Source organism: Haemaphysalis longicornis, unplaced genomic scaffold (genome assembly GCF_048455015.1).
Source record: "Haemaphysalis longicornis isolate Haplotype H1 unplaced genomic scaffold, Haemaphysalis longicornis Haplotype H1 scaffold_1, whole genome shotgun sequence".
Lineage (NCBI taxonomy): Eukaryota > Metazoa > Arthropoda > Arachnida > Ixodida > Ixodidae > Haemaphysalis > Haemaphysalis longicornis.
Genome location: NW_027526203.1, coordinates 390614741 through 390686829, shown reverse-complemented (window position 1 = coordinate 390686829; position 72089 = coordinate 390614741). Strand labels below are relative to the sequence as shown.

Here is a 72089-nt window from a genome sequence, read left to right as displayed (position 1 = left end):
CGGACGGTAAGAACAAAACAAACAAGACACGTGGCTCGCGGCAGTAGCCCCCCCCCCCCTTCCTTTAAGAGTGCATCGACCCGATGCTACAATAAAACGACAGTCCTAACAAACAACAAAAGTCATCTATCGTAGTAAGGTTGTAGCCTTAAGGCGAACCAGGTGGACGACTTCGGGCCGCGTGCGTCATCGTGATGTTCCGGAATCACCGTCGGGGACCACCTTGTAGGTAAGTCGGCCAACACGTCGTAGAATCCGGTAGGGTCCGAAATACCGTCGCAGAAGCTTCTCACTGAGTCCGCGTCGTCGGCAGGGAGTCCAAACCCCCACACGATCCCCTGGGTTGTACTCGGCGTCTCGGCGTCGGAGGTTGTAGCGTCCGGCATCCAGTTCGAGCGAGCTGGTGGGTCTCCTCCGCACGCTGAAGGTATCATTGGACGTATGCGTTGAGGTGTTCTAAATGCAGAACCATGGCGTCAAGCATCGTATTCGGCCGTCTTCCGTAGACAAGTTCGAACGGTGTCATCTGCGTAGTTTCCTGGATAGCCGTGTTGAACGCAAACGTGACATACGGGAGCACTTCTACCCAAGTCTTATGTTCAACGTCGACGTACATCGACAGCATATCCCCGATTGTCTTATTCAGACGTTCCGTTAGTACGTTCGCTTGGGGGTGGTACGCCGTCGTTCATCGGTGATCCGTGTTGCCCTAGCGTAAGATTCCTTGCATAAGCTCCGCCGTAAAGTCCGTTACGCGGTCCCTGATATTAGGACTTCCGGGGCTCTACGCCGCAGCACAACCTGGTTTATGAAGAACTTCGCGACTTCTTGTGCAGTCCCCCTTGGAAGAGCGGTAGTCTCTGCGAAGCGCATCATGTACTCTATCGCTACGACAATCCACCTGTTCTCGGATCGTGACGTAGGAAACGGGCCCAGAAGGTTCATTCCAATTTGTTGAAAGGGCCTCGATGGGATGGCGCTTGGCTGCAGAAGTCCGGCGGGTCTCGTCGGCGGCGTTTTTCGTCGCTGGCAGTCACGGCAGCTCCGGACATAGTGGGACACATCGGTTGTAAGGCGGGGCCAGTAGTACTTCACCCTGATTTTTCCAATAGTGCGAGCTGTGCCGAGATGTCCGGAAGACGGGTCGTCGTGGCACGTTTCCGAAATTTCGTCACGAAGGTCTGCGGGGACGACAAGAAGATAATTGGTTCTCGTTCCGGGGCTGAAATTCTTCATGAGGACGGAGTTTTTCAGGCGGAATGCTGGTAAGTTACGTTTGAACGCCCTAGGCACGGCGACGTTGAGTCCTTGGAGGTAGTCGATCACTACGCGTAACTCGGGCTCGGCACGCTGCTGGGAGGCGAGGTCGCTCTCCATCACGACTCCGAAAAACGCGGTCTTCATCGGAGTCTTGTGGTGGTGGGTCAACGGGGGTGCGACAACGGAAGTCGGCGGCGGGGTGTTTCCTGCCGGATTTAAAGACGATTGCAACGTCGAATTCTTCTAGGCGCAAGCTTCACCGCCCAAGACGGCCAGAGGGGTCCTTTAAATTGGCGAGCCAACACAGCGCATTGGTGGTCGGTCACAACCTTGAACGGTCTAGTATACACGTATGGGCGAACTTTCGAAATGGCCCATATAATAGCCAGACATTCTTTCTCAGAGGGTGAGCAGCTATTCTCTACTTTTGGCAGACCACGGCTAGCATAGGCGACTACTTTTTCGCAACCGCTTTGCTGTTGGACGAGGACGGCACCCAAGCCTATATCACTGGCGTCCGTGTGCATTTCCGCTTCGGCGTTTTCGTCGAAATGATTGAGCACGGGCGGGCTTTGCAGGCGTTGTTGCAGCTCGCAGAATGCTTCCTCTTGGGCGTTTTCCCAGCTGAAAGCGGTGCTATCTTTCGTCAAGCGCGTGAGTGGCTCTGCAATGCGTGCTAAGTTTGCGACGAAGCGCCAGTAGTACGCGAACAGTCCAAAAAATCGACGCACGCCCTTCGTGTATTTCGGACTTGGGAAGTTCGCTATGGCTTATGTTTTCAGGGTCAAGCAGGACTCCCGCGGCGTTGACGATGTGTCCCAAACACTTGAGTTCCTCGTACGCGAAGCGGCACTTTTCAGGCTTCAGCGTTAACCCTGACGTACCAATGGCCTCGAGAACAGACTCCAACCTTCCAAGGTCTTCGTCGACAGTCCGGGCGAATACCACAACGTCGTTGAGGTATATGAGGCAGGTGGGCCACTTCAGGCCAGCTAGCACGGTGTCCATGACTCTTTGAAACGTTGCTGGCGCTGTGCACGTGCCCAAATGGCATCACCTTAAACTCGTATAGGCCGTCCAGGGTTATGAATGCAGTCTTCTCTCGGTCTCTCTCGTCCACTTCAATTTGCCAGTAGCAAGTCTTCAGATTCATCGATGAGAAGTATACTTCGCGTGGCAGAGCTGGTCGAGGGCGTCGTCGATTCGTGGCAGGGGGTACACGTCCTTTTTGGTGATTTTGTTCCGCCGTGGTAGTCAACGCAGAACCTTAATGTGCCGTCTTTTTTCTTCACGTGTACGACCGGCGCAGCACAGGAGCTTTTCGATGGTTGTATAATGTCGTCGCTGAGCATGTCTTCGAATTGAACATGTCTTCGAGCATGTCTTCGACTTGTTCCATAGACTTGTAGTTTGTCTTCATGGCCCTGGTAACGCATACCCCGCTCAAATTAGCTGTAAATGAGCAAAAGAGAATGCGCGTGCGACTCCCCAGCTGCTCTCTGCGCTGTGGAGCTACTACGAATTACGACCCGCTTCGGCAATTGGCTGAAAGGAGGAGAGGGAGGAGGAAAAAGGTTCATTGGAGCGGATAATGATGAAAATAAATATGTGGCGCCTTCTCATTTTGTGATGTCGCGGGCTACCGCTGCTGCTCGGTAGACATGCACGCCTATGCATAAGATACCACACCGGCCGACTCACCGCTCAAAATGTGCAGATGGTCTTCAGGCGCGCTGGGCCCGTCTGTCACGACAGCGACCAACTCCCTAGATCTTTAAATATACCGTAAAGTTGTTTAAAGCAATCAGTGTTATAGAATGGACGTCGAAGTTAGGGCTTTCATCCGCAGTTTTTATCGATTAATTACTGCACAACTCCTGGCGGCGTTGTAATGCTTCTGGCGACCATAATAATTGTATCACGTCAGCGCACCGGTTCAGTACATTGTATCCACCCCCCCCTCCGTAAAGCAAACAGAGGCATCCGGATCAGCCTGACATCTGGCGACGGAAGGTTGAAGTAGTAATTACCTTGTTTGCGGCTACTTCCTCTACCTATACAGGAAACACCCCGATGAGAACATTAGGAAAGATTTCCTGATTCAATGTTTCCACTTTTGAAACGTAAGTATCTTTGAATAATATGTGGTGTTAAAAAAGGTAAATGTTCAGCAACGTTTAGTATTTATCCCCTGTCCAACGCTGCTTTGTGCTACGTGGGATGTTCGTTCCAGTGAGAATGGCTTGTACCCACTCAGGGGGCTTGGTCAGTTGGTTGGTTGGTTGGTTGGTTCCTTATGTTATGGCGCGTACCCACGCGGGGAATTGGCCAAGAAGCTGCCTGTAATAATTAGCACTCAGCCGTAAAGGAAGAAAAGAACTTGTTCAACTATGCGTGCAGCGCTCGTGTTGCGCGTGTCCGAACGCCGACTGATTCAGCCATAGCTGACCTTCCCTTTTTCAAGGAATGACAAGCATCATGTCTTCCAGACGTCCGCCACCCGTGACGTCCACCTCTCAGGGAAAAATGACAATTATAACGCGGCCCGACCAGGCAGATTCCTCGTCAGGACCGCAGCCGAGGTGCCCTCCCAACGAGGTGTCCCAGCCGCCCTCGGCCCCCCATCACCGTCGGACTGGCCCACCGCCGCCGTCCATCGGGGTGAGCGTCGCCGTGCGCGTGCTGCCGTTCCGCCAGTATGACATGGACGATGGCCTTGTGGGGCGTGTAGTCGACGAGGCGTGCCTGGTGTTCGACCCCACGGCGCAGGCAGAGCCCTCCTCCTTCCAAGGCCAACGCGCTTGTGGTGGGCTCGTTAGGGCGAACAAGATTCAGAAACTTTTCTTTGATAAGGTGTTCGATGAAAGTACAGACAACACGTACATCTACGAGCACACGACAAAAAAAATTCTGAAAACATTGCCGGACGGCTGCAACTGCTCCGTCTTGGCGAACGGTGCGGCGGGTGCGGGCAACCCCTTCACCCCTCTTGGCTATGAGAATTTCCCGGGGGTGGTCTTCCTGACGGTCAGCGAGCTGTGCCGGCGGGTCGACGATCTGCCGTCAGAGGACCAGAAGTGCGACGTGGCCGATATCGTGTACTTCGAGGTCCGCAACGAGGTCGTTCGCAATTTCCTCCGCCCCTGTGGATCCCTGCTGATGGTCACGTACGACCCTTACAATGGCGTAGTCCTCCCCAACCTCGCCACCCACGGACTGGAACAGGTTGATTTCCGCCTCCTGGAGCCGCTCCTGAGGGGCACCCGCAACCGCACCGAGCACGCCACGGATCCCAACGCCGAGTGGTCGCAGTTCCACGCCACCTTTGAGGATTACGTATGTGGGACCGAAAATGCAACTGGCCCGTTGAAGAATGCCCGTGCATCGAAAATGAGCTTCGCGGACTTGGCGGAACTGGAGCGTGCGGCGGCCTTCAGCCGCAACAATAGAGCCCGGCTGCACGAGAGCACTCAGATAAACATCTCACTGCGGGCCCTCGGGAATTGCATTGACGCTCTCTCCAAGAACGGGACGCATCACGTGCCATACAGCAACTGCAAGGTGACCCGCATCTTGAAGGGTTCGCTGGGTGGCACTGACCATACTGTTACGCTCGCAGCCTTCCAAGCTGAGCTTCTCGGAAAGGCAGAACATCCTCATCTAGACTTAGTGGGCCATAAAGATCCAGCTGCAGACCAAGAAGAACGTCCTCAGTGTGAATTTACACAGGGTTGTACAGAATCGCCTGATCACTGGTCTGAAACAGAATCGTGGCTGTCGGCAGCGAAAGCAAAGTTCTGAATCGTCCGAGAGTGTAAAGAAGGCTGTCTCTGCAGGGAAAGCTGGACGCCTGCATTGTCGAGAAGAACCCGTCTCCTGCCCGCTTCGAGGTTCATAACGCGGTGGGCAGCGCGGGCCGCTGCAAGACGAGTCAGTCACGCCGCAGCCTGGACGCTGAGAGGAAGTCTCCCGCACGGGCCCAGGGGCTGAATCCTACGTCAAGGGCGCCCGCAGTATCTGTACACAATAAAATCTGGGACAAGGGGACTGTGGTTTGCAGCGCACTGATCAAGAACTAGAAGCAGCGGGTGGCCACGGCCCTCGATAATCCTGCAAGCACTCGAAAAGTGGGGCAACTGCAACCTGCAGGCCCTGGCAGCCCGGTACACTCCACCAACGGTCGATGTGGTCGACAACGACCAGAGGACCAAATTATAATTTATTATTTTCAATTGGTGGTGGTATATATAATGCGCTTAAATGTTTGTAAGCCGCCATTTTATTATTTGTACCTGTATTTGTGCGCCGTTGCAATGCTGGCTGAGGACATGCTGCTGCGCCTTCTTCTGCGTCGACAACCGTAGCGGGCGCTAGCTTTTCTCCACAACGAGTTATCTCCGGACCTGATGTCTCATGGGCTAACGGCATAGGTAGAGACTACGGCTGATCTGGGTACTCGGTCCACCTTGCTCGTAAATGGCTCAGATGTCTTTGACGTGGAAGAAGGAACCCGGAACGAGAGACGTGATGACAGCACACCCGCTGGGAGCCCTTCCGGAGAAAAGCTAGCGCCCACTGTTGTCGCAGCGGAAGAAGGCGCAGCAGCATGTCATCAGCCAGCATGGCAACGGTGCACAAATCCACCCAGGAATCGACGTCGTCCTGCAAGATAGAGACCCGAACTAGCAGGGGGGAGGAGTGCTACATACCGGTATGTAGCGGGTTGTTAGTGTTGTTGTTGTTCGTGATGACTTGGCACATTCCCGCGTGGGGGATTGGCCAGGAATCGGGCGTGAGGATGGCTAATGTGCCCGCTCAAAACACGGAAAAATTATGAGCCTAGATATTTATACGGAGAAAGAGAGCATTATTACAAAATAGAATTGGTTGAAAGTTGAAAGTAGAGTTTGGAATCGAAAAAAGAGCTTTTTGGGCATGGAACAGTATATGCAAGAATCAAAGCTAACAGGGCGGGCGCCTGGAATCGGTAACGTATGCATGAATGGCTGCATCCACCCCTCGGTGACAATAACCCAGTGAAGTGGCCCCAAAAGATAGCAGTGGGGGCATAGAAATAGGAAGACCAATTCATCGCAATGGCATGGCAAGATGACGTTTCCTCATCATTGAAAAACCACGGCAATGCAAGACGAAGTGCTCTAAAGTCTCATGTTCACCGCAAACAGCACATCGGGAGGAGGAGGCGAGACCAGCCCGGTGCATATAGAAGTTGAGTTGGGGGACTCGACATCTGAAGTTAGTTAATGTGACCTCGCATTGACGAGGTTTATTTACAATCGCTTCCGCCAGTCTGACTCCCCGACAGAACTAATAATTAATAACAAAATTCCAACTTTAGAATCCCGAAGGAAACTAGCGAGACTTAAATTTCTTTTTCAACTATCCAGAAAAAACAGCATCATGGACCTTTCGCACGTCCTCACCCCGTTATCTTCACGTCCTACTAGAGGATACCATTCTTACAAATTCACGCCTATCTTTGCACGCACTAGCAACTTCAAGTACTCTTTTTTCCCTCGCGCAATAACAGACTGGAACGAACTGCCGCACCATATTTTTGAGTCTGGAAATGTACTAAAATCTCTGGAAAATTACTTTGAAGTGTGATTTATGTTACTTGTGAATATTTTGTATACCTGTGTGTTTTTTCCCTTTTTTCCGTTTTTTTTTTCTTTTTTTCTCTACACCTGTACGACTGTATAATTGGTCATATCATTATCGTTGTACCATCTCCCACTCCTGCTTGGGCCATTTTTATGGCCTGAATTATTTTATAAATAAATAAATAAAAAAGGGGAATTCCAATTATGTTTTAAATGGACCTAATCTTCAACATTGGTGACGATCCTGGCGGCAAAATTGCCGCGTCTGGCAGTACATCGCTCTAGATAATGTAAAGCTAGGCAACCTAACCGACCTAACCTAAACATAACATAAGATAGCCTAACGCACACAAAGAAATCATTTAAAACACCAAAACTAACCTAACGCATAAAAATTACACCTCATCTAAATAATGAAAAAAAAAAAACCGAGGCAAGAGCCAGTCTTGCCAGTCTCGAACCACCAACTTTGGGATCAAGACGCTAAGACGGATCCTCTGCACTACAACTTTTTTTTTCTTTATTGCCTGCTTTGGCACATACAGAACACAGACATTCATTCACAGACAGCCGTCAACCTGACTTTGGTTGACGTCATGTGTTTAAAAGTCCCTTAGGTGTACCAACGATTCCATGTCTGCAAGACATTCGGGTGGATTCGACACATATTTTTGATTTTCCACGTATTCACTCATTGCCTCTCTAAAATACTGTCTCGCGCTTCGCGCATCGATGTCAGAGAACCTTGCGGCCATTCTTGCTTTCCAAATAGAGCGCAATCCAACAAGCATGATCAGGTCGTAAGGCATACCATCCTCGCTTTCAACAGGCAAGTACCGTATGCCTTGGGCATCCACAGGCAGATCCTTTTTCAGAGTTCGTTGGAGCACATCCCACAGGAACACAGCATCCCAACAATCGATGAATACATGCTCAATAGTTTCAGCTTTTTTGCATATTATACAGTCAATTCCCCATGGAACGAACAAGTCTTTTTCTGCCATCCACGTCTTAACAGAGAGGGTTCCAGTATGCAGTTTGAAGAAAAAAGTCTTTACGCTAGGGGGTTCCTGCATACGCTTAACTCTTTTAAGCACATCTTTACCCCTACCTACTCTATAAATCAACCGGTACATTGGTTCAGGGAGGACTACATCACACACGTCTTTATACAACTTTTTCCTATTTACTTGACACAAGTATTCCCAAGAAAATCGAACAGCCAAGAAACGGCATGACAGTACAACTCCTCTCATAAAACCATGTAGGCCGCCAGGTATAACATTGGTCGTGACTATAATATCCGGTAACACTCTACCCAAGCGCAATTGACAGATAGTTCTTAACGTTGGATCCTTAATATCGCGGAGAAACAAGAAACGGTTTACAATTTGACGTACAAACAAGTGTGCTAGTCCCAAACCTCCGTCCCTGACCCTACGAAACAGGTTTGTCCGGCTTGTCCGTTCCCACTTTGACCCCCATATAAACACAGCGAATACACGATGCAGTCTTTGAACATTTGCTCGGGAACAGTGAAGAACTTGAAGGACATACCACAGTCTGCTTACAAAAAATAAGTTGCACACAGTCGTTCTTGAAAATATTGATAAGCTCCACCCTTTCCACTTTTCTGCCCTTTCTTTCATTACTTCGGCTTCCTTCCTCCAATACGGATCGCTGTCTTTATAAAACTCCAAAGGCACACCTAAGTACTTTGCCGGTGTGCTGACCTAATTCATGCTAGCGAAGATGCTAGGGGACAACGACAGACCCTTAGGCGGTGATAGCCTATGTTAGATATTCGAATGTCGTCGGATGGCACTCTAGCCATGCCTGCAACGATCAGCTAGAGTACCGTCGGACGACACTCTAGACACTGCGTAAAGGGAATAGGGCATAGTTCAACCCTCCGGTTGACCTATGCCCTATCGCGCCAAGGAGTCAGCCTGTTCATTAAGCAGTAACCCTTTATGACCTGAAACCCAAATGATACAGATGTCCCGCATATGGGAAGGCACAAGGAGTTGAATGCACGAATAAGAGCGGAATTTTCGGATGATGACAGAGCAGAACAAACCGATAGTTATTCAGCAATTATAGCTACATTAAAGTGCCGCGGAGGTAGCGTTCACGCGCTCATGTAGCCCGGGGTTCACGCGCTCCCGTCCCTGGCGCGAGAGCGGGCCGCTTGTTCCGACGACATGTTTTAGCCGCAGCCAGCAGCTGGACTCTAAATCGCTTCCGAAATATACGGCATTGAGACTTCATGCCGTTTATTTTGCATGGTTGCCTCATTGTTAACTTTTTAGACTGTTTTCAGGGCCGTTTCAAATGAGGTCTGCCCTTTCATCATGTCCACTAGCAACGCTAGCATCGAAATACCTGAAATTGTCAGCTAATATGAAAATATGCAATTCGCACGGTTAATTTGACGACTTGGATTGATTGATTGATTGATTGATTGATTGATTGATTGATTGATTGATTGATTGATTGATTGATTGGTTGGTTGGTTGATTGATTGATTGATTGATTGATTGATTGATTGATTGATTGATTGATTGATTGATTGATTGATTGATTGATTGATTGATTGATACTGAATGGCAGACTGGCTCAAATTACTATCCTTCGATGTTGTTGTTGTTGATAAACTTTATTGTCACACACACACACAAAAACATGACCCCCAAAGTCCGGGGTTCTGAAAGGAAAAAAAAAATATCTACACAGACGGGAGGACATGACGAAGGTGAGCCACCAGAGCTCGCCACCAGGCCTCTCGGTCCGATCCCTCCGGCGGCGCGAGCCAGTCTTGGAGAGAGGAGGGAGGAGGTGAAAGGGATTTAAGATGAGTTGAGAGTGATTTTTGCGAAGCAGAACATTCCCAAAGAACATGCGGCGTATTGGGAAAGCCAGAACACTTAGAGCACCGTGCAGGGCTGCGATGGCCTTCTAATCGATGTAGTACGTGTGGGGTTGGAAGGCTGTCCGTTTGCGCTTGCCGGATAAGACAAGCATCTGCCCGGGGTAACAGGTGAGAGGGAGACGGTAGAGTCTGCCTATTGCTGACTAACACGTGCACAGTCTGGCGTCGACGTAGACGGGCTTGTCGCGCCAGCGTGGGTGGGTGGAAAGGGGTTGGCCAGGGCGTCTCCGAGTCTCCCGGTTTGGACGGAGCACGGGAGAGCTGATGCGCCAGCTCGTTGCCCGGGACGCCTGCGTGACCAGTAACCCAGTACAACACGTAGCTAGTACCAGTGTGTTTGGCCAGATGAGTGTGGAGTGTACGCATTATATTGATGGGAAGCAACTGCTCCTGGAACAAGCGGAGATCGAGCATCCTGACTGTCGCTGAGAATGACGTGGTTACCGGGAGTGTCTAAGGATAAGATGGCGTCAGTGATTGCTTGAGCCTCGAGAGACAGGACGGAAGGAACGCCCGAGTATCTTTTCTGCAAGGGCGAGTGGGCAGGACGAACAACTACTGTGACCCCACGTGCGTCTTTGGTTGAGAAGGAGGCATCTGTGTACGTAACTGTTGCTAGATCACCGTATAGCAGTAGCGAAGAGTGCTTATTCGAGCTCGACGACGTCCTGGATGTGAGGTTGCGGATACGTTGCTTCGATGTAATGTCATTACGAATGTTCACCTAATTGTTGCCGCAGTATCACGCTCCTGCGGACTGTGCTAAATTGATTATGATGAGGATGATGATGTCCTGAATGTTTTTTGCACTTACCCATAGGAGGGATCGGCCGGAGCTAAGTCATTAATTGTAATTCGTTAGTACTTTAAAATACGTATTCCCGGAAACAAAGAGGCCGTGAAATGAAAGTTCGGTATTATTGGAACCCCAATTGCCCATTAATTTCGTATCCTTCTACAATTCAAGCGACCTGAAGCGAAAAGGCAAGCTTGAATACAACACGCCGAATTTGTTTTTCCAATAGATAAATGAAGTGGAACCGAGAGGGTCAACCCCAAACGCTCAATTGGCTGCTTCAAAAGCAGTTGTTCAGCTGCCAAAAGCGGCTGGCGAGAAAGAAAAAAAAATTGCCGCGTATCTGCTCACTTCCTTGCAAATGTCGACGAAAGACGACAGTGGTCTGGCGCCCGTGCCAAGTAAGTGCCTCCCTTGTCTTTCCCGCTCATCTCTCGTGCTGTTTCTTTCCCGTCTCGCTCATCCCAAGGTAAACACGCTCGAGGTTTGCACAAGTCAATTTAAATTTACCGCGTTGCACTGCTCCACGCCGGTTGCGTCGATGCAAGTGCTGCCGTACGGCGGAGACGCGCATGAATCGAGACACCTTACTGTTTACAGAACCACGGTTCCCTACTCCATGTGCGTTCCAAGCGGAGCGTGGAACCTATCTAGTGGAACCCTTCGTTACTGTTGCTGTTTCATTTCTTAAAATGCCGCCTGGAGCGATAGTGGCGCGGGCAACTGCGGGCGACGGAGTTAATTTGTTTTCCAGCAGTGGACGTAGTATTTCATTTGCTATCACAAAAATCGAGCATCCATGATTTTTTAAATAAAGGAATACTGCAGATATCCCTTCCGCATTACTTTCTGCCTCATATTTGCGTAATTTTTTGTTCTTGCACAAAAATTTTGACAAGTATGAACATTGCCACAGGACTTAGACCTTTAGTTTTAGCTGCGGGTATATAAATTGATTGATTGATTGATTGATTGTAGGGTTTAACGCGCCGACGCAACGCAGGCGATGAGGCGCGCCGTAGTGGAGGGCTCCGGATTAATTTTGACCACCTGGGGATCTTTAACGTGCGCCGAAATCTCGTACACACGGGCGTTTTTGCTTTTCGCCTCCATTAGAAAAGCGACCGCCGCGGCCGGGAATAGAACTCGCGACCTCGTGCTCAGCAGCGCAACGCCTTAGCCACTGAGCCACCGCGGCGGGTGCGGGTATATAAACCTAGTGTGCAGCTTTTGTTTCACTTTGTCCGAGTGGCTGAATCGAGTTACAGACAGGTGTCTGCGTATGCGGACGATGTGTCCCTGTTAAATCGGGACGTAGACAGCAGCTATCAAGCGTTTATGCGGCAGTTCAATGAGTACGGTGAGCTGTGTGGAGTTCGACTAACGGGCAAAAGTATGGCGGTGCGCTTCGGCACATTTCCGTCTAGCCTGGCGGGCGACGTAGAATGAGTTATGGGTGTTCGAGTACTTGGTGCACACTAAATTTTCTTACACCCTTTTTGGCCGAAACGGGTGTAACAATCTTGTCCCATGGCGAACACATTTAAAAGGTGTTTTGACTAAAAAAGGGTGTAAGGATGAAAAATGGCTGTTCGTGTGAACAGCCTAAAAAAAGGGTGCAAGGTTGCTCGACACCCTAAAATAAGGACGTCGGCAGCCGAGCTACGCGTGACGGTGCGGATGGGCCGAGAGCGCAGCAGGACATACAGACACATTAAACACGCACAAGTCACACTTGACAATCAAATGAACTGAGCAAGAAAACCAACCGTATGCATGGGGACAGCGAGTGCATCTAGAAATACATCTGCTCTTCTTGCTTTTATAGCCAGCAGAGGAAAGTCCTCCAGTAGAATCGGTGGGTTTGTCGCAAAAATATTATATTTCAGCGGTAATTTCAGAATTATGCATTTTAATGCAAGCATATACAAATCAGCATGCGGATTTGCAAAAACTTTTTAATCGCGAGGCAGTTATTATGTTCAATAAGTCAGAATTTTCTTAACTGTCAAACAAATATTCCTTACCATCTCAACACCCTTCAAGAAGGTTGTTCGTTATTTCAACTCTTTCCCCCAAAAGGATGTAAAGCTACAAATTAGGGTGTTGGAAGCTAAGAAATAGGGTGTAAAGGAAAAGGGTGTAAGAAAAAGGTTGCAAGAAAAGACCGGCAACTGAGAAAAAGGGTGTAAGAGACCTCCAAATTTGGAGGTATTGCATACCCGTTTACACGGGTGAACAGAAAATTTTCTATAAGCGAAGTATGTCTTGTACCTAACGATGTTTCACACAATATAGATTGGCATAATTTATTACAAGTGAGGCTGGAACATTCTTTCATTCAGGCCTCTCCTGAATAATGTGATCACGCGCTCCAACTGACTACTATGCAGTAATTACAATATCTGCCACTTTCTATACTTATGTTGTATGTCCCAAATTGATGAGTGGGCTATGTTCTCTAATGATGAAAATGCTGCTTCTGAATACGTGTTTCTTTATTGATTTCTGAGTTCATGTTCTGAGTTCATGATTTCTGAGTTCATGTACAATCTGTACTGTACATGCATTGTATTTGCCAATTATTGCAACCTGAACTGTTCATTATGTTCTGAATGTATGCATTGAATCGTGTAAGGGCACCGAGGCCCCGTCAGGCATTTTTTGCCTTTAGCCTCTGTGCCCTCTTAGGTGCTGTCTGAGAAAAATTAATGAAAAAAGAGGGGTGTTGAGATTCAAGATAAAGGGTTTAATGTGCTCCCAGCACCCTTTTTCCACTTATGCTGCACGTGTTTTTGACCAAAAAAAGTATAAAAAGGTTTAGTGAGTGTGGTTTTCCATTCCTCGGGTGTCAAGCCTAACACATCTGTAGGCAGACCTGTAGGCATACCGGCCGGCTGCTCCCAGCGCGCGTCTCCCCACCCACTGTCTCGAGCGTCGCGCGTCGTTCTCTAGTCGCAGCAGCAATTCGGAGTCGCGGCGTCTGCATCACGTCCAAGGTCGCTTTTTAATTAAGCAGCTGACGATATCAGTACGTAGGTCCATTAGCAGAAACTACCGCCGACGCGGAATCGGCAGTGCTACGGCAGCTCTGCTCTGAGATATCCGTCCGAGTCACGTGGGCAGCTTCCTTTATACGAAATCCAGCCTTTCGCGGCACCTGCTGAAACCGAAACTGCGGCTGGCCGCTATGAGGCCTCTACAAGCAAAGAGAGAGAGAGAAAACATCTTTATTTGTCCTGCAAACGCGACAAGCAAATGAGGTCTCTACACGTGATAAATAGGTCATTCGCGCCAGAAAATCGACCGCAGAAAACCTGATGGGGTTAATTGTAATAAACACTGGACAGTAGTAGTAGTCATCGCCCTATGCATTGATATTGTGGTGTTCCCAATGCTGTAGTGAACTAGAATAGAGGTACTCATGCCAAGCATTACATGCGCGGTAGCGCTTGACGACAGCTGGGGAGCAGCGGCGGCACGCACGTGCACGACGCATGCGCGGCGTTCCTGCAGTCGCGTCAAGGTTGCCCGGAGCAGGTGTTGCGCCAGCTGTGGCACTGTTGGTTGCTCGGCGAAGCGAGGCGCTCCTGGGGTTTTCAGTTTTTTTTTTTTTTTTTTTGCTAAAGCCGCTGCACGAGCCGTACACGCTGGGCGGTCGCCGCGAGGCACGTGCTCACGAGCGCTCGGCATTTTAACATCGGAGAGTCTTCTGCACCACCGAACTTACGGCCACTAACAACAGCTCCGCTGTTGAAAAAATGAAGGAAGGTCACACTTACGCACAAGACTTGAAGGTAGCGAGGCTCTACGCAACTTTCCCGACTATCACGACGGTTTAAGTCCACGATTGCAGCCAATTTGCTTCTTCGCTGCCGCAACCACCTTTACTCCATCATTGTTGCTATAAGTGCGAACTTCATCTTTTTGGAAGTGACAATCATTGGACATCACCTTGGTGGGGCGTACGCTATGACGTGTCTTTCTCGTTACGAGTAAGTGTTGCCATGATAACGGTAAACACGAGTTTTTTTTTTCTTTTGCCAATCTCCCTAAGTGGGTATGCTTGGCTTCACAAACATGCCTCGGGGATGCTGGGAGGTCGTTGCGAGGCCCGCGTTCACGTGTGCGAACTCGGCAATTTCTTGGTATTTTTAACTGCAGACACGAAAAATTACGATTTGCTAAACAGCTTCACTGTTAAAAGACATGCACTGCTTACCACATATCAAAACCATGGACCACCTGTTCCATACATAGAACTTTCGATGGACCTCAACACTGGGTATTTGCAAATTTGATGAAGTGTGCCATGAGCAGACTGCGTTTACACCTCTTGACGGACTGTGCAAATACTGGGCGGTGCCACTGGTGCCACATCACACCAGCAACTTTACAAAGTGTCAGGGGCACTAAGCTAGCAGGCCTATAAAGTGGCACACCTGCCTTGTCTATTTCCATGATGTCGTACTTGTACAAAGTCCAAACGAGCAGCTAGCGCGACTACATTCAGTACCTGGAGGCAATTCGGATGCCGGGGTTAGCATATTGAAGCCTGAAAAGTGCTGTCTCATGTATGGAGAACTGATATTTTTGGGCCATGTAGTCAAGGAACTTTGTCGAAACACCTTACGCGCTTGACGAAAGTCCGTTTCTTTCTGATAAGAGGAATCTCAGCATGAAGCATTCTGCAAGCTTCAGAATTGTCTGTAATACCAGCCTGTGCTCTCATGTTTCGACGAAGCTGTCGAGATGGAAGTGCACATGGGTACAAATGACGTAGGAGTCATTGCTGTTCTTGTACAAATTAAACCGGCTGCGAAACGCAATTGCTTACATCCCCCATGGCTTCTAAAAGAACGTACTCGGCGTCTGAAAAATGTCTGCATGGGTTATGTATGGTTTAGCCCATATGTCTACGGCAGAGGAAGAAGAAAATTTTTTGTGCTAGAGCGTTTCAGCGCGAGTTGCACTGGATGAGTGGCTCCCTCTTTACAAGGGTCCAAATGCTGCCTCCGCCTCTTGGCCCCTGGCAACTGCAGACCATTTAATGCAACAGATCATGCCCTGTTTATGTTGGCATATTTGAAGGACCCTTTGGGAGACTGGGGCAATGAAGCCTACGCATACAGAAATTCGACTTACCGTCATCTACAAGTGCAGTAAAAAGTATTCGGGTGGTGACTGCCTGTAACGTGCCGACGCGTCCATCCTCTGTTCCCTGATTAGGATGTATACAATGCCTTGCCCGGCATCATGACGGAAGCTTATCTAACTGCTAAGCAGCATGCCGAACCAGAGTTGTGCGACGTAATTGGCTGCCTAAAAAGGCATAACACTGCCCTTCCCAGGGCTTTAAAAAACTCAAATCCCCTCACTCTCGTGACGATTATGGTTGAAACATAAAGCTTTCTTGCGTGTGAAAATCAAATGGCGAAGTGCCAAAGTCAAAGCCGTTGCAATTAAAGCATAAACGGGCAAAGTGCAAACCGCCAGAGAGTCAAAGTTTAAGCCTCAACGATCAAAGTGCAAACTGCCTGCAAGTCAGTCTAAACTCCGATGACAGCAAAAGAATCCCCCAAGAGAAAGCTGTATGCCCTCTTTTCCCCACCCATCATTGTTGTTCAAAGTCAAGCAAGTCCAAACTGCTTTAACCGTGTCGAAATGGCTCAGTCAGATAGAAGTCGGCTTCATAACGCGATGTATCCAGGTTTCATTCCTACCACGGGAAGCGTCATTCTCATGTTCCACCCCTCCCCATTGTGTAAAGTTACTCGCCAGCATTGTGCCTCAGAAGCTCAGTCCTCGTCAAGGTTAATATATTTTGGCACCATGAGGACAGAAGTAGCTTATGGTCATCCCCAGTGACCTTAGTGACGAAAGGTTGGAAGCGTGCCTTGATGACTTGCATACGTACACTATGCAAGATCAAAGCCAAGTACTACTGTCCCCCCCCCCCCCCTTACATCCAACTCCACCCCCTAAGTCTGGTGTTGCTGCAACTGCCAATGGCATGCAAAAAAAAAAAAAGACGCCAGAAAAGGCTTGCCGGACTTCTACAACTGATCATCATGCCATCGAGACCCTTCCAACATATGAGAATAGCCACCCCAGGCCCGTTCCCTATGCCAGAAACTAAGAACACGTGGACGTTGTAGCCACAAACTACCTGAAGAGGTAGATGGAAACGGTTACACCTACGAAGGGACTGTGTAAGAAATTGCAAAATTATTCTTCGAACAGTCGTGCTATGACATGCCGCCCCCAATTTCATTATCACACACTGTAGAACAGCTTTCACAGCAAATGTGGGGCAAGGGTTCTCATGTTAAACCAACAAGGACCTCTGAAGGGCAATGGCGTACCACTCCTCAACAACTGAACTAACAGGACGCATTAAGACTCTTGCACATATGCTATCCATGTGCATTGTAGAAACCGGTCCTACATTCAATCGTCCCAATTGTGCATGGTCATGTGCATTTGTTTTGATGCATAACTTATGACCACTGAATGTGCTGCGTACCTCCTAACCTCACCTGCTACGGCGAAGTAACTTATCTCGCACTGTGCAGAGTGGAGTCCCCACTAAAGGATTTAAGCTCCTTGCGTGCGTGCTCACGCTGTGATTTTCCATGGACACCTGCTGAGGAGCGGACGGGACACCATGTGATGTGGAGCCCGAGCGATGGTCGCGCCTGACCACACGCGACCATTTTGCAAGGACCTGAGTGTCTTAGAAGGCTGTCTGTGGTACCGGTCAACCGTCGAGCTGAGTGGGTAGTCATGTTAGCTTTGGTGACCTGGGGGGAGCGGGCTCTTTTTCCCAGACATCCGCCGACGATCGTAATAGCATAATAATAATAATAATGAAGTAGTAATAGTTTTCACCACTAACCAGAAAATGCGAATAACATATTGAAAAATTAAAACCCCACCAAAAATACAGTATGCACATATATGCAGACATTTTCCGACATTTCGACTAGTCAACATTTTTCACAATGGTCTTGTCCGTTTATTATCATATGCAATGCATCGAGAACAATGGTCGAGACAAGAAAACATTTTCAAGAACACAGTTCCTTCGGAGCTTGGAATTCAAGGCAGAAGGGAATTCAGTAACCAGAGGGCAGTGATAAGGAGGAAAAAGAAGAGAACCACTTTGAGGACACTTCAGCACTTGGTACAAATTGCGAATGTGAGAGCATTATTGTCGAATGGGGGGATGGCATGGCATTGAACGAATATGCCTGTATTGTGGGCACCGCCTTGGAGCAGAAGTGTCTAAGCGCCGGCAGCAAGTGCACAGAGCACCTTGTCTCGCTGGTAACTGCTGCGGCACTGGGAGGGGCCAGCCTTTCTCCCTTCTGCTCAGGCAGTGGCCTGCCCACTTTTAAATTCAGCGGCGTGCTTAATGAGCCAGACGACGCACCTCAGCCAATGGGAAGTGCCCTTTCACTACTACAGACGCCAATGTCAGCTTTGCTCATCGGGCCACGCAACGCTTTGGTGTTCGAAGCTCTTCACACTAATATGTCAATGCAGCTGTCACATGACTGCAAATTTGTTTGCAATGCTTGAACACCAAAGCTCATCACCAAGGAGGCAACACCGGGAAACGATTCATATGAAGCATAGCACTTGAGACAAAGAGTAATCAGCAACCAGGCAGTCATAATAATGCAACAGAAAAGATACCATTCAAAAATGATATTTTAACTGCCACTCCAGTGTAAATCTGTCGTAAGGTTTATCCACTCATCCTCATAAAGTGGCCACATCTTGGAAACATTATTAGTGTAGGAGACACTAATGGGGGCACAAAGGAACCAGTTCAATACAGTGATGACGGTAGAAAAAAGTATTCGAGCTCACACATGTCACTGCAACTGCCATTCCCATGTAAAGCTGTCATGAGGCTTACCCAATTATTTTCATAAAGTGGCTACACCTTGAAAACATGTCATTTAAGAATTACTTCATGCACTGGACCGAAGGGAATTGGTAAAAGCCAGCCACAATGGTGCAACAAGAGATATTCCACCCAGCACATCACTGAAACTGCCATTCTAGTGCAAAATCTAGCATGAGGTTATTTGTTTATTTTCATTAAATGACAACACCTTAAAAAGGCAATTACTATCAACCTTGGTATTACGGCAGAAGGACGTCTGCACCCAGGCAGCTGTAATAGTGGCAACAAAAAAAATACTTGGGCTAACATTTATACGAAAAAATATGTAACAGGGTTTGTGTGTTTATCCTCGTAAAAGGACACCCTAAAAACGTGATTCATATGCTTGAAAACATGGTTTATATAATGCTTAACACTTGGGGTTGAAGGGAAACAATAAATGACAGCCAAGATGATGCAACAAAAATATATTCAAGCTAAAGCAATGTTCGGGGTGTGTGGATGTCAAATTTAGAACTGTGAATTGAATACGAATACTAAAAACTGACAGTGAATCAAACTGAAAATTTGTAAATATCAATATCTGCTTTCATGTGTATAAAGCGTTAACAACAAAGCTACAAAAAAAATTTAGTGCCCTTTCACTACTGTGAAGATGGAAGACCAACAAAGCTGTATTGGAGGATAACTATATTGAGTTATGTATGGTGACTTACTATATTGATTGGATAAAGACACATACATACACATAGCTTCCTTAGAATTCATTCTAAGTTAATTTTACATAGCTTCCTTAGAATTCATTCTAAGTTAATTTTCATATGATTTGTTTTGGGACAGTCTCGATAAAACAACAGTCACAGCCGTTTTCTGTAACCTCACTCCCTCTGCAGATGGCCATGTATTGACAGCAAATGGGAATTCGGCAATGTTTACAATTTCACTGTGACATAATTACGACCAGTAAATGGAATACAGCCGAATGATAGCGTCGTCTTAGCTGCCAATTGTCATACACAGTCGACTGCCAATACCACGAGAACTGCAAAAAACTTAGAATTAACCGAACTTCCAATTAAACAAAAAGCACATTCCCATTAGACTGCAACACGTCTCCCTTCTTGATTTTGTTCAGAATCTCAACTTTCGTCGGCAGTTCGAGCGTACGATGCGGTTTGCCCGGGATAGTTTAGACTTGTGGCTAAAATCGAAGCCTGTAGCGTCCACCGCTCAAACTTCTCACAAGGAGCTGTGCGCAACAAAGAAGGTTGAGGACCTGAAAAAAGGCAGAGAGGCGTACGCTGGCGCGAGTCTCAGCTGACCCGCCCCTGTACGAGCGTGCGCTGCCTCAGTTGCGATGGCGCCGACATAGTGCAGGGCAAGGCGATATTTTGGCGCTTAAAAGTTTCAAATTTTATCGAAAGATGACGGTCACCTCGATGCTTTTTATTCGAAATAACTTCCAATTGACCGATATATTGGGTTTTCGCTTCTAATGATCGAGTGATTTCTTCTGTTGAATTGCATGCAAAATTGCCAGGAACGGAACATCACTCCAATTCCAATTAAGCGACTTCGAATTAATGAGAGTAGACTGTAATTTGTTTCAGGATAGTTTCGATAAAACAGGAGTTGCAGCTGTTTTCTGCAACCATACGCCCTCCATAGACGGCCGTGTACTGACATCAGATGGGAATTCGGTAGCATTGACAACTTCACTGTGAACCAATTACAACAAGTACGTGAAACTCAGTGTAAAGACAGAGTCACCTTAGCAGCTAATTTCAGTACGATTTTCTCCAGGAACCTACGTCAGATTGAGAGCTACCGAGCATTTTACACTAGCTCTAAAGCAAGAATATGCGATTCTTTGTTGATGTGATCCAACAGAAGCATTCAATTTTGGTCAGAACCTAGGGCAAGACAGATTCACTGTAGAAGATAACTTAGGTAATTAGGGCGTAACACGCATGACTGTCATGCACTAGTGCTTAAAAAAAATAGTGCAACAAATTAAAAATAAAACATTAAGACAAGATGGCAAAGCAGTGGAACACAAATTGGGCATGAAGAAATGCAAGTTCCTGAACATGCTGTAAATACATGAAGTACACTTGACTGGCTACAGTGCCTCCAGTCATTGGCCCTTGCCTGGAATGATAGTAGCTGGTATGACAAGTACCTTGCTCCAAGCATTGCCAACAAGTAATCACTCTTGAATCCTCACTCATATTGACAGAAAACTTCTACTTACGAATTTTACACAAGTTGCATTCCACTCCAGCTAGCATACACGAGTTAACCCTGATCTGTGCAAGGATGACACAAATTGGACTTTTTGTAGAGCTTTGGCATCACGCAAAAAAGCCAACTCACAGGGACAAGCATGCGTGCAGTAAAGCTTCAAAGTTCACGTTGTACAGCAGAGCAAACTTTCACTGGTCTATTTGTAAATTATAATATTTCAAAACAATAAAACTGCATTGCAAATCGCATTGAATAGCAAACAATATTTGCAAAACATTCGCACAATTCTATTTAAAAACATAAATGCAACTGCCTTTATAACAGCCACGACAAGGATGTCCAATGCTGAATGGACGTTGTTCACCTTGACCAGACTGGTTTGCATTTCTTGCGAGGAGAAAGCTATAACATTTATTTTATTTTGTACTAAGTTATCGTTAAACATTCAGAAACAAGTTACAAAAAATTACGTTCCTATTATGATTACCGTGTTGGTTCTAGCTGGTTTTCTAGCCCTTGACCTGGTACTGCCAATCTGAAACAAAACTGCATCGGTTCTAGAAATCATTAGCATTTGTATATAAACAAACTTTTCTACATTTGTAATTCCCACAGAAGCCCAAGCTATTATAATCTTGGTGAATTTAAGGCCTCCAAAAGTTGTTTTTCCTATCTTTCACGCAGTTTCAAATTTTCACTGACATTTTCTCAAAACAAGATTTTGCAACAGCTCACATTATGCGAACATTCATGTTTTTTCAAATAATGAATATGAAATGAAACTTTGTGTACTCATTTTACACATACAGATCTGTGCAATGAATTACGATAAAAGAAACTGGTGCTATATTTTGCATTCTGGAGCTTGTTTTGCAGAAAAACTTTGGTCAAAAGGGGCAATTTCTCAATTTTATGCAGTATCATTACTTCCTTAAAATTCATTATATTGCATTTATCTTAGTTCATTGCACAGGTCAGACCTTTAGTTAGATAAATGCCACAGGTTTCTTCTATTGAGCATTTCCTTATTGTGTTATCATTTCTGGTGTTACAATTTTACACACTTCTCGTCAAAAATTAACTTTGAAACATTAACAATAACTCTCTTTTGTACTTCTGAGAGTTGCTCAAGCTAAAAAAAAAAACATGCTTATTCAGCAGAAAAAAAATCACAAGCCTGGCTTGCGAGTTTAAAAAAAATTGTGTGGCCTACTACCCTGAAACTTTGCAGCAGTGAAAGGTGGCCACCCACGCCAGTAGAGGGAGTGGAAGAAGGCAGCCAAGCTTACAAATGGGCAGGCAGCCATATTGTCGTCAACCCTTCAATTACACAGCAACAGGAACGAGCAGCAGTGCAATGCGTAAAGCAATCCAAAAACACCAGGCAGAAGCAGATCGCCAAGAAATTGCCTCTCAAGGCAAGAGGACGAAGCCTTTTGAGACTGTGGGGTGGAAGCAAAGCGACTGAGATGTTCAGTTGCACATTAATGCATTCGCATCCAGAACACTTAAAAAGTGCTTAGGTGTTCTCCGACTTCTCACTCAGTAGGCCATTTAATGCTTTCCCATTAAAACTGTGCAATTAGTGAGGTAACATGGGAAGTGCTCTAGTTAGGCACAGCTTGAAGCACAAAAAGAGGAAACAATCGAAGGCAATCCAGGAACCCGGACTAACTTGAACCTTTTTACAGCTGCCCGAAAATATCAAAGCCCAAGTGCAAGGGTAGTAATCAACAGGTGCACCCGCCACGACGACGCCACACAATGCACTCTGCATGAAAATGTTGGTGCAATGATGTTGCTGAGACATAAGCAGGAGTGCATTTACCGGAAGTTCCACCAACACTGTGTTACATATCACTACTACTGTACACGATATAGATCATATATTCCTGAAGGAAGCCACTGTCTCAGTGACTGTCTGGACTCCAGTATACTTGGCAAAAACTTATAGAAACATGCAAATCATTAGCAGTGCCCACTAAATAATTTATGAGCCTGCTGTTAAAAGACTGCTGCATAAGATAGCAAGGGACCAGTGTACTTAATCACAACCATAATCAGTTCTACGTTGCTGTCCAAGAGAACTAAGAAGCAATTTTTGTTTAAATTAACCCACTTGTTTGAGTCTGCATGTTACTGCAGTCTTTAAGCCTTTCCCCCTCTGGCAGCTTCAGGAATGGCCGTGGCCATATAAGTTGGTGATCCTCGATCTGAGATTCTGCATCTTTTTTGCCAGCAAAGCTTGGTTCGACCACGAAATCATCCAAGCTAAAATCAAGATGATCCCAAGGTGTCTGTGTTTCAATATCCACACCTTCAAAATCACAAAATGAAAACCCAGATGTCTGTGTCTCCATGTGGAAAACATCTGCACCCTCAAAGGACACATCTTCACTAGTTTGAGTTTCATTGTGCGAACAGGATGGGAAATCAGTTTGGGCTGCTGTTTGCTGCACATCATTAAGGAAAAAGTCGTCCAAGAGATTGTCGGTCTGCGTCTCAGATGACAGAATATGGCTGACACGCTGCAAACTGTCCTCCAAGCTACCACTTATTTCCGGCTCACAGATGGGAGCTAGGACAGGCAGCATTGCTGGCTTACGAGAGATTACACCAAGTCCTCGTTCAAGGGGAACAGTTGGCAGACTTAGGTGGGCAAGGTTTTCCCTCGACCCATCTATGAAGGGGGAGCAGGAAGATGTGTATGAACTGCACAGCTCTTTCAGAAGAGCATCAGACTCTAGTGTCTGTGTGCCTGAAGAACTCCTGCGGAAAATGTCCATCCACTCCTTGGAGGGTGCAGCAGGGCCATTGAGGAATATGTGATCAAGGTCCCCCCACAACTCATTTGTTGCTATCTCCTTGTCCAATTTGCGCGGCCCTGGCCTAATGACAGGGTGCCTCGTGCGTGTGTTTTGAATCCTGCACACAGCGCTCTCAACTGTTTGTGTGTGGATGCTGCAGCCATGAGGCGCATTATAGTTCCACACTCTAGACAAACGGGGTTGGCTCGCTTTATACTGCACATCAAACTCGCATGTCTGCGTCTCCACAGCTCTCTTTGCAGCCCTGGGACGTTTGCATGCCTTGGGAGGAAGGTTAACAAATTCACATGCATCCCTGGTCGAAGTCTGCTTAGTGCAGGCCTGAGTACAGGAATCTTTGGTGTGCCTACACCTGCAGGAGACAGTGGTCTGAGAGGCCTGGTGCACCTTCTTGACAGGCAAACTGTCCAGTCCACTGGATGGTGGGTCGCTCGAAGGATTGACTTTCGGAACAATACTTCGCCACTGCGACGGCGTCTTTGTTGGGCTTGGGGCAACACCGTCCTTTAGACTAGTGTTCTTGTCTTTGGGGGTCTGGAGCAGGATGATTACCTGAGTGGCCACAGGAACAATGATCGGTTGTACAGTCTGACTGGAGAGTTGTTTTCGCCTGAAAAGATAAAAAAAATGTTACTCAGTGGGGCATAAAAACAGCGATCCTAAATGCACAACCTTCCAAAAGCATAACAAAGCACGAATAAAATCACCAAAAAAGAAAGCAAGTGGTGGTGGTGGGGCTACAGGCAATGCATTCAGAGCGCTTTGGCGAATGCGGACAGAATAAAAGCTAAAGAGTTTCATTACACCAAAAACATTAATCCTACTAGACTACATGAAGTGCTTTTCCACGAAGTATTTGCTTGTCAAAACAACCGACTTGGAGGGCATTAAAACAGCAGTTGAGACTATAAATACGTAAGCATAGGAAGCTTAAATCGTAAAAATTCATGTCCCACGTACTACTATGTAACCGCAGTGATGAATGCTGAGCACAGGGAGAACAAACGGCAGTACGGAGGAGAAGAAAAACGTGCACGTGCGGGAGAAGCTGGTTGTGTGCGAGTGTGTAGTCTGTCTGTGCATGGCCTCTGCGATCAGCAATGGTCACGCCGCTGGTGTGTGTGTGTGCACGCACACACAAACACATCACGCACAGTGTCACTGCAGTGCCACGGGTGACAATGCATGGCTTGCGAGGGGTTTCAAGAGTCCACTCATGTCAGCGCATTGGGCAAATAGGCATATCCACGCTTATGCACCCACAACAAATCTGAAACAGATTTCCTTTTCATTTTTCCATTAAGAACTAATGCCAAAAAGTATAAAACAAAATTCATGGGCATAAAATAAAAAACTGAACGAACAACAATACAATTGATTGATGGCCTGGGTTTAATGGCGCAAGGCCAACAAGGGCAAAGAGTGCCAAAGACAAAGACATTTGATGATGACACAGATGTGCAATTAAATACTAAATTATCTCAGTAAAAACTAAAGTGAAGCAACTTAAAATCCACGGAGATGGCTGGTGTACAGGGCCAGGATGATTATGCATCATATGAAATAAACTGTAAAAACTTGATGTCTGATAAAAACTGAAAAACGCGCTAAATAGAAAACATTGGGTTGTCGGCCAAGAAGTGTGACTGGTGTGGCGAGATGTATTGTCTGTACAGTTCAGGAAAATGTTTGCGTCGTGTGGTGTTGAGGGCCTTGCACTGAATGAGTATGTGAACTACAGATAGGGCCTCTCCACACCTGCTGCACTGAGGTCTTGAAGATCCTGTGAGCAGATACGAGTGCGCTGCATGTATGTGCCCTATCCGTAGCCTAGCCAAAGCAACTTCTGTGTATCTGTTGCGTGTGTCAGTGATGTATGGTCCCAAGTGTGGTTTTATTACGCGTAATTTGTTGCCTGTTTGTTCACTCCACTCCTTTTGCCATGTCTTACGAAGGTGTTGTCTTATGTGTGGCATGAGGTCAGTGTAGAGTACTGTTGTTAAAGGGACCCTGCAACATGTGCCATCGACTACTAGGAATGTATTTTGGGGTAAAGTCTATTGTCCCAGCAATCTCCTCCCGCAAGAATTATGAAAATCTGTTCACTATCACCGAAACTACGCGCGATGAGAAATGGCGCATAATCGTTCCCTCTCAACTCGACTGCGGACAACGCGACGAAAGCTGTGCGCCCTCTCCCGAAGAGGGGGGCGGCTCGCGGCGTTCTCTTACGCGGCCTTCGATATATCACAGGCCGGGAATTTTCTCCTCTCCGCAACGTGGAGGGGTCTATTTCCTGTCTGGTGCTACAAAAAAGCAGGCATGGGTGCCTGCTCGCAAGCAAGTTCTCCGGCTGGTAGGGTGTTTTTGAAGCAATAAACGTTTGTTGTCGAGTGGTCTGGTTGAAAGGGAAGCATTGAGCTCATCACTCAAACTCCGCGCGCACTCAAAGCACAAAAGTAACGCAAAACTTTGTCTACAGATCCAGGCATAGAAGAGATTCGCACACAGCACTGACGACGGCGTATCGTCACAGGAAATGCAAGAAATTAGCAGCGAAGTTGACCAGTGACAGCCGATCGGACAGCCAAGGCCTCAATGACATCATTTAGGCCATGCCAGGGGTGCATAATGAGGAGAACTGAAGAGAGCGCAGTGGTTTTTTCCGCGTCTTTCACAGCGATTTGCGCGCTCACCGCTTCACATGCACGTGTAATATTCGGCTCAGGTGTTTCTAGTAGTGTAAGCTAAGTGTCGCGCAGGTTTACTTGCACTGGTCAAAGAGTGTTGCAGGGTCCCTTTAAGTGTACCGTATTCAGGAGTGTAGCAGCAGCGGCCATTTGATCAGCGGTCGCATTCCCGGCAACTCCAGAGTGTCCTGGAACCCAGCAGAAAGTTATTTCAAGGTTTGATGCATATGCAGGCATGATAGCCTCAAAAACATGATTTTAAAAAAACTTAATTTTACTTGACCAGAAGTATTGCCTTTTTCTCTCTCGTTCCTTTTGTAATGTTTCTTTCCTTATTAGAGCAAATCATAAAGCGCACAGATCAAGCTGACTGAGGCCCACCCCAGCCATGAGCTCGTGTGTTGTGCTGACATCTAGTGGAATCAAAATAAGGACAAGCTGCATTCACTCGAAATCATACTCAGATTCAGATTCAGAGGTCTTACGTGCTGAATTCTACACCCGGGCTCGAGGCACACCGAAATCTTGACGTATCATATATACAGGGTGCCCCAGCTATCATGCACCAAGATTTTTATAAAGATCAATGGTGTTACTCCAAGAAAACCTAGTGCATAAATGTTTCCAGTACAATGCAGTATCGGCCTGTAAATTTTTTGTTACGGAAATCTTATTAATTAATTGTAATCAATTATCTAACTCGAAAAGTACTGTCCTAATCATTAAAAGTGTCAATGAGGCACTTGTAGGTACCCACGAGGGGCACCTAACTGCGGTATTTTCAGCAACGAACTAGTCGCGTACTCATTTATTTAGAGTGATAGAGAAACCCTGCGAAATATAAAAAATATCCTGTGACGGCGCTCCCACCTGCATTGTAAAGCTGCCTCATTGTAAGGCTGCCTCAGACAGAACGAGAAAATAAAAAGAAAGAGGAAACTGTGATTGAGCGTGTGCCTTATCTGCCACAAGCACCCAGCAAAACTTGCTGTTGCTGCTCCTTCCATGCATCCCATTATCAAGGTCTCTTCGGGCATGTGACACACAAAGCAGTGGCTTTCAATCAGCTTATTTGAGGGAGCTGGTTTATGAAGCAAGTGGGAGCGCCATCAATTCTTATTTCGCAGGCTTTCTTTATCAGTCAAAATAAGCGAGTATGCAATTAGTTCGTCACTGAAAATACCACAGTTAGATGTCCCTCATGGTACCTACAAGTTCCTCATTAACACTTTAATGATTAATACACTACTTCTAGAGTTAGATGATTAATTGAAATTAATTATCTTGTTTACAAAAAAATTACAGGCCACTACTCCACTGTACTGGGAACATTATGCACCAGGTTTTGTTCGAGTAACTCCATTGCTCTTTGTTAAAATCTTGGTGCATGACAGCTGGGACACCCTGAATATATCTCAGTGGGTCGAGCCGAAAGAAATACCGGTTCGGTAACGGTTTGGGTGAATTCATTTCATTCCAGTTCAGTTTCAGTTCGAATAACTCACAGTCGCAACCAGTTCGAAAGCCTGAACCAGTTTGGTAAGTTAAATTATTAGCAGAGTGCAGAAAAACGTTGTGTAGTTTAAAGCAACCATAAAAAACCAAGTACAATTCTGGTTCACTTAAATACTAATTTTTCTTAAAAAAGGTTGAGCAATTTTAAATACAACAGTAAGCAGTTAGGCCAGTTATTATAGATATCCAGTAAGGTAGTGACGGTTTACCAGCTACCTACACGCCGAGCCCTTTCGTTGTCATGCTATCTGTGGGATATACTTTTTCTACCTTTCTTTTGTGTTCTAGTTGAAATTGCAATCTTCTCTCTGGAATGCACCCCCCCTACACCCCCCCCCCCCCCCCCCCCCTCCCAGGAAAATGAAAACTTTCTGCCTATGCCAACAGCCAACAAGGGACTTACTGAAGACAGGACCAGTGAAATGGATGTCTAAACACGAAATGCACTGCAAATGAAGGCTTTTGCTGAGCTTTCTTCACATGCATTATAAGCAGATAAAAGCTTCTTTTCCTTTTTCTTTTTGCTATCCCAAGATTACACACTGCACTGTACACAGGCTTTTACGGTATTTCAATTTTCTAACTGATCCCTCCTCTCTCAAGAGAGGTACGTTATCCAGCAAAATGCCAGTATTTCTCTTGCCAAAAAAGACTGCTATGCCATATCCTCACTAATGCAGGAAGTGGATTGCGCGCAAATACACCTGCCATCACATTTTGTGTTCTTACCAATTCCTTCAAAAGCGAACAAGTAACAATGCATTTTTTTAATCCAATAGGCTAGTCCAGCCCTCACTATTATTAACAGCTTCCAATTTTTCATTTCAGCATGTGCCGAAAACTGATAAATTAAAATATAGTCATGTAATCAATTTTTAATTCTTCCTGGCATTTTTGCACATTCACATGTACATAATGCCTGCATAAGCATTTATGCTACTATTCTGTGCAGACTATATGCACTAGAGCCAGGCAGTATATTGGTTACAGTGGTGATCCCCTCTCACTGCATCGCTACCAATACTTTTTTTTTTCTGTTACCAGAGCAATGTTCAAGGTGAAAACTTAAAGCCTTAATTACAACCCTTTTGAGTTTCATTAGCGACTTAATTTGTTTTCACCCTATGCACCAGCAAGTGATACTAGGAATTCTGCAATGCTTTTTTAAGCCAGCACCTTTCATGTTCTACACGTTATCTCTTGTTCTGTAAATACTATAGACACAAAACAAGCAATTGGGACAGGTGTAAAAATTTTATACAAATATTAAATTTTATATTTTTAATGAACTATCGTGATACATACATTGAAATACAAACAACAGATTGTGTGGCTTTCAGTAGTTATGCGCAGTACGAACAAGTTACGAGAGTTCGTGTAAAACCTTGATATGGAATGACTATCGTTCGGCGTGTGCTCATTTTGGTTTGTTTTCCCGCCGCATTCGGCACCCACTCACGCGAGCGTTATCTAACTTTATTGCTGCACTGAGTGAAAGCGGCACACACAGCTGTAACCTAATTTTTGTTTTGTGCCGAGCGCTTAACAGACGATAGAAAGACGGTCACGAACTCTCGTAACTTGCTCCTACTATGCATATGCAGCCTGTGGCCAGGATGCGTGGCATGAACTGGAAGCCACGCGCTCCATTGTTCATATTTTAATGCATCACGATAGCACTTACAAGCAAATAAAACAGTGCAAATTGAAGACTGAAAACCAGCTGCTCGTTTCCCACCTGCCTTGATGACATGAAACCAGAATAGCAACGAAAATGGAAATAAAAAAAATTTCACTGACAATTAAGATACTCCCTAATGCGAAATTTGGGTGCAGCGTGAACTGCAGAAACTTCTCAGTGATGGCACATGGATTCTGCATTGGCGGCACGCACCTCTCGATTCTGGCGTCAGCGGCACTGAGCCTCTGCTCAACATCACTTACTTTGTCTCAGGAAGTGATCACAACATCAACAAACGCACAATGGCACACACTACTTTGGCGTTACCTTGCAGCGTGTCACCCTCAAACTATCGTCATACTTCCCCCCCCCACTTTTTTTGCTCACTATCTTCAGTGCCCTCTTCATTCTCTCAATTATGAGGCCGGCACCGATGGACGATGCGAAACCACAGTAGTGAGCGCTAAGAACTGCATTCTAAAATGACATTGGTAGTTCTGAGCTCATACTGAACTTATCTAGGAAACTTCTGTGTCTGTTGGCGGCCTCACAACAATTACAAAACTAGTATATTTGGCAGTGCACAAGTACCAGCAGAAGTGCACTACAACCAATGCAGATGCACCTTTCCAACGTGGCTATAAAAGGCAGTTCGAAGAGAGTAAATGATAATCCAGCACGATGGTGGTGCAAGGATTCCACAAGACTGTCTCATAAGCAGGGGCAGCACTGCAATGCACTGAAGACTAAAACGTCCTTTATCTTGGCTGCCACTTGCATGAAATCAAGACTGTGGTCATGGCAGTGCATCTACTGGCATAGAACAAAGAGAAAAGCGAGCAGTGATGCAGACCTGCACATCACAGCTTCGTATTTACACAGCGTCAGCTTTAATACGAGTTTGGGCTTAGGAAGCACAACAGATGATTACTGCTCCTACTTGAGTTAAGCAATGGGGAATGGGTGTATGTTAGAGGGTGCCTGTCACTTGGAGGGGCCATGCAGACAAAACATAAGTTTGGTTCATTCGAAAGACTGCCTCGTTAGAATCATACTGACACCACTTTTAATGTAAACTTCACTCAAATAAGCTATATAATTTTTAAAAAAGGGAATGGCCATGCAACTCAATAGCTCATTTCCTGCACTAGAACCTATGATGTAATATGCACAGCCATGCGATTGGCTGAGGCTGGCAAAAGGAAACACAAGCTAGGCAGAGCTTATAAGCTTGCAGAAAGAGCTATTTTCGCTTAAATGTCATGCATATTTATTTTATAGCAGTGATAATGGTGGGGCAAATAATGGCAGTCCCAAAGTACATGTAAACATAGAAGTACCAGTGTGTGCTGCTATTGGTACTGCACGCACTATGCTTGTTATAGCTGCGCACAAGTCCGGCGCTCTGGAGTTGTCTCACACGGCACTGGCTAATTTGGCGTAAGCAGATTGTGCGACAGGACCCTGCTTGTTGAGCATACACCAGGTTTCATGAAATGATTACTACTACCAATGCAAGACCAAGCCAGGTGCAAATACGATCAGAAACAAAGCAAAAACAGACAGCAGTATGGTGGCACCATCTACGAGGACTAACAGTAAACAAGGCGTTGCGCAGTCCACTGCAGACTCAATAGTGCACTAACTTTCGTTTGAAGACCTGTCCTGGTCATGTCATTGCAGATGTCACGAAACACACCATTTGGCGGGACAATCAAAATTTTAACTTAAATTGATCCATTCCCCAGTGAATAAAGCATCATTTGGCGCCAGACAAGCACTGGGGGCACTATGAAACACCAAATCTTTTGAGTAAAACAAAGTTGTATTTTTTTTTTGCATGGCTTCTTTAAGCCAAAAAAGGATGACAAACAGGGGAACCAGAACTATACCCTCTACATCATAAGGGTGTTACACTGTCATGATGGTATTGGCCACAACCGCAGAACTTAGTGGCAAAAGCAGGCCTTAGGTGTGTGCACACACATGCACACACACGCAACCGCTTACGGGGGCCACGTTTGTGCCTGGCACAGACCTAGCCTTCGCTTGAGTAGAACCTTGACAGGAGCAGCAAGAATGCTCGCAAGTGCTTGAACCACAGCTACCATTTCTGGCCTCTTTTGATGTTTCTACTACTTTATGTGTCACCTGTACCTGTACCTAGTCTTATTACGGAATGAAAACAAGAAATAATCCACAATTCACACTTGCTTGGTGAAAATGGCGGTGTAAACAATATATGACAAGCCTAACCAATCACAGGACCTCTACGTTACTTTAATCTTATGCCAGGTGGGCTGGGTGGTGAATGGTGATGAGGCCAGGGCCCCATTTGATTGTAATTTGAAAACTTCAAAACTGAATAATTTTTTTCTTTATGCAGGGATTTAACCATTATTTCTGCCGCTTCTCAACAAGGCACTGAAAATAAATGGAAAGCCCGAAAGTGCTGAAAAAAATGTTTCGCTGTTTTTTTGTTGTTTTTTTCCAAGCATTTAGTAGTCATCAAAATCCGGCCCCCATCCGTCTGGCAACGGCTATGGTTGAATACGAAGCTTTCTCATGACCGATCACCATCATTTTACACGGTGGGATGCAGAATTTTTCTGTCTAATTTTGCACGTCAATGCACCCCTCTCCAAATCCAAACCGCTTCGACCATGTCGAAATGGAGCAATCGGAGGATAGACGCCAGCTTTCTAACACAAGGGACCCAGGTTCCATTCCAGCCACCGGGACTGTTTTTCTTCTTTTTTCTTCTTTTTCTTCACCCCTTTTCGCGTTACAGACGCCATGAGTGAGAACCCTAAAGCTTCACTTTAATACATACAGAGTGAATAGTTGGCATTCCTGCCAACTCTTCCCTAAACCCTCTTCTGAAACAAAAGTATACAATTCTATTTGCAGGGGTGAGACAGCTGAATCAGATTTGGGAGCAATTTTTGGAGCAGCAAAATCTTGATTTTGGAGCGGAAGAAGCTTGATTTGGAGCAGAAGAACGACATTTATTATGTCACCTTAGGAGCCTCAACAAAAAAAAAAAAAAAAAAATTGGGGGCAACTCGGGGGGGAGGGGGGAGTGCACTTGTTAATTGGCTTTGAACGTATATAACCCTAAAACAGCTTTCAATAAAGTTTTTTTTCTACCAGAGTATCACAAGGTACGACCTTCACTACCTTTTTACAAACCACTTTTAAATTCTTAGCCTCTATGCATTGATAGAGTTGAGGTCCGTTGAAAATATCGAGCTGAAAAACTAAGCACTCGTAAGGCACTTTTATTATCATGTGAATTCCGAAATTATTATTTTGTAATCCCAGACTCGGCTTTACGCACAAGTGTAGACTAGCCACGGCAAAAGTTGCGCAAAACGAAGTGACAGTCGTCGCACCCCACTAGCCCTCCCATTTAAATACCAAGGTGCACGTTCACTACAATCGTAATTTAAGTAACGTTGGTATGTTTAGCCACCTCCCTTTTAGCATTAAACATCACTTCAGATAGAAGAACCATTATTAATAGCGCGCAATCATAGCCCGAACCGCTGTCGGACACTGCTAGAACATTTTCTGGCGATGCAGCCTGCGCTGCCACTTATGCAGTGTCGATCATCCCATTCCCGCCGCTAGCAAGCTCGCTGTCAAAGGCAGCAATAACTCGGAGTTTTATAACACCGCAATGAGTACGAAATTTCACTTCAAGAGCGCACCGCGCCTCACACTCAAGGCTGAAACCCGGTGAATTCGCAGGCACCACGTTGTTTTTGATGAACTCCTGTCTTTCTAGTCGCGCAACTCCCCGCAACAGATCAAACGAATAAATGTAAACCCAGCCAACCCAAGAACTAAAACCACGGCAGAAGTCGGCGAAGAGCACCCTGCCTGAACCACGAGCAACTGCTTCGCCCGGCGACCATGTTTTCCAATCTTCACCACAGCAAGAAGGCGGCGTCCAGTAATGTCGTTCCGGAGATACGGCGCTCCTAAAATTGCAGTTTTTTTATCACCCTGCACAAGTAGTTTGCCGCCTCAGTACACAGAAGTATTTTTTCTATAGGACTTTGCAATGATTTCCGATGGGAAAACTTTAAGAACTCACAGAATATAACATGGGCAACCCAACATTGCGACTTTCGAAAAAACTATCTCGGGGACAATTTTATGCGCGTTTTTTATTGAATGATCCATCCATTACAACTTTACAAACAGCATTACCTTGGAGATGCTGGAAAAGTATGCCCCCAGAAAGCATTTTTCCCCACAGAAACTTACGGGAGCGTTAAAATCTTTGGCTCTCAGACTGTTTTGGAGCAGTTTGGCGCAATTTTCAAAATTTTTAAGCTTTCGGAGCAGCCTGGCGCAGGAAAACAAATTTGTATCAAAACTGCGCAATATGCGCAGCTGTCTCACCCCTGTATTTGTAGAAATACACTGACACCACTGCTGCTTATTTCACACCACATATGCACTTGCTGGGCCAATAGTTACTGTGACAAAAAGCAACTGTGCCATGCATTCAGTGTAATCTGCCCTAGTACATACCAAGCCTTCTTGGCTGAGCTTTTTATTTGTGGCAATATGTCTCCGCAGCCCCTACTGCTTCCCCGTTCAGTACTGTTAACTTCTGTCTGAAGTTTAACAAACCAATAAATGTGCACCAATTGGAGGAAACATGCTTTCAAGTGGCCATGAAGACAAAATACAGTAAGCCCGCGTATATCGAACAGCGCGAGGATTGTAAAATAGTTCGATATAGCAAAAATTCGATTAAGAAAGCGAAGCAAAAAAAAAAAAACTTGAACTGCGCGAGTGTAGCCTGCTTCTTGGAGCGCAACGCGTTGCTGGTGACTGCTTGCTCCACGGTGTCTAAACAGTCGACAAGCACAAGACCGCCGCCCTCAATGGCACTGCAGTATCGCCGTAGCACGGCCAGGGCAGCGATGGCTTCGCTCGTGCTCGGAAGCAGTACGGAGTCCTCGGCCTCTTTGACAGAGCGGAGACAAGCATGGATACAAGCGAATAACGGCAAACCCAGCGAACTGAGCAAGTGCGGGCAGCGAGTGGCGCGGACTTGAAGTTCGGTGACACCGCAGCCTGCAGTGCCCAATGTGGCGCTTTCGGCTCCAACGGCATGCATGCGTGGAGCTGGTCCACTCTGCAATGGCCGGTTTGGACGCGCCCGAGCTCGCGCGGGAGTCACAAGCGACACCCGTGCCACCGCTGCGCGCTGATGTATTGCGGGAAAGCCTGCCGCATGCCTAAGGAGAGCGAGAAATCCCGCGTGGGAGAGTTCCAATATTATATCCATTGTGAGCAAAATCGCGTTCAATATAAAAAGTTTTAAATGCATGTAATTTTTACCAGAATTATACAAGGGTTGGATATAGGCAATAATTTGATATATCCGTGTTCGATATAAGCGGGCTTTGCTGTAGAAGTTAGTTTTACTCGAAAGATTTGGTGTTTCATAGTGCCCCCAGCTCTTGTCCGGCAGCAAACAATGCTTTATTCACTGAGAAATTAAACAAATTAAGCCAAAAGTTTGATTCTCCTGCTGAATTGTGCGCTTCATGACGTCTGTGATGACGTACCCAGGGTGTTACTCCTTGAGTGAATGTTAGTAAGCTTACTAGGGCTGCAGCGAACAGCGAAACACCTTGTTTACCGACATTTCTCCTAGATGGCACTGTGATACTGCTCAGAACTGCTGTTCACACTCGCTTTGCTTTTGCCAGGTTTTACCTGGATAATTTTAACGCAAAGCCTTCTACCTCTGCCAGCCCACGGTTTTGCCGCATGCGCCACAAGAAACTCCCAACCAGGCTCAATAAAACTACTGGCACCATCAGGGATCGAACCTGAGCCCAAAGAAAAGCGGAGCGAGAGCCCGTCGTCTGAGCGACTAAGCTACGCCCACACGTGGAGACGGGGGAGACAGGCGCTGGTTTTGGTTCAGCAGCTGAGGAGGGGGAGGCCGCTTTGGAGACGACACATAAAACAAGAGTGACGGGGAAGCAGTGCAGCAGCGCGTGCCACCCTCCCCCTAACCCTCAACCAAGGCAGAATCGCTACGTGCAATGCCTATGAAATGAGAGCATTTCTTTGTAGAGAACGCCTAAGCCGCATGCACAGCCATAAAAGACAAGATGGGGCAGTGGCACAACCTATGGTGTCTTTTTGGCAGTCAAGAACCACTCTCACAACAGAAATTCTAGGGGGCAAAAAATTAGGAACGATTCTGGAGCAGTTTGGGCAGTCCAAAATGACACATAGAAGAGGCCTTCCATTTCCTCTCCAGCAGCTGCTTCTTGTGGCCGGTGGTTGCTGGCAAGCACCCATCTCTGCTGTGGCAGGGTGTTGGCTGTGCGGCTGCGGCAGACAGCACAACCCTGCCACAGCGGTTTGTTTGGCCACAGAAGTTTTCCAAAGATTCCTTGAATAGGGGAAATCGAACGATGGAACTGAAATTTGTTTTCTCCTTAATTTTATGGTGAGAAGGGGATAACATGCCAGCATACTCCCGTGAATAGATTTAGTTCTAGGATTCCACTCCCCCTCTCTTCACGAGGAACAGCTCAACTCCACCGTTACATACCCGTCCACTACTCTCTCTCACGAGAAAGCAGAATCCCACTTCATGTGGAAGCCCTGCCAGCAGACAGCGAGTCTGCATGCAAGTGCTAATCAGAGATGGGGGCCGAGACAGCAAACGAGTTTTATACCCGTGCCACTCATACACAAACAATGACATTATGTCTCTACGGCCTTAAGACATTTATTTGGGTGGGCCGTGCTACAGGCAAAGAAGCAAAGGCATTAAATGTTAGGCATGATGGTGATAATGACCAAAAAGAGAAACGTACTCATATTTCAGAAGTTTTTAACGTAGAGGACAATGTCTTACAACGGCTAAAAATGTTTTTTTGAGAAAGAAAATGATAAATAGTGTTTTCTAAAAAATGGTGTGAGCCGTTTCTAAAAGTGGCTTCAGCAGCAGCCGTCGCCTGCCAGCGGTAGACAAATTCAAAAAATTTAAAACAACGAAACACGATGTTTTGCTTTTTGCCGCTGTTTTAGTGAACTTCGTCTTCTTCAGAACTTCACCACCAAGAGTGCACAAAAAATTGTCTTTTTTCGAAGTTCAGTTACATTTCCGCATCAACACTCTGGTGCTGAGAGTTTCGTAGGTTTAATTTGGTGCTCATCGTGTTCGAAAGTAGGCAGATTTAAGGCGTTCGTGAAGGCAAGTGAGTTGTGCAGAACTCTTTAAACTAAAAATGACAGAGCGTATGTCATTAGATATTTGTGTGTAGCAGTGAATTAATGGCATTAAAACTTAAGGCAATAAGCCTTAAGGCATTAAGCCCTTAATCTCATTTTTCATGCATGTGTGACACAGGTATAAGTAGGCACTTCATTGCATTAGCTGGCTGGAAGACACCCACTCCACTGGCCTCGGGCAATAACAAACAGCCACCTACTTTTGTGCGTCACCCCGCTTCAGCTCGAAAGGCAGCCCATGTGAGTGCCGCCGCGCGTGGGTTAGCAGAGCTTCCCGGTTCTGGTAGGTGGCGCCACACGAGCACAGCCACGAAGTCCCGCAAGTGGCCTCGTGATGTTTGGCCAGCCACTCGGCCCCAAACTTTTTCCCGCACTTGGAGCAGGAGTACTTCTTCTCAGCATGGACCTTGATGAAATGCTGCAAGAAATGAAGAAATGGGTTAGTGCCGAGCAGTGCTCATACACTGCCCATCACAGAGCTGCCTGCCTCGCATGTGTTATAAAATTTTTCCGGTTTGTTCATGCTGAAATGACACACCAAGGTTGCACAAAAACGAGCTGTCTTAAGTCCAGTTTGACTATGTTGCAACTCCCATGTTTGTGCCCCATACCTGTTGCTATTGGCAGAACAAAATCTTGGGTGAGTAGTTCACTCACCCTAAAAAGTCAAGTATGCCACAGAAAAGTGCTTGTAGCAATGAAACCCCGTCCTTCCTATGGCTCTAAGCTTTGAAATAGCTGAAACTCTCCATATGGGCACAAAGTCTGGCACAGGTACAACTATTACCCCTGTAAAAGTACCGTCAGTAGTAGGCACACTAAAGTGCAGGAAGAAGTTGGCATGTGTAAGCGAGTTGTGGTCCCAAGAATGTGAATAGCACCTGCCTAAATTAATGTTACAAGCAGTCTCGTTTTGGGTGTTCATTTTTTACACTTCGAATCAATGTTTAATATCTCACAAATCAGCCTTTTTTAGAGCTTGGGTTGTAAAGTGACCCCACACCTATACAATATAAATTTCAACTTTTGCTGAAAACGAGCCACAATTGGCACTGTGAAACTTTATTCAGTACATATCATGCCACTTTACACATAGAATGGACAATTAAGTTAAAAAAACAAAAATACACTAACCATTATTCCTTCACGAGTATGCCATAAATACTTAAACTTACTGTAAAAAAAAAAAGGACCTATACATTCTTTGCCAAAAATATCCAGCCTACCGCACGTACAGCCGGTGAAGTGGCGATTGTTGGCAGATAATCGTCAATGTGATAGTCAACACATTATGCATTCGATAAAATCTGTCGACCAACACTTGTTTATGTTTATGCAGTGCTAGAGCACTGCGTCTGTGCGGTTAGTGATGGAACCACTTGAAAATTACTCCAGCGGCATTTTGCAAACGACAGAACGCCCCATTGTTCTGTCGCAAGCAATCACTCCACTGTTCCTCTTACCCTTTCATTGTAGCCCTTGCATGCCTTCCTTAGCGAACCTCACTTCCCTTTCTCTTCGGCCGCAAGAACTACTAGTTTGACACCCACTGTTGCACTGACACCAAAAGTGGCAACATTATTATCCCTCTCGGTGACATTATCCCTCTCAGTTGTGTCACGTCTGGTCACAGTTTCTCCTGGTAGTGTCACTTCTGGTCACACTTTCACAACTGCTGCCAAAGATTCACACGAGCCCCACTTTTCCTGCTTGTAACAAATTCGCCAAACGCGCAGGGATGCATCCGACGCGATCCAGGGGCTGAAGCCTCGCGGAGAGCGTTGGATTCCCCGACGTAAGCGACGGGACACGACTTGATGACTGCCCCCACATAGTCAGGTAGCAAGAGGGCCCTGCGTGGCACCCTGCTACCTCCGCCGGAGACTTCAATAAAGTTCACTTCTCTCTCTCTCTCTCAAACCTGTGACCTCGCAGGGTTCCCCCTGTAGCTTCAATATGCAACAGGCAGATACATGTTGGTTATAGATGCGCAGACAGGAAAACATTTGTTGCACCATTCAGCTTTCTTTTCAAAAAGGTCCCGACACAAGTTTGGAATGTGGTCAATAAACTCATGCAATTGTGAGGTTCGACTGTTCGAGTGCATGCAAGGCTGTGTTGACTGCAATTTGTGAGCGTTGGACTCAATCATTTAAAAACTTATTTGCACAAACAGCGGGTGGTGCCACCATGCCGAGGAGCTTTAGAACAAAGGCTCGAAACTGGATGCTGTGCAATTAGGTGCGCAGGGTCAGGCCAGTTGTCCCACAATCACACGCAATACCTCCCACAGCATTACAAATGGTGCAGGAGAGAAGGGCACAAATGTGCACTCTCTTCTAATATGCTATAAATCAGCTAATACTGCTCGCATAAACAAAATTCTTCCAGGAGGTCGGCAAAGGAAAATTTGACATCCACCTCAATGCAGCCAAATGTCAAATTTTCCTTCACACTTACTCCACCTTGGGGATTTACTGCAGGAGGTCCTTACTCAAACTGTGCATCAATGGAGTACAAAGTTTGCTTGCACTATAAAAATGGTTTTGCTGCACTGCCCGCTGTATTTCCAGTGGGTAGTCGCACAGAGTTCTATAAACTCACATAAGCAGCCCCATAACATAAGAAAACACATGAGGCCCAGACAAGCAGCTTTTGCTGTAAAACAAAACAGGATTGCATACATCCATTGAGAACCTGCTGCTATTAACCACAAGAAATACTCAGCATTTTACAACTGCAATGGACATACTCATTTAGCCCAGAATATTTTTTCAGCTGAAGACAGGACCTGCCAAATAAGAATTTAAAATTTTCCTTTACACTCAAGCTGCTTAATCACAACTTGTGATCTGACAGCTTAGAAACTCTGCATTCATCAATGTCCGGAAGCATTAAGGGCACAAAAGAGTAGAGGGAAATGAAAACGTAAAAATGTGCTTTGCTGGAGTGATGTCTTTCTTTTAAGTTTATCTTGTTGCCCCCCCCCTTCATGTTTACTCTTGCCCCATGGTTGTTGGAAAAACAAATAGCAAAAGTTGCACTGTAATGAAAGTGCGACTTCCATATTTTACAGCACCATAATGTCGCTGTAAAAGTTTGATGCAAGGCCCCACGAAGGTGCTGGTAAGGAATTCTAAGTAGTGCCTTGGTGCATGTGCACTTATTCTTAGACAGCCTTTTATTTTTCCTGTCTTCAGATTTTCTTTTTTCTGGGAGAGGTTGGTGTTTTCTAATTATATGGCTCATGGCTGCACAAAGGTGGCGGTGACGCAGAGCTCCAACATGCATTTCACAGCAGCAGCAGCAGAAGACACAGACAACCCGGGATGCATGATTAGCAGAAATGCAGGCACTTAATGGCAACCGCATCAAGACCACAGGCAGTGATTTCATGGTGCAAAGGGCAACGAAAAACACACGGACAGTGAACACAAACTAAACAGGACTAGCGCTAACTTCCCACTAAACTTTATCCTTTTGGACATGAGCTTTGTCGTTCATGTGTTTTTGCTGCATTTACACCAAGGAATCCTATCACCAACTAGCCCAGCAAAGTTCTACACAGGCAGTGAAAACTGTGTTTCATCATGGCTAAATGTTCTCATATCACTTGACTAAATCTCGAAAGAGCAGAGTTTGATGTAAAAACACTATCTTTGCAAAGGAAAATTTGACGTCTACCTGGAATTCCCCAATATATACAACGAATTGCAGCGCTGCTGCTCACAGAGGTACAAACAATCCGATGAAATTCTCCACTAGAAAGGCATTTGTGTTCAGCAAAGCTTGGTTTTTCTCTATTAAAGGCGGCACAATTTCGGGATTTTTAGGTTTTACTGAACGGGAAAACCATTTCGGCGATTAATGTTTAGTATTTACCGGCACACATTGTTAACACGAAACCAAGTTACGCACTGAGCCGCCAGGATTACGTGACAACGGTGTGGTGGGCTAAAAACTTTCGGTAGGGGTGACGGGAAAATGAGCCTGAGCCCGAGTCTACAAGGAATTTTTCTTCCGACTCGGTGATGAAAAAAAACTGATGAAAAAAAACTAAGTCAAGGTGACAAGACGTTCGCACATCGCAGGCTTTCTTCTGATAAGCTTCTTTTAATGCAACCTCTAAAGAAGATAGAAGGTTTAGCTAGTGGCTCTAGTTTAGGCTTTCCGCGTTGTGCTCACAATTTCGTGGTTTGATAGAACGGAATTAGGCGCACGTTTCAGTAGGCAATGCCACCAACACTTCGAGCCAAAATGGGCTACTGGAAGACAGTATCTCTGAACATTTTCGCTATTGCAGACACGCCGCCACGGGTACCCAACAAGGATACACATCGCATGCTCCATCGGCAGAAAAAACATGGCCATGGAGGTATGTTCCGCCCAATATATCATGTGCGGGCAACATCCTTTGTCTAACGTAGTTCCTCGGAAAAAAAAAAGAAAGAAATAAAACGTGTGGAGGAAGGGGGCCATCAAATGCCTGTGCCATGTTGTGAGGCAACCAACCAACCAACCAAATACCTGTGTTAGTAGCTTTTGAGATGTAAACACCTTCGGCTGCCCATCCCGCGAGCAGCAACTGGCCACGGTGCAGCAGAACCTTTTCTGAGCGTTGGGCAATTGAGGGAGGGGTTTCTGTTTCATAGTTAGAAACGAATGACAAGACGCGCGTTCTTATTAGGACTACATGCTCGACACATCTAAAAGGAACACCGAATCAGTTCTGTCAATTCTTCGTTCGCATCCATCCTCCACACATCAGTCCCAACTGCGATTCTGCGATTGCGCAGATTGCTGCGGCTGTCACTATCCGCACTCCTAGCGCGAATAATTTCGCACTCCTCGAGCCCGATTGCAGCGCCGTGTTGGCCTTGTGTCGTAAAAGCAGTGGCGCTGTTTGTTGCGGTCTAGTTGCGGTCTTGGAGTAGGCGAAGCGTGGTCGAAGTAGTCGAAGTTGCGTGCGTGTCTCGCATGCGTCGTTTGTCTCTGCGCGTGCTAAGTGAACTAGGTAACAGCAGTAACAGCCAATAGTCATGGCTAGCTGTTTGAACTTTTCTTCTTTGAGAGTCTCGAGCGCAGCGCACTGCGCGCCGTGATGATGATGATGATCAGCGGCTCTTCCTTTGAATCGGGGCATCGGGGGTCAGCAACCGATTTGCCTGTTTTATTCCACTCACTTGCCCTACTCCTAGATAACCTAATAGATTTGCCTCCTGCCATCTCCCTCTCACCCCTGTTTTAAACTCTCATTTCTCCCGCTCCCCTTTTTTAATCCCCCCGTTGTTCTAAATTCTCATCCGTACGATAAACTCTATGCTACGCGCCGATGATGATGATCGATGATTGCTGTTGGTATCCCCTTTGTAGCGGGGTGATAACGTCTCATCTTACCAAAAAAAAAAAAAAAGAAGCAAATATACCTATGTTCTACACTCTTCGTTTAATACTAGCGCTGCTCTTAGGACAGGCACAAAAAAAACTTATTAGGCACAAAATACTCATTTTTTTTTCTGTTACAGGGGGTAGCTGTTCTAAGCAACATTCCCCTCTCTGCTTTTCATCCACCAGCATTCTAATCTTTTCGTCACCTCGACAGCTTTGAAGTTAACTTCCTCTGTGCTACCCTTAACTCTTTCGTTACCACGGGAAATTGACCAATTTTGAGGGGTCTAACAAAACATTTTTTTTGTGCTATACATATTGGTTAGGCACACATTGCAGTGACATAAAATGCAGATTATTCCACGCGCTTTAAAATGACACCAGTTTTAATAATGTGTTTTTAAATAATGATTGCGAAAAAAATGATCGAATTCGAAATTTTTGTCCACGCGTCGAAGAAAATAAGAAAAAAGTAAGTTGTGTATAATAAAGTAGCAGTAGTAGAAAAAATTTAGAATATACATTTTGTAGGTAGACATTTCAAAAAGCCGTCCTAGAAAAAAAATTGAGTTGCGCAGTACAATTTGTATGATATAAAAGAAAATGTTAGCCCGCGTGGTGCCCGGGCCATGTGGTGAAGCCCAACCACTATTTCAAAGTTTGCTATTTTGGATGGTTCTCTAGAAGAAATCTGGTGGTTCGACATTATTAAAGGTCCAAATTAGCCTCCACAAATGTAAAAACACCTTGTCAATGATTATGACTGGCACAATATTGAAGGTAAGCAAGCGATGTGAAAAAATCCGATTGGAGTTGAGAACCAAACTCTTTGGTGGATGCTTGTTGACGTTCTGATGATCACGTATCAGTCAGAACTTTCATTGGAGGTTTATTATCATGTTCCGACTCACTATGGTAGCCCTGCTTGCAGGAATAAGGTACGATGCGCTAGAATCATGCCCAGCAAGCGTTCACCAAGCCGCTGTCGGGCTGTGAAGCGAGTTCAGCACTACGAGCCTACTACATTGCAGCGCCACCTAACAGTTTTGAAAAGGAACAAATACAAAGCTGTTGGAGACTTCGTCAGAATAGACAGTATTACTAAGAAGCGATACTAGACCTCCGGAAATACCCCCGTACGAAACCGAAACTGACCGGTGAACAGCTGGTGGTGTTCAAGGCCAATTGGAAGCGTTCTCCTCGTCTGAACTGACACCCGACGACTTGGTGTTATCGTTTAACTTTCAGCGGAAGCTCTTATCACAGAAGCAAGGCTTAGATAAAGTGGAAGCGCGAGCGGCATGCTTGTTTTGAGGAGCAGTAGCGGGCAATGGAGGCGCCATGGCAAATGAGCTTGTAGTTGGGTAACTGCGTAGTAGCGCCAAATATGAATTTCACAATGCAAAAACGAAATCGAAACTGCTGGAAACTGGTTGAAAATGGCAGGCACACTTGCTAGACATGCGGGGGACCATCAGAAATAAGCTTTGGGAGAATAAAGCTTCCCTTTGTCCGAACCAAAGGTCATTAGTGAATAGCTGGGGCCATTTTCAAGTAATTATCACCCCTTAACGCTGTCGGATTACAAGGCTGACCGCATTATTTGGTATTTGACTTGCCAGGAGCCTTTTGACAAAAAAATATTATGGTAATGCAGCCTAACCACGATCTGCATTCTTTTTTCTCAAGTCCAGCAGCCACGCCCCCTTCCTCAAAAACACATGCACCTCAGCTCGCAAAAAACGCTGTCAATAATCTCAATGTCGCCGGAACGGGAAAATTTAAACTGATTCTAAAAGGGCAGTGCCTAGACTAACCACTGGCCGCATTAGGTGTACGAGAAACGACTACAACATGTTGAAATAGCAAATATAAATCATCGATCACCGGTGATCGATTTGAATAGGCGTAGTAACGAAAGAGTTAAATCCTAGGGCTTCTGAAAGCCGAATATTTCCCTCATGTCGATTTGGATGGATACCCTCGCATTCTAGCACTATGTGCCGCATAGTTTCTGTTTCTTTTCCGTAGACCACGCATACCTCATCATTTGTGAATACTTCCCCACAAAGCTCTTAGTTCGCAAGCAACCTGCTATAGCCTCAAAAAGCAAAGCACTGCCCTGGGAATTATCGTAGAAATTTTACTTTCTGATGTCCCATTTCTCAGCTCTGTACATCTCTAACGACGTTTTAGCTTCCATTTTTTTTCTCCATTTATTCGTTTCTATCTGCCTTGCCTCTGTTTTGGATACCTTGGCTGTTTTGTATTCTCCACTGTTTTTTCCGTATTTCATCGTTAGCCTTCTAGTCTTCCTTAGCCACTGCGGCGTCCACGCTTTTCAAGTATAGGTACCTATAAACTTTAGCTGTCCACCTACGTTGATCCATTGCTCTCAGCCTCCTCTCAAAACATATTTTACTCTGCGCTTCTCGAACTTCAAACGACGCCCAGCCCATAGCTCCCTGCACTGCTTCGTTAGTTGTTTTTCCATGCGCTCCTAAGACCAAACGGCCTACCGTTCTCTGGTTCACTTCAAGGCCTGCTAGAACGTCTAATTTTAAGCAGAGCCCTGCATTCGCAAATGTGAGGCCCGGAACCATTACTCCTTTCCACATTCATCTCACTACTTCATTTTGTTATTCCCCCACAGAGCTCCATGCTTCATTATAGCTGTGTTTCGCTTTCCCTTACCCTAAAGTTGCTCCTCGTGAGTTCATAAGAGTACTGACACGAAATTTCAAAGCTGAGATAACTATGTAAAACGCTTCCTTTTTATCAGGAGATATCTCCCAGCAAGTTTCAACAGCAACCGTTCAGCGAAACATATTTAAAATCCATTTTAATCTTCGCCCGCACGAGAAAGGCCAGAGCGGGTCGACGTGACATCATCGTGACCCCAAACTGTCGACGTCGGGGCTCCCGTGACGAAGCCGACGCGCTGGCTGTGGTTGGCGCGCGCTGCTCGGGCGTGTGTACACGTCATGGTTTTGGGACTGACGTCATGCTGCCCGGGCCTGTGGGGACGGCGAAGACCTCGGCCGGTCTGGGCGCGCGCGTGCGCTCGCTCGCGCGCGCTTCCGGAGAGGCAGCGATACGGAAGAATGGTGACGCCATGTGATACATGCTGTCATGGCGGCCGCTCGGCGTTTTTTTGTCGAAACCGAAACTGGCACGAATAAACGACGCCGTAAATGAATGTTTACGCTGCGCTCGACCGTCTAATCTGTCATTATATGATTAGTGGGCTGGTAGGCACGCATAGCAGCGAAAAAAACGTAACATAAAAATTTCGTGTCAGTACTCCTTTAAGTAGTTATCCCCTTGGTTTATCCATACTCCCAAGTATTTATATTATTTCACTCTCGGTAATTCTCCACCCTGTTTACGTGCCGCCCGCGCGCGAGGAGGCGCTGGCAGAACTTTTTAAGGCTCTGCTTTCATCCATGAGAAAATTGCCGTGCCTAAAATCAGCGTTATTAGTTAAGTTTAAAACCTTTCCCTGAATTACTTCTCGTAACTATACCGTAATGATCATGCTCTACTTACGGGTGTGCTTTATTATCGGTGGGGACAGCGCCATTTCATTATGCATTTATTTATTGCCTTGTGCATTTAAATGCACAAGGCAATAAATTTGCCGTAGCTCCTTCAGGCGCACTATGCGCACCCATGCGTTTAACCGTTTAACTCTTGTACGTATACACAAGAATAAAACATGGGCTGACTGAATTCACGTGTACGCTTCCGCAAATCATCATGAACGCACGCATGCGCATGCGCATACATCCCAATCACAGCCATTCCTGGTGATGATGATGATGATGATTAAAGGCCTCCCCTTTGAATCGGGGTGATGGCGTGCGCCATCTAGCCTATCTTAGTAGTTTGAATTTAAATTTAGTCCCTCAGCTCAGATTTCTTTTTAATTCTGCCCTGCCGCTACCCCTGGCTGGGCTGTTGTTTTATCGACTTCCCTGCTTTTTTTTCACCAATACTCTAGCCGCTGCTTAGTAATACCTACTGCTGACCAGTTAATGTTTCCATCTATTGCGAAGCCCAGTGCCTCAGGAAGTAGGACTTTTCCCCCAATTCTATCCGGCTGAATCTTTTGGCATCATATTACTATGTGGTCGATTGTTTCTTTATCCCTGCCACATACAACACATGTCTCATCCTGGGACGAATATTTGCTCATGTAAGTTCGAGTTCTCAAGCAGCCAGCCCGCGCCTCAAAGAGCAGCGCACTACCTTTATTGTTGTCATAAAAGTTCTCTTTCCGGATCTCTTTTTTGCTTGCTTTGTAGATTCCCAGCGATCCCTTCTTTTGCATCCTCTCTTTCCACATGAGCGTTTCCCGCGACACCCAGCGCCACCTTCGGCAGATACGCGTAACACTGGGTCCATCCCCGCAAGCCAGTGCGTCCCTGGCTGTGGCGCGCTCCTCTCTTTGCAGCGCGGCCCCCAGCAAACCAGGAAAGTCCATAGGATATCCACAAATGGTCCTAAAATCCAATGTCATTTCAGGACATCCATGTGATTTCCATACAATGTTTCACCCAAGATCTTGTGGACATCCATGAGATATCACACCAGGTGTGTTTTTATAACATCGTTAGGCGATGTCGCTAGGATGTCCACAAATTAACATTTCTCTACGACATCCTGCACCATTATCGCAACCTTCGCCTCACTTTGCCTCAACCTCACCCTCAACTAACCAAGGAGGAAGCAGTCATCTATAGCGTCGATTACAAGCAAACACATATTACAACGCACCCATCCTCCACGCTATCTCCCCTACCCAATACACCCTCACCTGCCAATTCTGCCCCTCTCTTAATACTACCTACCACATGGTGTGGGCCTGTCAAGACACCCCCTCGCTTACCCCCAATCCCAGACCTTCCCCAGAGCAGTGGGAGGGCCTGCTGACCAGCTCCCGTCACGCTGACCAGATCTTTCTGGTCACCCGTGCCAGGGCTGCAGCCAAGGCCCAAGGGTACCTGGACTGACGTGAACCCACCCCACCGAGTGACGGCTCAACCACCACCGTCTGCTCTATTAAATGCTTCTTCTCTCTCTCTCTCTCTCTTCATATTGAGAATTCGCATTCATAGCAGTGTACGTATTATAGGGGCCCAGCTACACCGAAATGGGCCTTATTCAAATCTTTCCCATCCCCGTCTTCCCTGAAGCTTCGAAACATTTTCTGGGCTGTTTCCAAGCCATACATCAAATGAAGAGTGCGCGAATATTTAATTTCGAATTCGAGTCAAGTCTACTTTACATTTCTATTTGATTCCGGAATTCAATTCAGTATTTTAAGCTGCTACATTCCTGTGTATGAAGAACAAACGCACGAATGCAAATGGAGCGTTTTTTTCCTAATTCAGTTGGTATCAGGCGTGAAAATTTAATTTTTTGTAATACCGAGCTTTTTACATCTTGATGGATGATCGGCCGCACGGCAAATATTCGGAGGGGCAAACCTAAAGGTTTGGGTTGTCTCCATAGTCTGCAAGTTGCATATCATTAAGCGACCGGCCTAGCCAACGCTGGAACCGTGCATGCAGGTGTGCTCTTGATTTGTGGAGGCAAAGGAGGAGGAATAAACTTCATTTGCAGTATGCAATTTAGGGTGGGTGGGGACCACTGGATGCAGCCCAGACAACTTCGGCACCTCGTCCTACCAGTGTGGCAGTGGTGTCGTCATCTCCGCAGAGGAGGCACAGGGGTGATGGGTATTGATCAGGATATATGCGATGAAGGTATTTGCAACAAGGAATAATATTATTTTGTAGGAGCCGACACAAACGTTCTTCCGTTGTAGAAGGTGAGGGGTGGGCTGCAGGGGGTATTTCTGGCGTAGGAGGCGGCAGTGGGCGGTGATGGCTGTGCACGTATTATGGACTGCGCTTAGTGGTTAGGGGTAACAGAAGGGCCTCCTCGGGCAGCAAGATATTGAGCTGCTGCATCGGACGCCTCAACACCTCCTATAGGCAGGTGTGGGAAGGGGCCCACACGAGCTACGAAGGCTTCTTGGAAACAGAACTAATAATCTGACTCATAACGAGCTCATCGCGTGCAAATACTCACGCATACCGGGTTGGCGTTTTCTTTATATATTTGAGGGGGAAAATGCGGCTGAAAAGCGCCTTATTTAGCGCTTATTACAGCGAAGCTGTCTTGCTCTAGGTTCCGAGAAAAATTGCGTGCGACTGTCGGATCGCGTCGGCAAAGAATAGCACGCGTTCGAGAGCTGCTCGGCAGCTCTTACTCTAAATAAGTGTAAGCCCGCTGCGTAATTCTCGTTTTGTTTACCGGCGAGACGCGAAGTTGGAAGCCGCGAGCGCATGCCTCGCGTTCCTTCCTTTTGTGCGGCGAGAGGAGGGGGTGCTTTTCCCGAGAACCTTCGTTGCGCTGGTACGCGGTCAGCTCTTCCCGCGGGTCGGGCGGCGGCCGTCCTTGGCCTCGGGAGGGAATTAGCCCCGACTTCCTCATTAGAGAGTTTTAGCATAGCGTGCTCCGTCCGCTAACGCTACGGCGGCGGGTAGCGGGGCGCGACTGGGGAGAGCAAATTCGTCACGGTGGGGTGGATTAGTTCCGCGCGGCCTGCCTTCGCCATGCCCGCTCTTTCCCTCCGCTGAGGGGCAACCTCCTCGCACTCCCCGCGCGCGCATGCGCAGTCCGGTCCCGCTACCCGCTAACCTTAGCGTAGCGTACGGGAGCCGCTATGCTAAAACTCTCTATTGTGCCGGCGAGCGCCCGTGGACAAAGGCGAAGCGGCGAGACGTTAAGACGTTGCTGTAAGGCGTTAGTCTAGACCGTTCTAAGCCGTCCGGCTTTCGCTTTGGAGCAGTTACCGCCCGTTCAACCTAGTGGGGTGGCCGCTCCTCACGGTATGCGACTTTAGGTAGCCGAGGCCTTGCCTTGGCTTAGCGCTTCGCGCCATCGGCTATGCCGAGCGTTCTTCTAAGATCCACCACTTGGGCCCATTCTCGTTTGTAGGTACCCTGTACCTTCGGCTATGCCGAGAGTTGTAACGAGTTACCCCATTTTATGTAAATATTGTAAATTTCTCTTGTAAATAGTACTGCCTATAAACTCCAAGTTATATCGTACCCAAGCCTGCGTCTAATGGCTACCGGAATCCAGCAACCACCGAACCCATCGACTCCTCGACGGCCGCCTCCGGCGGCTTAACAGATCGTCGGCCGCACTGGCGAACATCTCGCTGCTGGTCCTCATCGGCTGACGGCGGTACCAGCGGAGCCACCTTTGGGGGAGGAGTGCGAAGGAAAACTTTACTATAAGTATTTTGGAAAAAAATACTGAAATTTGCCGTTAAGACGACTCCATCATTATGCCGAGTTTTATTTACTTGTCATAATCGCTCCTTCTCCATCCGCATTGGAAAAGAACGCGTGGGACACTTTGTTTCGAAGTGAGGCGTGCCTCAAGGCTCTGTGCTGTCCCCAGTGCTATTTAACGTGGCCATGCTGCCTTTGACATGGAAGCTGGCTGAAAAAGCGGACACTTTCTGCTTCGTATATGCAGACGATGTGACTGTGTGGTCTGTGCACAATCAACTGCACCGGCAACAAGCAGGTCTACAGACTGCCTTGGAAATTACTTCATGGTGGTGCTCAAACATTGGATTGAATCTGTCCCCTTCAAAGACTACATACATGTCAGTTACCAATCGTAGGGGCCGACGCCGGTTGTCGCAGACACCAATAGGCCTGTCTTTGAATGGGGAACCCCTGGATACCGCTGCTCATATTCGTGTATTGGGGTTAGAAATAAGCGCAGCAGGTTCGGCAGCTTCATGGGTCCGTTGCACTCGACAAAAAGCTGCCAGCATGCTTCATTTGTTCCGCCGCATCGGCCAGAAGTCGGGGGGTGCCTGCTCTCGTGTCTTGCGTGTATTAGTGCGGGCAGTCTTTCAGCCTCGTATCGTCTACCAAGCCCAGTTCCAGCATCTCACTTTGCCGCGACTGGGATAGTTTGGAAACCGCAAACAGGGAAGCAATGCGAGTGATCACCGGCCTTCCTCGCGTGACCTGCATTCCAACCCTGCAAGCTGAGGCACAAATTAACACATTGGACGAACTTGTACACCAGCGTCGATCGGCACGTCTTCTAAAAACTAAATCGATTCCTGCCGCCGCCGCACTACACTCTTAAAAAAAAGGTCGGCGTACTTATATACTAACAGAACACTAACCAGTTACTTGTCCCAGTATTGACTAGGTACTTAGTTGCTTTTACTAACTGGTCATGCATGACCTAGTAAAAAAGGTACGCGTAACAATGCGGACCTGCTGAGTGCACAACGCGACATGGACACAATAATCACGCACATATCACACGTGGACAGGCAACAAATGAATTGAGCAAGAAAGCCAACGGGATGCACAGTGAGAGCGAGTATTACTTAGTTACCTTTAAAATACATCTGCTCTTCTTGCTTTTATAGCTGGCAGCGCAAAGTCCCCTGAGAGAGTCGGTGGGCTTGTCGTAAAAATCAAATATTTTAGCGAAAATTTTAGAATTATGCATTTTAATGTGAGCATATACAAGTCAGTATGTGGATTTGCAAAATCTTTTTAATCGCGATTTCGTGTGGAAACAGAGCTATACTTATTATGTTCAATAATTCATAGAATTTGTTACTTAAATGAATGCTAGTATCAAACCAGCAGAAGTTACAAAGTGCACGGTCTAGACTAGTAACGGTTTTCACACTTAGTGGCAGGACCTACGTACCGTTCTGGGGGGTAGTAAACTCCGTAAGGAGTTAGTAAATACAGCCGTTACTACCCTTTTACGAGCTTTTTCGTTAAGAGTGTAGCGCACTACTATGACCCCGCATCACCTCTGATACCGTGTCCAGCTGAGTCACCGCCATGGCACCGCCCACAGGCCACCGACAACCGGCCTCTCGGGCGTATAAAAAGAATTCGCCCAGTGCATCTGACCAACCCACCCCTCCCTATCAACACACCAGATGGCCTCCTAGCCAATGTGGATGCAGGGGTGGACAATGGCATCATCCACACGAGCCTAGTTTGCCCTGCTATGCCGTCTGTAAACCAGACATGCAGTTATGTTACAGAGGCACCACTTTCGTCGGTTTTGGCTGAGCTGGTCGCCATCCGTGACGGCTTGTGTGCCCCGGGCCCTCGTCTATGTGTTGACCCACCGTCTTGCCTGATCATCTATACCGATTCAACACAGGCTACTCGCGAGATACGGCGTGTATACAGCACACTGGGCATTACAAGCGATGTGCACCGGATACTGCAATCGTTCCCGCGCCCTGTCCGCATCCTCTGGACCCGCCGTAGCACGCCCACCCACGTCGAGGCCGACTTGGCTGCTCATCCTCCGCAAGTTATGTTCCCGCTCCCGCTTCTGCAGCTGTCCCTGTAGGACGCTCTTCTAATCAAGAAAGAGTTTCTTCGGCGCTCCACGCGAGCCCTTCTTCCTCCGCGTGGGACTGACCTTCCTGGAGGCTTAACCCGCCGTGCGGAGGTCATGCTCCGGAGAATTCGCCTGGGCGTTGCACTCACGCCTGTTGTTCGTGCAACATGGACTTCTGGCCTTGCGGTTACCTATGCGACCTGCCCCTATTGCCCTGTTTCCGCTTCGGAGGCGACATTAGACCATCTCCTGGGGACGTGTTCAGGACTCCAACCAGCCCGAATCCGTCACATGGTAGCCCCAGGACACCGACCAGGCCGCCCGCCCGATATTCATCGGTGAACGCATGGTCCTCTTTACAGGCAGCTCTTGGACTTTCTTGCTGAAACTGGCCTATACGGCATTCTGTATTCCATGAAGCCGCTTGCCTCCTGCCACTTTCGGTTTTTTTTTTCTTTTTTTTAATTCCTCGGATGTCCTGGGGAAAAATGGCGCAATAAAAAAAATTAGTTCACAGTGAAGTTGTAAACGCTGTAGAATTCCTGTGTGCTGTCCGCCTACGAATGGAATATGGGTATGCAGAAAACGGCTGTAACTCTTACTTGATCACCACTATCTCAAAACATATTATATGAAGATTGGCTGCTAAGATAAATCGAACTTTAGGCCGAGTTTCTTACACGTGTCGCAATTAGTTTGATCACAGTTAAGGCACAAACGTTACAGAATTCCCGTCTGTGTCAATGACTGTCTCCGTAAGAAGTATGGCTACATGAAACGGCTGTAACCCTTCTTTCATTGAAACTATGCCTAACAAATTATGTAACGATTGGCCACTGAGACGTTTCTATCATAACGCCGAATTTCATGCACTTATCGCAATTAGTTCACAATGATATTGTAAACGTTATAGAATTCCTGTCTTTTGTCGGTATGTATGTCCGTCTACGGAGGGGGTATAGTTGCAGAAAACGGCTGCAGCTCTTGTTTTACCGAAACTATCTGGAAACGAATTATACAGTCAAACCCGGTTATATCGAACTCGCAAAAAAACGCCCGCGAGTTCGATATATGGCATAATTCGATATATGCATTCTGAAGAATTGGACAGCATAAAAGCACCTACCGTTTATGAAAGCACTTTATTAATGACACAAACTCTCTTCCGCACAAAGTAGTCCTGAATTTTCTTCTGTTTAGGCAGCTTCGCTGCCTGCGAAAGCACGCACATTTCTACATTGTCCAAGGAGTCGGAGCAGCTGAGCCCGCAACCTTCCGCCTTCGCGCAGAAACGACAAACTAGCGTGAGCGCATCAAACACTTCTGAGGCTGTAGGCAAGGGCTCTTCGTCGTTTTCCTCGTAGCCGCTTGAGTTCGGTGCACCGTCTGAAACGTAAACTTCGTTTTCGAGCTCACCCGTGGTCGCGACACCGTCATCCACGCTTACGAATCGTCGGCCGTTGATCCATCAACGGTGTCCGGAAACTCCGAGAGCTCTGTAAACACTTCCACAACAAAGAGCGAGGTGAAGGAGCTCCACAGGAACCGCAGGGCTAAACCACTTTTCGAGGGTGCGCGGCGGGTTTCTCCTCTGCCGCGAGGGAAAGCCAACTTGGGGGGGGGGGGGGGGGGGCACTTTTGCGCTGCTGGCGTTCGATATATCGGTAGTTGCTGCTATTTCTGTTCGATATAAGCGTAATTTTTGCTATACATTCTCATAGAATACATTCTGTGCGCAGAAATAGTTCGATATAGAGGATAATTCGATGTAAACGGGTTCGATATAGTCGGGTTTGACTGTATGAGAATTAGTTGAGAATAATTCCAAGGAAATTATGTGTATGTGTCTTCATTCAACCAATAAAGCAAGCCACCATACATATACATAGTTACCCATTAATACAGCTTCGCTGGTTTTCCACCTTCGCAGGACTCTAAATGTTCTATGGCTTCCGACTTGGCAATAAAAACGGCGAAAAACGTGATTTGAAGCGCATGTCTATGACAGAACAAAAATAAAACTGAGCTCATCAACGTAGACTTACAGCCTATCAGTGCACCTCACCACGTTTAAACGGCGCCAACACATTTTGGTGCACGCTTCTTGGGCGCTTGTAATTATGTTTTGCGCGCATAGACTACCAGAGAGAAAAAAATGGCCGCGTATCTGCTGCTTTTGTTGCAAATGTCGACAAAAGACGATAGTCTTTGCGAATGCCTCCTTTTGCTTTCCCGCTCACCTCTCATGCTGCCCCTTCCGTCACACTCCTCCCAAGGTAAACACACTAAAGGTTTGCTCAACTCAATTTAAATTTACCGCGTTCCACTGCTACAGTCTGGGTTCCTCGATGCCAGTGCTGCATGCAGTACGGCGGAGACGCGCGTGAATCGAGGCGCCCTACTTCAATGTTTATAGAACCACATTTTCTTACTCCACATGCGTTCCAAGCAGAACGTGGAACATATCTAGTGGAACCTGTTGTTGCTGTTGCCGTGGGAATTTTCAAATGCCGCCAGGAGCGCGGGCAACAGCAGGCGACGGTTTTCTGCAGTAGATGTAGTATATCATTTGTCATCGCAAAAACCAAGCATACATGATTTTACAATAATAAAGGAACGCTGCAAATATCACTTATGTATTGATGTTCTGCTTTATGTTTGCGTAATTTGCGCTGCTGAGCACGAGGTCGCGGGTTCGATTCCCGGCCGCGGCGGCCGCTTTTCTGATGGAGGCGAAAAGCAAAAACGCCCGTGTGTACGAGATTTCGGCGCACGATAAAGATCCCCAGGTGGTCAAAATTAATCCGGAGCCCTCCACTACGGCGCGCCTCATCGCCTGCGTTGCGTTGGCGCGTTAAACCCCACAATCAATCAATCAATGTTTGCGTAATGTATTGTTAAACAATGTTGACAAGTATGAACATTGACACCGGACTTAGACGTTTACATTTGGCTGTGAGTATATAAGACTATTGCGCAGATTTTGTTTCACTTTGGCCGGGTGGCTGAATCGAGTCACAGACAGACAGACAGACAGACAGACAGACAGACAGACAGACAGACAGACAGACAGACAGACAGACAGACAGACAGACAGACAGACAGACAGACAGACAGACAGACAGACAGACAGACAAACAGACAGACAGACAGGCAGGCAGGCAGACCAAAATTTCTGGGTTTAAGTAGCCCAAAAAAGGATATCGACTTTAATAAATTCATTATGATAAACATTACATGAGGTTGATGGGCTGATCGAGGGGTCACGCCTCCAAATGCGGTAAAATAGAGCTATTAAAGCTCGAGTGCTTTCACTGTTGTGTTTTGTACCCACCTCATTACTTAATTTTGATGGACGACGCCCTCAAAATGAAGACCCTAGCATTGCACCGAAACTGCTGATTCAGTTTGTTTCGTGTATGCAGGACTTGGGCACAAAAAGTTCAGGAGCTAGCCTACAAAAACAGTCATTTTAACTCGAAAATTTCATTCAATTGCTTTTGGTTACACATTTCAATTTTCTTACTGTTCGTTGCTATGCAAACCCCAATAATTTTTGGGAAAATGTGCGCGCATGCGTGACTCCCATGTTCTGAAAACCACCGGCGTCGTGAAATTTTGGGTGCACAGCCATGCTACTTTCCTCCTCTTGATTGGAGTGAACATGATGTAGTAATTTTTTGCGCGAATTTATGCGTCCACTCCGTGGACGCATTTTTTTCTTTCCCTGGCGCAGTAAACCAACGAAAATACGAGCGACCAACCGAGCCCAGCCTTTCCCGCTGCCGAGTGTACTGATTCACCGTGTTGAAACGGACTCGAAATTCTCAGAAGGAAGCTAGGCGAAGAAAAAAACCCGCACAGAGCGCAAAATGGGCAAGGTCGACAGCAGGTGCCGACGTGGGGCTGGCTTTTGGGAGACAGGCAGCGGGAGCCGCGCGCGGAGTTTTATGGTTTTATGGCTCGGGTTTTCCCCGGGGACCGTGGACCCTCTCCCTCGCAAGGAGGTACAACTAGAGTGTATACTAGAACTTGGGGGCGCATGACCGGCGAAGGTGTATACGTACACATCACACACATTGTTAGAGGGTGTGCGCTCTTTTTTTTTTTTTTTTCATAATTTGGGATTCGCCACCAGGGGCCGACACAGTAGGACGTGCACTGTTTCGGCTTCCGCTTTTTGTCTTTCAAGACGCGGCTGCTGTCCAACGGCCACGGCGCCACCAGAACCAACGGATTCCTGACGTCCAGAGGAATCGCAGGACAGCGAATTTGCCTCCAAGAATCATTGGGGGCGGAGTTGGGGGGGGGGGGCGCGAAACTAGCCGCCTGAACGGCCGACCACGCCGGCTCGCAGCTAGGCCTCACCGTCAGGCCTAGCGAGCACAGCAGTTCTCCCGCTAAGACGGCGCAGCCCGAGCATGCAAGCCTCACAGCTGCACTCACAACCAACTCCGCTCGTGCAGAAAGACGAAAATTCTGCTCGAAAAGACAATACTCGGCTTCCCCAATCTACAACAGCCGAATGCGCCCCGCAAGCGGAACAACCACCCTCAACAAGCGCCGCACCCATGGAATATGACGCCCTAAGCGGCCGCGCGCGCCATCCACCCACCAAACCCATGGCTGCAACTTCGTAGCCTCCCACAACAAAAGCAAGCGCACCGGCAAAGAGGCAAGCATTGCTACTCCTCGAAAGCCTATACCCCATCGACGCGCGCTATCCCGCCGCCACGGATTCCTGCTGATCAATGTCAGTTTTCCGGCCACTCAACGGCCTCCGGGTTCACGATTGGACCAACCAAGATTTACCAGGCGCTCATTCTGAACAGCGGGATTCCATAAAACAGTTCCGACAAGCGATCAGGAACTTCGCCAAAGGACGGATATCACCACGAGCGGCCAGAATACTAAGCCGACGCCAAGTCCACTGAGAGCTTGAACCACAAACCCGAGTACAGTGGTTCCCCGCACACATGGGGGAAGTCTCCGAGAACCATCGCAACGGCAACGAGAATGCACACGCCAGGGCGCGCGAGCTCACAAATGTTAACCGCGCCGGCGACGACCGCCCGTGGTACAGCACAAAGGTATAATGAAATCACCAAGGCCTTCCGCTTCCATGGCCCCACGAACCTTTCCTACGCCCAGCGACAAGCTGGACACAGACGCGCACGTACCCTACCCCGGCACACTATCACAGAATGTATCCGGAAATTTACACAACGAACACATGTAAGGTCTGCCGCAAAGAGTTCCCACCTTCCCACATGCTCTGGGATTGCACCAAGGATCCGCACGGTGCTAACTCCGGAACCCTCCCGCCGCGCCTGTCTGCTGCCTTGTGCAGCCCCAGCCTCGACGATCAACTCTGGGCCGTCCAGCAGGCCTGTGAGGCGGTGGAGCGGCAGGACTTCGACGCCCCCAAACGGGCGAAGAGGACCAACAGCGACGCCCCCAAGCGGGTGACTCAGGCCCGGTCAGCCGTGGCCTCCGCGATCGGCTACCGGCGGCGCGCCGCGCCGCCGGCAGTAGTGTCACTAAATAACCTTATCTAGTGACTCTAGCCGGCAGCAAATAGCGGAGGCCACGGGTCAGCGAAAGCTCTGCAGGCAGTCAATGAAGTTTTTACCAAGCAACCAACCTAAGTGCAACCAGCAAACAATCTCTTCGTGATCGGCACACCTGACCCATACGTCGCCAACAGGCTGTCATAACTGACAAGCATCCACCTACATCACCGCCTACATGAAGCCTCCCCCGGGCACGTCCCGTGGCGTCATCCACGGCCTGCCGGACAACATCACCCCGGAGAAGCTCCTGGAATACACCGGGAATCGCCCGTACCACGTAGGCTAACGGGCCGTATCAAATCAGTCCTCCTCACATTCAACGGCACACGCGTCCCATAGTATGTAAAAGTGAATTGTATAAAACTGTTACTGTATAAAACTAAGTAATAGATCACCAAACAAATGATAGAGTTTATTTAGTATTAAACGTGCGGAGGAGTGCGGGTAGTCAAAGCGCACGTGGTAAAACCCCAGACGAAGGGAACCTAAAAGGGGCGCACTCAAGCCCATGGAGGAAAGCATGCTCAAGCCCAACACTAACAATCATTCTGTACGTCTCATTTTGTTGCATCAACCTGTTTTGCTTATGCAGCTTTGGTGTCTAGGAATGTTTTTGCAAAATTCACTCTAGCTTAAAATAGGATGACTTCTTTCTCAAAGTTGGCATCCGAGAGCTTCCCTCTTTTCAGAGGTCTTTTCAAGTTTCTTTTTGTTTTGTTTTGTTTTTGCTCGCTCAAGACGAGGGAATTCTAGTTTTAGACATCACCTCTAAGACAGACCTCTGACCAACGTTTATAGAAACGTTGCCTCCGACCTCGGTCTTCTGCAGCAAAGATAATCCCTCCTCGTAGCGCTAAACTGCGAGAGCAGCCGTGTTGTTGAAAAGCGAAATGCGAAGAGAAAAAATTCCGAAAAAGGAGCAAGCGCAATCTGTACGTCGGCCTTTAGTGTGTGTACTTAACGGATAACTTTCTATAAAAAAAAGTAACTGTAATGGTATTTCCTCTTACAGTTACTCTGTAAAAAAGTAAGTGTTACAGTTACAAGTTCCTCTAACTTAAAAGTAACTAGTTAGTTGCAATTGATAGTTACGGGTGACCATTGCCTTAGCAGGTAGCCATTGCCTTAGCAATGACCCGACCCGGCCGGTAATTAAAACGTTAGTGAGCGACTTTAATCGGCCATCAGAAATTTAATCGAGCGAGGGAGGATCTGCAGCGCCGCTTGGAGTATCCTCGCAAATGTAAAAAAACTTTCCAACCGAACAGGTAACGTTAGTGTGGACACTAGCTCATCGGGGACTCATTGGGAATCGCCGCCAACGCCGCCGCTGCTCATGTCGAGTCTCTTTCGGGTCTCACTCCGAACCTCTTTCCCAAATGATGGGGAACGAAGGGCCGAGTAGCTATAGCGAAATCACTCAATATTATAGACTCGATAGAAAGATATATACTATACCGGCGGATCGACAACTAAGTAGAAAAGAGGAGATTTACTGGAGACGTTTGCAGACGGGAGTATTCCAGAACCCAGTCCTATATTGTGAGTGGTATCCCAAGTCTTCGATCCAACTTGTAAGAAATGTAAGGGTCGAGCAGACCTCGTCCACGTGGTGTGGACTTGTCCTTCGTACTACAAACCGCACAGAAATGTAGCATCCTGGGAGGCACATGCTCCTCAGCCGAACCTCTGAAGCTTAGCGCAAGACCAATGGTCTCGCCCTAGAAGCCACCAAGTCCCAAGGTAGGGTGACTAAGGCGAGAGAGAGAGAGAGAGAGAGAGAGAGAGAGAGATAGAGATAGAGAGAGAGAGAGAGAGAGAGAGAGAGAGAGAGAGAGAGAGAGAGAGAGAGAGAGAGAGAGAGAGAGAGAGAGAGAGAGAGAGAACAAACTATTTTGTACCTGCTGCCGCACCCCTGCATATCTCTACCACGCTGCCAGGAGTTCAGTCCCAGGCGAGACTTTCACAGGTCGGGATCTGCCAAAAAGCTGCTGCCAAGCTTATAGAGCTGGAACCATCAGGGCAACTCCTGGTCTACACAGATGGCTCGGTACTTCCTATAGAGGGACGAGGTGCTGCCACCTGCACTGTGCCGGCCAGAGGAGCCCACCGGCAATGCCGTCTGCCGTTCCCCGCCAGCTCCACAGCGGCCAAGCTGGCAGGCCTACACCTGGCCGATGACATGCTCCTAGAGGACCCACCACCGGCGGCTACCACTTTTTGTGACTCCCGACAGGCGCTCCTCCGCCTGAGGGAGGCATCCGTGCTACGGGGGCGAAGCGGCCATCTCGAGCTGCCTCTTGTTGCCAAGCTGCGCCACCTACTGTAAAAAGGCTGCAGCCTCCGCCTGCAGTGGCTTCCCGCTGACGTTGGCATACCGAGGAACGAGGCTGCAGACGATGTAGCCAAAGCAGCCCACGACTCCCCCGTGGCCTTGTTTCTACGTCCCTGGTGCGCTATATATGATATCAGTGGCCAGGGATGTAATCAGGCGAGAGGTGGCCACAAGCAACCCCTGCAAACGAGTGGCCACCGGTGAGGCCCCGTGCCTCCTTCCCACCAGTGGGATAGCCAAAACAGCGCGGTTTCTCCTCCTTCGGCTGCGCACCGACTGCTACAGCACAGCAGCAGGCCTCCACGGGCAGGGCCGCAGAGCCACACCCACTGTGCCCACTGCCCCGACCCTGAAATTGGATCACGTCCTCTGCTCCTGCCCTGCGTATGCTGGTGCCCGGAACAAACCAGTGTCTGGGTACCGGCGGCTGGGGCTACCAACGAGCTCCGCAGAGGACATCTTCCACCCTCGTGGCCCCCTCATGCTGCACCGAGTGGCCTTCAGGAAGCGGGCCTCAACACCCGCCCTTGAACTGTCGAAGGCCGAAGAAACACGTGCGTGCGTGCACATGTGTATACTGTTTGCTGTACAACTCCGCTCTTTCCCTAATATGTACATAGCCCATTGTAAATAGTCTGTGCTTTTTTTTCATTTTCGAATTAGAGTATATATAGCCATTTATTTGATTGCCCCTCCCTTTCCCCTACCCCCGCCGAGACATGTGCCCTCTGACCAGAGGCAAAACTTCGCCTTGTAAATATATGCTCAATAAACAATTTCTCTCTCTCTCTCTGTCTCTGGGATTAGGAATGGGGGGGGGGGGGGGCTAGAAGGAGACGTGTGAAAGATGGCGCCACCAGTCGTGGGACCTTGCTCTCGGTGGTTGCACTCAATCTCTGCAAGAGGTAGCGTCAACATCCCCCTCGCGAGGGGCACGATCAAATGCAGAGCATTTGCGAGGGCGCACGACGTTAAGTAGTTTGCGTTACGTTAATGTTGTTGCACTTGTGGCAACTGCTGACGAGAGAGCGCTCATCAGCAGTAATTTGAATGAGTCAAGGATATAAGGCGCGTCCGTAGCCTCCCAATCTGTGTCGGCTTTGTGGCGCAGTGGGTTAAGCACCATGTACATTGCGTTCCGCCCGCAGTGTCGAGGGATCGAAACCTGGCGCCGGATGGTACTTTTTTTTATATATAGTAGGGAGGGGTGCGATGCGGACTACGGACGCCAACGCGGGTGACATCGTGAGTTACTGAAATGCTTTGCATTTAAAAGCGCTGCTCGTTTCGCTGGCGTGGCTTTGTCAACTCGGAGCGCCGCAATTGCCAGGGGCGCTGCTGCCAGCTGCTGCAGCGGGAGCTGTAGAGCCACTAGATTGACTAGATCAGGGAGCTGCGCCGTTATAGAGCGGTTAGAGTGACTAGAAGTAAGGTCCCTAGGGACCTTAACTAGAAGGCCACCCCAGCGCCATGCCTCGCCGTGCTCCCGTAGAACTACAAAGGTAGAACGCATAGTCAGCATAGTGTAGTGATGGGGGTGCTGCTGTGTCGTCTTTTATTGGAAACATAGTGTTTATTTTTGTTCGCCATGCATTTCTAAGCTTCGGTAGAGATGCCGTATAAAGGAATTAAGAAGAAAACGGAACGCTGGTACGTACCCGGCTGCAACTCTGGGTACAGGTCCTCCACAGAAACAAACACCTTTGATCAGAGCACCGGCGCGCAGAGATCTGTTTGAACAGTGGGCTCGTACAATACCGAGATCCTGCAAGCTAACATATTTGAGGACAAGCTTGAGGACAAGCTAACATATTTTTTCATCAAGACTCGCCTCGATCACGCCGTCTCGGCGGCAGAGATGTGGATAATGGGGCAAACGCCACATGTCGGCTGCAGCGAGCGCGCTGGTGCGCTGACGCGATCTTTTGTACGCTTTTATGCGCCTGTGACAACGTGCTCCACAATGCTATTATGGATGCTCTAGAGATTGTGGGTGTAGGCGGCCGACTCTATGCGTGGATTTCCAGTTACCCTACTGGTCGCACAATCTTCATTTCCACGTCTGCCGGTGACACAGGACGCCACCAGGTTAATCGCGGTGTTCCACAATGAGGAGTACTGAGCCCCACCCTCTTTAATATTGCCCTAATTGGTCTCGTGGACGAAATGCCTGAAGTCGTCAGAGTCACTATGTACGCTGACGATATCTGCATCTGGACTTCTGGTGTAACGTCTCGACCGCAGCTGCGAGCCCGTTTACAGCGAGCCGCAACAACGACGTCTCGGTACTTGTGCCGTCAAGGTCTGAGTTTAGCGCCAGAAAAATTCGCCGTTCTTGCATTCACCAGAAAGTCGATGCTCCGATATCCTATCATTATTGAGGGGCCACTGATACCTTACGTCACGCACCACAAATTTTTGGAGTGACTGTAGACCGCGGTCTGTCGTGGACGAAACACATCGCCTCGTTGAAGACTAAACTTGCAAGCCTTGTACATGTTCTTCGCTTCGTGGCGGGGATGAGATGGGGTCCATCTGAGAGCGCTCTTCTCCAGTTGTACCGGAGCCTGTTTTTGGGGCATCTTCGTTACAGCCTGCCAGCCATTTCAAACTTGCGAACTTCTTCCCGGCGTACATTGGAGGGTTTGCAAGCACAAGCCCTCAGAATATGCTTGGGACTACCACGATGTACCTCTACTGTGGGCACAATTGCCGAGGCACGTGTGTTTCCAATGGATGCACTTCTTTTGTGCGAACCCCTTCGAGTCTACCTTAGATGTTTCACAAGGCATGAACACCATCCATTATCGGCTCTTCCTACTACGTGTTCGAGAAGTAGTTTTGCGGCAGCCATTTTGCGACACCAACATAGGATCCCATCAGGTTTCGCCCCAATGGTGGTTTCCCAGAATCCTCCGTGGGTACTATCAAAACCACCAATCCACCTTTCCACCCCGGGAATTGGGAAGAAGTCCTCTTTGCCATCAATAGCCCCCAAACAGTTGACTCTATAGCGTTCTGGACAGACAAGTACGCCGAAACTGTACATGTATAATATACTGATGGCTCTGTGACTGTATCCGGGTCTACCGCGGCTGTGGCAATTCCAAGCCTATGCGTTACCCGAGGATTCACACTAGACCACAAGACAGCTTCTACTGCTACTGAGTTGGTTGGCATACGGGAGGCGATTCGTTTAGACTCCCGTGAATCACCTCAAGCTGGGACCGTTTTGTGACTCCAAGCCAGCGCTCCAGGTCCTCAACGGAGTTATGAGGCAATTGGGACCTTATTATGCCCTTGCTGCGGAAGTACTCGAATTATGCTCCTTGGCACTGCAACAAGGACATGTCCTCACCATTCGGCGGGTATCAGGCCTTTGCGGGCTAGCTGGTAACGATTGGGCTGACCAGGAGGCAAAGAAGGTTTCTGCAAATGCAGATGTTGTACGTCTGCCCTTCGCAAGGACGGACACGACCGTTCTTCTGTCTACCATTCTCCGCTACGCCTCGGCGAGTCACTGGTCCCACCCTGACAATCGTCATAGAAGACTACACCGTCTGGACCCCGACTGCAAGTTTCGGTTACCTCCTGGTATTCAGCGAAACCACGCCACGCTGTTTCACCGACTACGGCTTGGCGTAGCTGTTAGAAGTGTAGAAGTAAGGATGGCCGAGCGGTAGGAAGAGACTACCGCGAACAGTACGTCATCAGGCCCGCGAGAGACATGTGAACATGCCGAGCCGTTTGCCCAGAACGAACTGACTTTATTTGCTTTATTTTCACAACCCAGCCACTTGTCGCTGTGCCAGGCTTGCACGGCTGAACACAAAACCATCAGCGCCGTGTGAGGGCGCTGCACATAAGCTAAAATTGTAGCAGTAGCCTTTACCGTCGCTACAAGCAATATTTATAGATACTTTCTATAAACGTTGGCTACAAGCACCTCATTGGCGTTACGAGTGACCCCGAGTGTGAAACATGCCGTGTACCAGAGACTATTTCACATGTTCTCTGCCACTGTCCACGCTATGCGCATCCTCGAGAACAATTAGCGAGATCATTGGCCCGTTTGGACTGTCGTGTGGTGTCGGAGAAAGTACTGCTAGGACCTTGGCCACACGCGCAGCGTCCCCACAAGGCATTTAAAGCTGTGCTGACATTTCTGCGCAGCAGCGGCCTCTCAGCGATATTGTCGTTGAGGCCCGTACGGCTGAACTTTAACACATCCACAGTATAAGTATAGGCATCTTCTGTACATAGCCATTTATTCATTTCTCCGCCATCTTCATCTCTCTCGTCCTCTATCCACGCTCTTCCCTCCCCTTTCCCTTCCCACACACAGAATAGCTGGCCATATATACTACCACCAGGCCGACCTTTCTGTGTTTTTTCATTTCAATAAAATTCCTCTCTCTCTCTTGCCTAACACGACTTCACTTCTTGCTAAAAGGAGTGAACCAAAAGGAAGAAGAAGAAAAAGCCAAAAAATTAAGTTAAGCCCTGCATCCTGTAGACAGGAAGGCAAGCGGTCATCATCCAAAGACAAGAAAGTCACCCTGTAGATGGAAATAGCTTGCTGAAATGTTCAAATAAATTTATTTCTTGCATGAACGTGTTTTCAAAACTTCATTTTTCTTTGTGCGGAGAACGCAATGCAATGTTCATACATCAGCTGGCTAGCAACGGGTCTGCATTACTGCAGGAGAGTAGGCAAGTTTATGACACTAAGAACCAGCATTACAAGCTGGTTTCTGTAAGTTGCAGCGACTCAAAATCGTATTAAAAAAAAAAAAAAAAACAGCGAAACACAAAACTACAGAAATTCTGAGAATTTCCTACTAATTAATGCATAACATTCCGACATCAGTTCTCTTCATTTAGAGTTTATTCTTTGCGCAATTATCTCTGTTTGCGCTGTTATGACGATCATTCGTCTAAACTGCGCCAATTACAGTCAAATCTCGGTACAACGAACACCACATTAACGAACTTTTCAGATTAACGAGCATTTAAGAAATCCCACGTCGACTGCTTATAGTTTTAATGTAAAATTAATTCACTACTACGTACTTCAGAATAGCGAACTTTTCAAAATAACGATCGTTTTATTTAGTTCCGTGCCATGTTAACAACGCTTCAGTACTACGAACGCATATTTTCAAGGCCAGAGATTTTTAGATTTCCGTTAAACAATCGCCGCAACCGGAGCCGTTTGCTAGCAGACGACACGGCAAAGCGCAGTGAAGAAGAGGACTCTCAGGGGGAAAAAACAGCGCAAAGACGGGGACTAACGGACGAAAAGACAGTACAGGACGAAGAGGACGTCTTGCAACTTGCTCCGCGGAATGCGCGAGCCGATGCGAGAGAGAGAAAAAATAAGGTGCGGAAAAGGGAAAAAACGAAGCATGGGTGGCCTCCTCTGTCCAGAAAGCCGTGGCCGCGCTATTCGCGCCCCACCTAGAGTTTTTCTACGTTCCAACGCTGCTCGGGTTGCTTGCTGACTCTTCATGGACATCAGCGGAGCTGACCACAAAGGACAATCTTCAGAGCATGAGCGTTCAGGATGAAGAAGGCAGCGAGGACGGCATCAACGACGATGCCTCTGAGGGTGCCACGGCAGCACTCGAAGACTGCGACCAGCACGTGACGACTGCGGATGTGCTAAGATCGCACATTTCTGGGGAAAACTGCTCGGCCATGGACTCAGTCCACAGGAATATGGAAGAGTTGGAGTCCTTCGTGTTAGGAAGCTTGTGATGCACGCACCAAAAGAAAATTGACAACTACTTTAAATAAACGTACATTGTTTCATGATCACTTGCGCATTTTTTCTGAAAAATGACTTCAAGGATGCACAGCTCTACAGGTAGGTCGTTTTAAACATTGAAATGTTATTTGTTGTCTTACATTTTGCGATTTTCGCTACAACGACCTTTCAGAATAACGAGCAATTATCCGCGGTCCACTGAAGTTCGTTATATCGAGATTTCACTGTATGCGTTTTTGTGCAAATGCAGGCGCAATTGCTCTGGGGTACTCGGCAAAGATTGATCACGCATCAAAATAAAATGCGTGCGGCGTGGCTAAGACGTACCGCGGCACTGAACGAAACATAGAAGTATGAAATATACGAGCGGGCGATTAAACGAAACCACGGTGGGGCAGATTAGCAGAATGAACAGTGGATTCCTTGAGCTCGCGCAACGCGCCGCAGCACGTCGTCTGCTTCACTCCGACGGGGCCCTGCGTTCAACGCCCATTGTGGGAGCGGCGCGCTTCAGGGACCAGTTTTCGCGGCCGCTTTTCACACCTCTCCTTCTAGCCACCCTACCCAAGGGATACCGGCCGAGTGATGGTGAGAGGGGGCACCTAATGCTCCGTCTTTGACTAGTGTTCAAATGAAGTTCTCACTGACTGAAACACGGCTCTTAGCTAGTTCGCCTAGCACACGCAGAGGCAAACAACCACGCATGCGAGACACGCACACGACTTCGCCACCTTCGACCACGTATCGCTGGCTCCAAGACAACAAACAGCTAGCGCTGCGCAACGCAGGGAAAAAGAAACTTGGCACACGGCCAACCAGAGAGTTTCTTATTCCGGCTCGAGGGGTGCGAACAATGCTAGGAGTGCAGATAGGGACAGCCGATTGCTGCTGTTACGCCATCTACGATGGCAAAACTGAACTATAGCAGAATATATGCTTCAATTTGTCTACTAGATGGCAGCACAAGCCTTACGCAGCGTGTTATTTTTAGGATTGTCGCGTAAAAAGTTAGAGTTAGTTTTAGTTCTAAATTATATGACTGAAACACTGTAGTGATAAGTTGGTTAGTCAGCAGCACAATATGTGTATTATGTGTGCTATTTATTGTGCTTTACGGCAGTTCCCAAACCGAAACTCATAAAGCTGTCCTGTAGATAACTTCTTTCATGTCATGTTTGCGTTTTATTTTTTCATTCAATTAAAAATCATCAAGAAATATGTCAAATATGGAACTTCGGATGTCATCCTGGTCTTATATTGGGCTGTTAGTGCCCACTTTCGGAAGAAACAGAAGAAACCTTTGGCCCAGCACGTCGCACGAGGGAATATCCCGACGGTAGCACCCCTGGCGGGATTAGTACTCCGCAGTGCAGTCCGCCGCTCGCTGCCGGGATTCATTCAGAACGAAATATGGCGTCGGAGGATGCGAACGCGCCGAAATGTGATCTTGAAGGCGATGGCTGTGTTCGCTTGTCGTTGATCCTGAAGGCCTTCGGTGCGCCCATCCGCGAGGAGCAGGCCTGGGCCATGTGCTACCAGACTTCAAAGTGTATGTGCAGGGAGTGGACGGCGGACAACCGCGGATGCTATTGTCTGACGGACACCAGTCAGCTGAAAATCCACAAGGATGGCAGTGTACACAGTTCGACAGTGCGCGATTTGGGTGCTGGTGAGTCACAGTCTTGTAATATCGCTATAATATCGCACTGTCCACTTCGATGCTTGATCGTTTAGTGGCCGCTTGTATTTGCGCTAGCTGTCACGGTTTTCTTTCTAATTGTTGTAGATATCGACCATCATAGGCGAATGGGAAGGGGGAGTTGCCCGCTTCGCCGATCGCTCCCGTCCGAAACCAGCTTCGGTTTGTGTTACTGGCGATAGAAGCACGCTTCACCCACTTAGCCATTCTCGCCCTGACCGTGAGGTAATCAGAAGTGTTTTTTAATCGTTCCGTATGAGAGGCATGTACGCATGGCGGCGCCCACAAGATGCGGAGGAGGCACTCTGATCCCACGTTCAGCATGGCTCCTCGTCGTTTCTGGACCCTCTCATTGCTGGAATCGTCGCCCCGCAGCCTTATCGCTGGAGATTTCGCTGAATAGCTTGTCGCTGGTTGATCTAATCGCTACGACACCATTTCGTTACGGCGCTAAAGAAAATGCCGAGTATTACTACTGTGCGTGTTGATGGGAAACGAAGGGAAACAAAACAGGACAGCGACGAACCAGTTCAGCTGCGGAATATGCCTATGCCGTTTTGCGCGCACTGTTTACTTGAGGAGTTGTAGGAACTGTACTTGGGGTATCATTGCTTGCTCTGGCATCTTCTAATAAGCGACTTCTTTTAGTAGCGTGCGCGGTCGCGAACATATATATGCACATTGTGGGACCAAAAGGGTAGATAGACGGGCGCTCTGTCGCAGTGGATGTATGCAACGAGCCAGCTCTCTACGGGCCGCGTGTCGGAGTCACCGTGGTTTGTCTAACTGGCGAATCTGGTTGCACTCATTTATAGCACACGTTTTATTTTGTTTTCGTGTGTGTGATCTTATGGCAGTGTCAACGTTCAGTATATATATATTTTTTTTTACGACTTGGGATCGCAATATTAAAATTATTTATTTTTTAAATTGTAGTCTGAGCTTTGCGTAAGCGCACTTTGTGCACGGAACACATATTTGTGCAACGCAGTTTTCGCAGTATGCTGGTGCTGAATCGGTGTGCTCTTCACGTGGATGCGCGGCGTCGAAAATACCATGTCGAATGAAATTGGTGGAGATTGTGTATGCACGACGGGATGAGATGATGATTTCCACATTTCGCCGTAAGGTCATTTCATACTCCCCTCTCTTCCGCACTGCAAATAAGAAAGAAAGAAAAAAACGAGCGCCATGAATTACATTTTCAATGATTTATTTTTTGTTTTTGTTATTGCGTACTTCATTTGCTACGGCGACGAAAAGTTGTCCCCCTGCCTATTTCTCCCCCGGGAAGTGTCGGAAAAGGCGCGCCATCCGAAATCGGCGTCCTGGATGAGAGGAATCGGCTGCCGGCCGTGCTGCTGCTGCTGCCTGGCACTGAGGTCAGCGTGGCCGAGGTTAGGCGCGCACTGCCAGAGGTGTCGGCCCTGTTGGTCGCAATTCGTGACCAAGGCGTAGCCGTCTGTTTCAAGGCAACGCGAAACCAGAGTGGCTGGTGCTGCTCGCGGCACGCCGGGAAAGCGGCCATGCCTTCCGGGTTCGCTTTGCCGAACGCAGCGCGGTCACGCGCTCATCGATTCCCCAGTCTTCCGTATTCGGGTACGTTTTTGGATGGCGACGCCACCTTGGCCGCAAGAGGTATAGAGGGCGCATGAGCAGTAGTAGCCCAGTTTCGGCATTCTTTCTTTCTTTCTTTCTTTCGCTCGTTCCTGGTCCGCGTTTCCGTGAAAGCGAGAAGTGCGGCCGCTGTTCGTGCGAAATGCGATCTCCGAGTCTAGGCGTTGATGCTCATGTGTGGCTACGGATACAACTTCGTCCCAGGTGCTGAACTCCGCGAGAAATAGAAATGAAGATAACCCACTGCATCACACCGCTACCGCTATATTGCCGGCTGATACCCTCTCTCCTTTCCTTTCCCCTGTTTAAACCAGCGGTCACCCGTTTCAATAAAAGTTGTACTACTTGTACTTGCCGGGTACCAAAATAACAAAGCAATTGATAAACACTATTATAATACAGTGCAATATTTAAAAAAAAAAAAAACCTAAAAGCTTCAGCGCTTGCGTTGAGCTCTCCAGAGAGTACCAGTGGATGCAGTTCACTGTGGCACTTGCATGCGCTGCTTTCAGTTTCCTTTGCATTTCCTGGGCCACGCTTGCAATATTCGCCGTGGTGGTGCTCGAGCGAGGAACCCGAGTGGGGCACTTGACCGTGACCTCGCGACGCCTATCTCGGTAGTATTTCGCAGGGCAGGACATCTCAAGCGTTTTCGTCCGAAAAGGATCGGAGCTCGCCGAAACGTTTGGCCCCCTAACGTTGCTCCCCCTGATTAGTTTCCCGCTTTCATCTTGCTCGCCTCGGCCAGCGCTTTCACGGCGTCTTGCCCTACGGTTCCTGTATTTAGCTCTGCAACTCTTGCTGCCCTCCAGGGAGCGTGTCGGGGAACTGTAGTTGCGCCATGCAGGAGCGGAGGCCGGAACTGTGCTTGTGCAGGGCGCGAGTCCAGTCGCCGCGTTGGCCCGACGTCCCCGTGGGAGATTCGCTGCCGTACCAAACGCGCATTCGCCACGCTCGTCGCTGCGAGTGAAATCGACGTGTCAAAGCTTTCTGCCGAAACGGCGTCTGCCAGGGTCTACACACGCGCTAAAAACGTCAGGCGCTCTCTTCCCGATCTGCTTGATCCGACCCCTCCGTGGAGGCCTTTCTGTCGGCGAAGTTTGCGATATAACGCCTCAGTATTTTAGCGTCACTTTTTGCTTGTTTGTTCTGTGTCTAGGCGCCGACATTTAGTCGGGTGGTAAGCTTCGCCTACGGTGCGATGACCCTGGCTGTCAAAAAATTTTTCCCGTGTCCATTCACCGGAATTTTCGGGAGCCCAGTAACAAGTGTTATAATTGCACTAGGTTAGACGGATAAGCAACCCTCACCTTCAAGAAATATGACGCAAAAGAGCGCAACAAAGGAGACATATGACAACGACAGGCGCTTGTCGTCATTCCGCTCCTTTGTTGTATTCTTGTGCGCCATATTTTTTCGAACATGAACGCTTTATAATGGCACGGAGACGACGCTCCACAGATTGCGTTCGTTCTCCTATCATCGTGGCAGGGACAATTGCGTACGGAAGAACGAAAAAAAAAAAAAAAGCTTCCCGTCCGCACGTGCAGGCCTGGACGAAGCTTGAGAAAGGCCGTGGACACAGCGTGCAACTCTGCTTCGGTGGACATATTGCATGGCTGAAGAATAAATGGGCCAAGATTAACGGTAACCGTATTTAGTTGGGCTAGGCAATTGGAAAGAAGAAAGGGGAGGCTACGCCGTTGCTCTTGCCCAATAATCTCACTGGGGGGGGGCACCGTTAGAAACAAGCTCAAAATTTAGGAGGGTTGTGCGCTTCCAATTAGTGGTAGAACTATCGATAGTTTATTTTAAAACCATCGGTAGTGCAGTAATACTATAGGTAGTTTTACGGTAGTTGGCTGTCGATATTCGAAGAGGCCAGGACAATTTGTTCGTCATCAGAAATCCGTCTTAAGCGAGCGTTTTCTCTTACAGCGGAGCTGTTAGCCTCTTGTATGCCGGAAAATTTCGTGTCATTAAAAACCCAGGCAGGACCCAGCAGTTCACGCCCAAGACGCTGAGCGCATGCGTCATGCTAATCAGGCATAACGAGCATCGAAACCGCATGGTGGATGATAAGGCGCCTGTGAACAATGGGAACCCAACCCCCTCATGTGTTCCTGATAAAGATTAGGCTTGCAGCTGCTCTCGGTAAGGGAGGTCGACGTCGTTCAAGGGCGAGCGCATGCATCAGGCTAGGCAGTAGTACCCCGCATTTCCCGCCAGAGAAGCCGAGCGCAAGCGACAAGCCCGCCGAGACGACGAGGAGCATTTCTTACGCTCTCCCATCAGCATGTGTAGTGGTTTACAACAGCTTCGTTGGACATCCACGTTCAAAAGCGGGTTGGAAGCTTTTTTTTTTTTTTTTGCATTGTGCATGTTACAGAAGAACAAAAGTGTTGCTCACCTTTGTCCTTTGAACTCCTTAAACACGTTTTGATCTCCTTAGGACGTCAATAAGCGTCTGCTCACTTTTTGTCAGTCCTAAGGGCGTCAAGCGTCCGGGTAATAAAAGGGGTCTCTTTTCTTACGCATCTTGGACTGATAAAACTGGGGGCTGATGTGCGTCGGTGTTGAGAAGGCGATGCGAGTTGTAAGGCGGGTCTTGTCGGCTGCATTTTGTGGCCAAGCATGCGGACGGCAAGCCCGCGGTTGCGCGTTCTAGAGTAGCAAGTTTAGGCGCCGCGACTTGAACCTCGCGGGTTATTTGGGAACACGGGTTCCGCCGTCGGCGTTGTACTTCCCGGGCGGAACAGGGGTCGTGCGACATTTTGTCGCTCTCCTGCATGCGCTCGTTGATGGCCTTCATTGCGTGTGCGCTGATTGTAAATCAACACCGGTGCCCTTTGTCGCTTCTATCTGAATTGCAGTATTATGTATGTGCACCCTTTGTCAAAATTTTGTGGGCCAATCGTAAGCCTTCTCGGCACCAAAGAATTCAAAGAATCGGCTTTACCTTCAAATGTGACAAATATTTTAAGGCAGTGAGAAAGAAAGGTGTTTTCTCTAGCCTTCCTGCATAAAATGTTTCAGCCTCGCTCGGGGCGAAAGCTCGTAAATTGAATTATTTGCAGCCTGCGCGTTTCCGGCTTGGCCCACAAAATTTTGACAAAGGCTGTACTTATAGTGCTTCACAGCTGCACAAAATTTTTAATTGTGGGCGTGCGTGCGGGGTTGAAGGTAGTTGCGTCTGATTTTCTGTGCTTCGCATGTCATCGAACGATCGAGAAACAATGGCAGGTGATTGTTAGACCTGATAGGGCAAAAAATTATTGCAGCTACATTATCATTTAACTGTGGCGTTGCGACAGCGTAAATACAGCTGCAGGACGTTATCATGACGTTATTACCGCGATGATGTTCCCTTTATTTTATTGCAGTGCTGATACGCTCGTGTTGCGATGATACTACGTTGTCGCGTCAATTTCGGCGCTGTTCGCGCCCGTCGGATTTATGCACCCGCTTTGCTTGTCGATGTGCGCATTTTCGTTCAGTTTCTC

General features: G+C 47.6%; 2 protein-coding genes across 2 annotated transcripts in view; one reads left to right on the top strand and one right to left on the bottom strand.

Moving 5' to 3' along the window:
- Positions 1-18987: 18987 nt before the first annotated feature.
- Positions 18988-41581, bottom strand: Asciz (ASCIZ zinc finger protein). Its single transcript, XM_077686601.1, has 3 exons — positions 41303-41581; positions 36976-37193; positions 18988-24215 (listed from the first exon to the last, which is right to left on the bottom strand). Exons 1-3 carry the CDS (start codon positions 41423-41425, stop codon positions 22883-22885), a joined length of 1674 nt encoding a protein of 557 aa, XP_077542727.1. The 5' UTR covers positions 41426-41581; the 3' UTR covers positions 18988-22882.
- A 25065-nt stretch (positions 41582-66646) lies between these two features.
- Positions 66647-72089, top strand: part of Spir (spire type actin nucleation factor) — a 246504-nt gene continuing 241061 nt past the window's right edge. The window contains exon 1 of the mRNA XM_077686600.1: positions 66647-66939. Within this exon, the coding sequence (XP_077542726.1) occupies positions 66681-66939 (259 nt within the window). The 5' untranslated portion in view covers positions 66647-66680. The remainder of the gene's footprint in view (positions 66940-72089) is intronic.

Coding starts and splice junctions, on each gene's coding strand:
- Asciz (XM_077686601.1), bottom strand. CDS start 41,425: ATGAAACAGAAACCCCTCCCTCAATTGCCCAACGCTCAGAAAAGGTTC. Junction 37,194..41,302: donor CTCAAAAGCTACTAACACAG/GTATTTGGTTGG, acceptor CATTTCTTGCAG/CATTTCATCAAGGTCCATGC. Junction 24,216..36,975: donor AAGCGGGGTGACGCACAAAA/GTAGGTGGCTGT, acceptor TTATCTTTTCAG/GCGAAAACAACTCTCCAGTC.